Genomic DNA, 71,170 nt, shown 5'->3' with positions numbered 1-71,170 from the left:
ATACTACTCCCTTTTCGATCTTGATATTTTTTCTTAATATCCTCAGTGGGATATCATCATCAGGTGTGTGAGCAGGTGAAGCAAAATCTGTTGTAACCCGTGGAGCAACCAATTCAGTAGCAGTACCTAAGACACTATCACTGCCTAAATCAATAGTTTTAGATTGCAAATCAGCAGCTTCAGTGGAAAATTTATTAAATAAATCCTGCGATGATAACAAAACATATTAGTAAGAGTAAATTATTATTTTTTTAAGTTAATACTTCAAATGATAATTACCTAAGAAAGTGGTACAAAAGACTCATTATGTTGGACATCTTTAACAGTACACAGTCTTTTCTTCTGAGAATGAAGTTCCTTCACAAAATGATAACTAAATTAAATTAAGTAAGAATAGTATAAATAATGAATTTAAGGGTAAAATGTAAGTAATAATACACTAAAATTAGGAAACATACCACATTTTCAACACGACCTTCACAAAACCTTTGTATAGTACTATCATCAATACAAACTTTTTTGACACGGAATGATTGGTCAAACCTAAGATATTGATATTTAACACAACCAACTTTAAACAACACAACTTTGTCAATCAAAAGATCAAAGTCTTTTGGTAGTACACCAGAATCAACGTTCTAAATATTAAAAAAAAAATCAATTAATATAATAACCTTTTCTTATATGCATAAATAAACATATGCATGGTTCGATAATTTACCTTATCATGACTTTCAAATAATTCGGCGCAAGATTTATTGATCAGTGTAGTGGCATCCCTGTCAAATAGAACGAAAGTCGTGGAATTCGTTTCATCAATCACTCGCAGCTTCAGCTTATACCTGAAATATAAAATACATAAAGGTTTACAAATTCTATCTATAATTTAACGAATATAATTAATAGTTAATTATTAACAAATTAATAATTAAAATTAATAAAAAATAATTAATATAATAATATAATAAGTAATAAGTATTAAGAAATATGTAATATGTAATTAAAAATAAATTCAGGAAAGTACAAACACTACCTCTGTTGGACTTTGATAACATGTTTGTTACATTTCTCACAAAAAAACATTTTAGAATCAGGGTAAACAGCTTTACCGCATAAGCAAGTTGTGTACCACCAATCGTCATCAGCTACAATATGTTTTATTGTAGCTAAGATAACAAAAGTGCTTTCCTGTAAAAAGAAAAAAAAATAATCTTAAAATATTAATAATCCATTTCAAAAATCTGTTAAAAAACATTAGTAATACCTTTTTGCAATCTTTCAGGCCTTGAATAGTATTTCTATGAATGAAGCTGATGAATTCATCCTCAACATTCTGTTTTCCAGAATCACACAATTGACTGAGTCCCTGTGTAGGAGAATCTGTACTTTCAATCATCCTACACATGTAAAAGTTGTGGTTAGAAAGGTTCATACATTTTAATTATCGAAAAATAATATATTAAACTAACATTTTCTTGAGTTCGGTTGCATCTTTGGACTTATCATTATATATTATTTTCGTACAGTCCAAGCAATTTTGTAGAAAAACCTTGTTTGCATTAAAATATAATGCATTGTTTTATAACAAATATCATGTAAATAAAATAGCAATAAAAAAATTTAAATAAATTAGAAATTCATCACTTCACATACCCTGGAAAATTTTTACTTTAGCAAAGTGCACTCTGATGACAATATTTTCCACATCTCCAGATGATATAAATGTATTGAGCTCATCAACATAGTTACCAAATAAAGTACACTCAATGCGGTAGCTGTTGTAAGTTAAAATTACAATTGTAAGAAAAAATATTTTGGATTCGTTATGGTACAAAATATTAGCTTACCCATCAGCTTCAATAGAAATCGCATTTAACTTAGTTGTTGAACTTGATCTATTCAGCTCTCTTTCAGTTCCCACACCAGTTAATATTCCAATAACATCTGTAAAAACATATTCATTTAAAAAAATGTCGAAAGAAATTTGTTCAAGTAAAAGAATATTACTAACCGACTAAGTAGTCCGTATCAAAACCAGACGCCTTTAACACAAAAATTGGTGTGTAATGAGGTTTTGGACATGAGACCAGATCATTACCAACACAGGTTACTTTGGTTCCAAACTGAAAATTTATTTTGTATTGGTGACAGGTAGTGCCATAAGATCCTGTATTAGTAGACACACTAAAGAAATTGAAGGAATAAACTTTATCCTCAAAAATATCATTTTGAAATTTATAAATTAGAGTTCTTCTAACGGAAACATGAATTCTATCACCCTGAAAGATAGCAACAAACATTAAGCATGATTAATATAAATTACATTAAACTGTAGTACAAAAAAATATGAAAGAAAATGATAAAGTATTTTACATCTTTGTCTTGTATTGTGACAAAAACGTTCCAAACTGTAATGACAAAAAACTTAAGTTTAAAAATGTTCAATGAATGACAAAAACGAAGTTAAGCATGTCAGGTTTCGTACAGAAGAGATTAAGCCTATAAAAAATCGAAACTGTAAAACGTGCAAACAATTCTACTTCCAGCATTGCGATTAATAAACTTGTGGTTTGACTTTTAAAAGTCAGGTTGCATAATAAAGAAAACATTTGAAAAGAAAGTACACCATTTTTGAAATTCCTAGCATGATCGGATAACCGTACTATGCAAATAAATGGAATTTTAGGTAGGTTTGCTTAGGACATTTGCAAAAGAGGATTCTTGATTAGCACAAAAAAGAACCCTTGCTTTGAAATTTCTGAAATAATACACAGATTGCCAGAATACGCAGATGCAGAACATAGACAGAAAGGTGGAAACCCTAACAGAGAAATCTTACCAATTTCATATGACCATAGACTCTTGCTTTTGCATGCGGACGAAAGAAGGAAAAAATCTTTCCTTGGTGCTTGATATACTGGGGAATCAGTTTGAAAACATGAAAATCAAGAAACAAAGCTATAAAAGTAGCGGTGCCATTCACAAATTACTGAAACTATAAAGAAATCAAAGAGGAGAAAAAGTGAGATAATGACTTAACATAATCAGGTAATAAAAACAAAAGAACCAAATGTAAGAAAGTTGGTAGAAGTATAAAATCAGATCTCTACAAAATGATATTTAAAAAAATGAAAACTTTTTAATACTTCCTTCGCAAAACAGGAAAATGAAGATACAAACCTCTGAAAGTAGTTGTGGGGTTGACAGATTCATGAAAAAGGAAAAGAAATCAAAGAAGAGAAAAAGTTGGATACAAAGAGCACAAAACAACATTAATGACTTAAGCCAGGAAGGTAATAGAAACAAAAAAACCAATGCAACGCACGCGGGTAAAGGTTTAAAATCAAATCTAAGTTTACTGAAAGTAGAAAATGGGAATGTCAGATCTTATAATTTTAGAAAAGTGTTTTGAACCAAATGGGATATGTGTGTAAAAATGACTGAAAACTTCATTTATTTAATGGTATTTGATATTTATAAATTTTCAATTAACTTTTATAAACTAAAATAACTTTTATTTGTGTAAAACATTAAATCATTTAATTTTTGTATTTATTTAAGCATTTGAATGAAATGCTAAATTTTAAAATTTTAAATTCTGAAAAATTAAATATTTGAACATTTGTAATAATAATAATCTTGGAATTGGAAATAGTGTGTAGCAGGAGAAGTCAGAAAAATAAGATATGAATCACAAAGGTAATTAATGTTATTAATGTTGTTGAAATTTTAAATTTGAAAATTTGAAAATCTGAAAAATTAAATATTTGAAGATTATTAGTAATAATAATAATTTTGGAATTATAAGTGTGCAGAAGAAGTTAGAAAAAGAAGATATGAATCAAAAAGGTAATTAATGATATTGGATTGTAAAATTTGAAAATATGAAAAATTAAATATTGGAATAATAATAATAATAATAATAATAATCTGGGAAATAAGTGTGCAACAATAGAAGAAGTCAGAAAAAGAAGATATGAATCAGAAAGGTAATTAATGATCTTGGAATTAAAAAATTTGAAAATATGAAAAATTAAATATTTGAAGATTAATAATAATAATAATAATAATAATAATAATAATAATCTTGGAATTCGAAATAAGTGTGCAGCAGAAGAAGATATGAATCAGAAAAAGAAGATATGAAGCAGAAAGGTAATTAATGATCTTGGAATTCTAAATTTTGAATATTAATATTAATATTAATTAATGTTAATATGCATTTTGAAGAATTTGAATTTGAATTTTGAAATTGAATTTTAATTTTGAAGAATAATATAATGCGAATAATCTTAACGTTAAAGTTTGTCTAAAGAATACATTAATGCGAATAATAAAATTAAATACATTAATGAGAATAAAAAAAATAACACACATTCATGTCTCTTTTCAAAGTAAACTATACAAAATAACATTTCATAAGAATATTTAATATTAGATTACAAAATTTGACCATGTATTTAAACAAAATTTGATAACTAAAATAAAGTAAACAATTAATTTTCTATATTGGACATTACAACAATTTGCAAATTACATCTATCTATAATAGTAATTGAATCTCTATAATCAGAACATTGTCCTTGGAAAATTAAATTCAGAATACAATCTTGAATTTTCACAGCACTAACAACACCATCATATGAATTGGGGTTACTCCACTATGAAAGATCAATTTGTGGTCTTCACAGAGTGCATGGATCTGACAAAATTCTCTCCATCCACAACCAAATTTAATAGAAGCTTTGGTGGCCTTATCAGAATTTTGCAATTTACTTCACTATTATGTCGATGAAAGACAACATACTTTAACCTGTTTTCCCGAATATAATTTGCAAAAGCAAAAGGAAGATCCTAAAAGAAAATAAACACATGTATGAGAGTTATCAAATAAACTAACTAAACTTAAAAGAGTTATCAAATAAGGGACATAATAAGTAGCCATTCCACTACCGGTTTCTGTACATCTTTGAGAGGAAGTCCAAACACTAAGTAGCACAAAAAAAACTCCATTAACGATTTTATCAGCAAAAAAAATGAACAATGAAAACAACAATGAAAACAAAGGAAGGAAAAGATTTCACCTTGATGCTGAAACAAAAGATGGATATGAACGAAAATCCCATTCCACTTGCACTACAGGTTGCTGCAGAAACTGAAATGTAGATGGAGAAAAGGTGTTCAAAATTTGCCAAAGAAAGTTTAACAACAAAAAAGAGATCTCTTTGAGTGGAAGTCCAAACCTTAAGTAGCCCAAAAAAACTCCATTAACGATTAATCACCAAAAAATGAACAATGAAAACAACCATGAGGACAGACGAACAGAAGAAGGAAAAGATCTCACCTTGGTGCTTGAACATACGATGGATATGAACGAAAATCCATTCCACTTCCACTACCGGTTGCTACAGAAACTGAAATGTAGATGTAAAAACTCCAGAAAAGATTAAATCAGCAAAAAAATGAAAAATGAAAAAAACCATGAGGACAGACGAACAGAAGAAGGAAAAGATCTCACCTTGGTGCTTGAACATAAGATGGATATGAACGAAAATCCATTCTACTTCCACTACCGGTTGCTGCAGAAACTGAAATGTAGATGGAAAAACTGCAGAAAAGATTAAATCAGCAAAAAAGTGAAAAATGAAAAAAAACCATGAGGATAGACGAACAGAAGAAGGAAAAGATCTTACCGTGGTGTTTGAACATACGATGGATATGAACGAAAATTCATTCCACTTCCACCGGTTGCTGCAAAAACTGAAATGTAGATGGATATCATTTTTATGCTGTCAAAAGTAACAAAAAAACACAGAATCAACCATGTGAACAACAAAGAAGTAAAGAAACGGTAGAAACATGAAAAGAACGAAACTTTGATAAGAAAAACCAAAAAAGTTTTCATTTTTATGTTGTGGAACAAAGAAATCGTAAATGAGATGAACAGAATCCACATAACAGAAGCAATAATCACCTCGAGAAGGAGAAGGCAGAAATGAAATGAAGAAGCCAGAAATGAAGAACCATACAGGAAACCTAGAGAAGAAGAAACCAAAAGGCAACGAAAAAGAAAGAGAAACCGGGGAAGTTGAGTAATAGGAGAGAGAAACGCTGAAAGTGTATATAAAGAAATGGAGTATTTAAAGAAATGGGGTTTTGCACACGTGTAAGTCATACAGAGTGCCACTTGTCACTCCCAGAATGAGTTTCAGCTTGCTATTTTTAGTTAAAATTTCAAATTTTTTCTTTTTGAATTTTTTTTAGAACTCACTACAAAAAAACGTGTATGTAGTGGCGGTTTTAATATGCCAGTTACTAAAAACTGCCACAATTTTCTGTATAATACGACAGTTTAATAACTGCCAGAACTCTCCGTCAAAATGTGTCATTTAGAACCGTCACAATTGTCCTTCGAAATATTCACTCTCCAGTATTTTCTTCCCTCCATACCATTCCTTTTTTTTCAATTTTTTTTTTCTTTTGATCCCTTTGAAAACCTCACTTTTACCTCTTTGGAAAGCTGACCCATTCACACCTCACAAAGAGCAGTCTTTCGAACCCTTTCACTAAACCCTAAATCTTCTCACTCTCATTACCGCAAACCCTCCCACCCCTCCTCACATAGAGCATTCTTTCCAACTCTTTCTCCACACTCCTCCCCTAAAGTCACTCGGTGACTATCATTTCCCAAACCCTTCCATTTGTGAATCGAAAGAGAAATAAGGAAAGGGGGAAATGATTTCGATTTCAGAAGAGGAATATTAATGTTAGAAAAGATGGCTTTAAACTAGAGGGGGGTGAATTGTTTAAAGAGAGTTTTCGCAAACTTTTCAAAACTAGAATGAATTTATCTCAGAAAACAATTGATTCAGAAATTCAGTTAGCCAAAACAGCAAGCAAAAGCTGTAGTACCAAAAAAACAATCGGTTGTTTCGTAGAAACAATCGGTTGTTTCGTAGAAACAATCGGTTGTTTATACCAGTAAACAACAAAATAAACTGAATTTAAAGAGTTAGAGATAGAGAGATTGTACACAACTGTTTATACTGGTTCACTCCAAACCTAGAGCTACATCCAGTCTTCTCAGAAACCTTGAGGAAATCCACTAAGCAATCACACCTTGATCACTTACACAACAACCAAGAGAAATGACCTTGAACACCTCAAGAAACACACTCTCCTTGGTCAACACACCAACACTAAGATTGTTGACCTTGATCCCCTCAAGAACACAGAGCCAATCTCAGCAAACATAGAAACGAATACTTGTTCAACAGAGTACAAGGATTACACTTGTTACAGAAGATAATCTGAAATCAATACAAGCAGAATCCTATTCCATACACTTTGATCAATCACAAACTCTTAGCAATCTCAGCTCTTTGAAAAACTCAAAACTCTTAACAAAAACTTGTCAAAGATTCTTAAATCTCAAATCTGTTTTTCTGAATATATTCAAAGATGTAGTTTGTTATCAAATCTTAACAAACTCTTAAATTGCATTAAAAGATTGGTCAAAGCATTTAATGACTGGAGCGTAAGCAGTTAAATCATTTAAAGCTCAGTCAAAGATAAAACAGATTTTCTGTTATGGTCCCAAAACAAACAATCGGTTGTTTCCTCTAATCAATCGGTTGTTTTGGTACTTAACAGTTTAAGCATTTAAAAACAGTTTTCAATCTTTTTCTCAAAACAGCTAAGTATAAACAATCGGTTGTTTCGACAAACCAATCGGTTGTTTTAACTTAGTTTGAAAACATTTTACTTTCACAAAGATTGAGATTGCTAATGCTTTAGATTTAATCAAATGGTGGATTACAACATATAAACTACCCCAGAACTAAGCTAAACCAGCACAGCAACACCAAGCACAGCAAAGGCTTCAACATCCTTCAAAGGATTTGGATTCTTCAAAACTTGAACATCACTTGGTTCAACAATCTCCCCCTATTTGATGAAGACAAATCCCTGATGCTTGTGTTGTACCTGATTAAATCTGAAGCAGTTCCTGCAATAGAACTTTGAGCAAAACATTGAACTTCTGATATTTTGTTAGCGCACAGATAAACAATTAAAGTTCAAAGCATAATATCAGAAACATATTACATAACCCAAACTGTTTTATCAACTGAAAACAGAAACTTAAAACACAACATATATCTCCCCCTATTTGTCTTCACAAATAGACAAAGATAAGATATAAAACAAGATATTGTTTGGATTACATCAGAAATAAAGCAGCAACAGCAGAAAGAAAGAAATTTAAAAACCAGATGTAATAGCAAGAAAACAATCGATTGTTCCGATAGCCAATCGGTTGATTTTCCTTCATTCTTCTTCATCAACAAACTGAAGATCAAAGATTTGATTCTGAACAGCTTCAATCTGTTCATCCAGAGTCATGAATCTTGCATCCATGTTGTTGAATCTGTTATCAATGTTCTGGAAGTTGCTAACACATAGATCTTGAAGATTTCTTTGATTCTCCCCAAAAGTATCAAGCCTATTGATCATGTATCTTTCAAAAGAAGACATGGTTGGCATTCCATCTTCCTGATCTCTAGCACCAGCACTAGGTTCAACATCTTGATAATCTTCAAGTTGATCATCATTTTGAACATCCATATCAGCAGGTTCATCTTGTTCAAGATTAGCAGCACCACTAGATGAGGCACCATGATCACCATCCTTGCTTATCCATTTTCCACCTACTTTTGTAAAACCCATCTTGCTGAGTGATCCATTGCTCAACTCTTGAGTTGACTTGACCAGCTCAGAAGTTTCATCTTCAAGATTAACTTCAAAATAGAGTAGAAATTTAGATATCAAAACAGCCTATGGATAATGATAATCACCTAACCTCATGGCTTTTTGCATGTGTTCTTTGATGATATGGATCCAATTGATTTTGATTTTCTTGGTGATGCAGAAGATATAAACCAGATCTTCTTCAATTAGCACAGAATGATTACTCCCCCTTGGAGTTAGAATCCAAGTTACAATGAGAGCAAGCAATCTCTCATCAAGCTTCAAACCTCCAACCGAGCATGTACTAACTTGAGCATGTTTATTCTTTAAGCAACTTTTGTATAATTGGATTTTGTTAAAATCCTCCACCACACTAAGGTTTCCCTTGTTGATTCTCAGACCAAAGAACTTAAGACCAGCAACAGCAGTCCATACTTCATGAGTTATCTCCATTTCTACACCTTTCACATGAGAAACAAAATTGTTTCCCTCAAACTTCAAGTTTGTGTAGAACACCCTCACCAAATCTGGATAAGTGTTTCCCTTCATCTCCAGGAACTTTCTGAGAGATTGATCCTTAAGCAGCCTTCTCACATTATCAAGCTTTTGACTTTTCAGCCAATCAAAGCATACAACCTTGGGGTTGTTTATCTTCTTGATACTTGTTTCATACCTATACTTCTCAATGAGATCATTGTCTCCAGAAAACCAGCCTTTTAGCCTTCCTCCAGACCTTACAACCCTGGTTTTGACTCTTTTTTAGGTGGGAGGAGTTGATTCCATGATGGCAGAGACGAAAACAGAGGAGAACACACTTCACAGATTTTTGCAAGAGATGTTGCAAGAGATATTGCAAGAGATGTTGCAATTGGTTGTTCTTGTGGAAGAAATCTGCACCAGATTTTATAGCAGTAAGAGAATCAATTTGAATTTAATTTCATTCAATGGGTACCTGGTTTTCAGAGAGAGAGGACTTGACTCTGCTCTGCACAGAAAATGTCAGAAAAAGCTGAAAATCACATGGTCTTCACATGTGATCTTTGACTAGTCATTAAGGCTCTTGAAATTCCAAGATTTTGGAATATATTCCTTTATGACTGTTGTAACTTCTTTCTGAACATAATCAGCTTTCAACACAGATTCTTTGACCAAGATTCTCTCTTTTAAATTGATCTGCAACGGATAGAAATTCAAAATAGCAATTAAAACCATTTCTTCATAGTGTTGTCAGACCCAAAGCAATCGGTTGTTTCGAAGAAACAATCGATTGTTTTTCTGCAGCAGTAAAAAACTTGTTTTTGAATTTTAACCATGAGCAGAAGCAGTTCAAAGCAGATGACATTGATTATAAAAAGATTGTTTGGCCATAAGAAATAGCTTTGAAACAAAAATTAAGAACAAATAAAGGAAAGTCTTATCCTTATGTTGATTCTTCAATGAGCCATGTGTTTTATGATCAAGAAGCCTCTTTTCACTGTTGAGGTCTTTTGCATAGCATTGATTCAGCTTCAATGACTCCCTTTTTCTTCAACAGCTTGATCAGATGACTCAGTTCTTCCCTTTTTCTTTATTTTTCCTGCATAAACGATTTCAAGTAGCAAGATTTGGTCCCCTTACAAATTTGGGTCCGTTTGTCTTTTCTTTGCAATTAGAAACATCACATCCCTTAGGAATCCATTTCATAAAACCTCTTGGAACAGAATATTTCCTTATTTTACAGAACCTAACAGAGTGGCCTTTCTTCATGCAGTAAAAGCATGTAACAACCGGTTGTTTCGTCTTAACAATCGGTTGTTTTTCTGATTTTCTTAAAAAAAAAATTGAAAACTTATCTTGCTTGTTTTGTGCATTAAAGCATAAACCAGCCTTTCCAAAAACACAGCTTTGAGATGCCAAGACATTCTCAAAGTTTGATTTTCCCTTTGAAAGCTTGTCCACAGTTTCAACAAGATAATGAACCTTTTTCTCAAGATTTTCACAATTTTTGCGAATGAGAGTATCACACTTGCAAGAGGCATTTTTGAAATGATTTTCCAATTTTTCAAAATCACTTTTTGCTTTTTCCAAATCCTCTTCAAGTGATTTAACTCTCTTTTCAAGCCAACTGTTAAGATCTTTCAATCGGTTGTTTGAAAAGACCAATCTATTAGCTTCATCATGTGTTTCTTGAAAAGCTTCAAGCAATTCACTATAATTTTGTTCATTTAAGGAAGCACATGAACTTACCTCACTTGAGCTGCAAGATTCATCATCATTTTCAGCTACCAAACATATGTTTGCTTTTTCATCTTCACTTGATGAAGAACTTGATGATGACACCTCATTTTCATCCCAAGCTATGTAGGCTCTTTTTGTCTTGCCTTTCTTCTCCTTGTAACTAGTCTTTTTCTCTTTGCTCTTGTTTGGACAATCTGCCTTTATATGACCTTGCTCACCACAACCAAAACAAGTATAGTTATTTGAATTGAATTCATTAGGTTTCTTGTTTCCATACCTATCCTTGTTGTTGTCTTTGTTGCGGTTTCTCTTTAGGAATTTGCTGAATTTTCTTGACAGCAAGCTAAGGTTTTTTTCATCACTATCATCACTAGAATCTTTCTTTCCCTTGTGTTTGGATGCTTTCAAGACTATGCTCCTTGTGTGCTTATCTTCACTCTCTTAAACATTGAGTCTATTCATCTCTAACTCATGTTCCCTAAGCTTTCCAAACAAAGAAGCAACACTTAATGATGTTAGATCTTTACATTCGAAAATAGCAGTTACCTTTGGTTGCCATGCTCTATCAAGACATTTTAAGATCTTGATGTTCAGCTCTTCTTTATCAAAGGTCTTGTCTAGGCTCATAAGGTGATTGATGATGTGCGTAAATCTTTTATGCACCTCAGCAATTGTTTCTCCTTTAAGCATTCTAAACATCTCATACTCTTGGATAAGAGCATGCTTTCTAGCTCTTTTCACCTCATTTGTTCCTTCATGAGTGACTTCCAAAGTGTCCCACATTTCTTTTGATGATTTGCATTGCGAGACCTTGAAAAACTCATCAGAATTTAAAGCATATGTTATAATATTTTTGGCAATGCAATCGAATTTGACCTTTTTGCTTTATGCATCACTCCATTGAGACCATGGTTTCTCAATGACAGATCCATCCTTTTCAAACATTGGGATAAAGGACCATTTTCAATTGCATCCCAAATTCCTTTTGATCCTGCCGGTTGACTAAGCGCAAGAACGATGCCTCGTCACGATCTTTCCTCACCAGCTTTAACACCATGTGCGCTTCAAGTCCACGCTACAAATTGTCTCTCTGAGAACCTGAAAAACACAGTATGGCGCCTCTGCGGCCGGTGGCTCTCCGACGCTCAAGTCAGTAACAGGAACACCCAAAAACTGAGAGAAAACTAAGTGTTGTAGAACTGTACTCAAGTGTTCTCAACAAAATAATGAGTCGTCATCCACGTACCTCTGCAAATTCTGTTAAGTTTACCTTTTATACCTAAGTATTTTCTCTCTCCAGACGGTTACACTTTGGACGCGTGGCTCGCATCCAACTGTACACGTGTCATCATCTGGGCTGGGGTAATTTGAGCGTCATTTCTATGCAGCATCCAACCCTACACGTGTCATCATCTGGGCTAGAGTGACTTAAGCGTCATTTTTGTGTAGCATCCTGTTATGCGGCCAAATCTCTTATTCAAGGTGTAACCTAGCACGTAACGCGCTCTGGAACGCCACCCGACAAAGCGAGTATCGGATGCAACAAAGTACATCATCTCTGTGATATCGCTTGTCGCAGGTGCCACCTTCCTCCCCACCACGCCATGCATGTTCTAGCTGAGGGAACCTTGCCATCGACGAATGTCCACTCTGGGAATCCCATCATCGATGAGCAAGTTGTGTCCTCCAACTCACTTAACCTCCATGCTTCATGCTGACGTAATGATCATCTTTACTGAACCTACACGCCTGAACCTCCAACAGCTTCAACCAAGTTTATTGGGAAATCCGGCGATATGCCTCTTGTGGTGATTCCTGACCACCTGATCTTCCATCATCTAACACGGCGATGATACGAAAACCTGGCGACAACCGACTATGTACATTGTAGAACGCCACTTCCATAAACGACGACTATGCTAACTTCTTGACCATTCATCTTTCTCTTGTCCACGTGTCCCGCTAAGCACGCCCCACGTAGTCGCTTACTATCCACGTCATCACACCCGATGACCTGATCGGTACACAAGCCCCTCAGTCTTAAGCTGTGACTTGTCTAGCGAAAAGACTAAGGAGTTGAATTTTCGGCGATCTACGTGGCCTTGTGCGCTGACGCTCATACTGTTTACTGATTTGACATTTCACCAACCCCCTTCGATCAGATGGCACGTGGACTTATCAACGACTATTATTCATTGCCGTTTGCGCTTCCTGCAACGTTCGAAATTCTTAAAACCTTTGCGCCACTTCATTGTTTCATTATCTTCTTCTTCACTCCAAACTCCCGAAACACTTTTAGCGAACGCTTCGTCTCCCTCGATCATCATCTTGCTCAATACACCTTTGATCATCAAAAGGTAACTTTTTATCTCTCCCACTGACATTTGCTGCATTTTAATCGGTTTGCATCATCCATTAACTGTCTGGAGCATACGTTGTGGGTTGTTTTTGTTCTTTGCTTCGCTTTTTCCTGCGTTTAGGTTTTCTAGCTTTCTCTCTGCGAGCCCCCCTTGTTCGTTCTGTCTTCTTTTCAGTTGAGTCACTCTGTTTATGAACTCTCATCTCTTCCCTTTTTCATCTTCTTTGCAGTTCTTCTGATGGCTCGCACCAAAATCACTCCAAACCCTCCACCGAAAACTCGTAGGGTCATCCCTTCTTCTTCTCGCAATCCACCAAGGGATCCCAGTATCCCTTCGAGCCAGGCCGAGAGACCCGCATCCTCTCGACCCGTCCAATCGCAACCAACCCCACCTCAAACCAACGCAGCTGTGAGACCTCCTCCTGACTACAAACAGTTGTACCCCTGGGCTACTTCAGCTTTGCTGGGTAAGACCTCTTCCATCAACACCGACATCGACATCCTTCGCCTCAAGAAAGGTGATAAAGCTCACCTTTCCTTTTCAAGGAGCATGATGACAAGGTGACCGTTCGTACTTGTCCCCCTGGGGAGCCCATCTGCACCGACGACCAGGGGAACAATGGTGAACCCTTATGCTTCGTCTATGCCACCATGTTCAAGAAGGTCAAGCTCCGCTTCCCCTTTACTCGCTTCGAGAGGGAGCTCTTGACTGAGCTCGACATAGCCCCCGCCCAGCTACATCCCAACAGCTGGGCATTTGTCAGGGCGTACCAGATCATTTGCGCGCACTTGGGACACCCAGCCTCCATGGACGTGTTCCTCTTCTTGTTCGAGGCCAAGAACCCAGGTGATCGTCTATGGGTCAGCCTCAACGGGGTTGCTGGGAGGTCCATCCTCTCCATCTTCCAGCAATCCTACAAGGACTGGAAAGGCAAATTTGTCCGTGTTTGCCGCAACGACCAAGACCCCACCCTCCTCGACGGATTTCCCCTGTACTGGGTGAACAAGGGAAAGAAGGAGTCCAAGGATAACTTCAGGAGGGCTAGAAGTCCGGAAAAGATGGGGGAGCTTGACAAGGATCTATGCAGCTTCTGGAAAGGAGTTGCCTCCTCCAACATAACCCTGGTCACCTCCTCCATTATCACCTACGAATTCCACGAAAGTCAACTGGACTTTCACATAGGTTTGTCTTCCCCTCATCTCCAAGATCCCTTTTCCCGAATTCGCATTACTCTATCTTTTATTAATATTGCTTGTGTTATTCTGATCTACGTGTAATCTTGACTGGTTAACTCACGCATTAGTTCACACTGCTTATTTTCCTGCGCATCATCAACTGCTTGAACTGGGCTGATTTGTGATCATTGATTTCTTTATGCAGATAGGATGTTGGGGAAAGAAAAAATGGCTAGGCTGCACTCCATTGCCAAACTTCATAATCTGGCGGCGGGCTCCCAAACCATTCCCAACTCTGTCACAGAGGTCGCTGCTGCCCAAGGCAAATCTCCACAGATTGGCCCATCCACTGTCGTCGCTCTTCCTGCCCCTGAGCGAAAGAAGCTGCCACCAAAAAGGGCTAAGAGGAAGACCCCTAGGATGGTGTCAGACAAAGAGGAAGACGAAAGCACCGAAGACGGGCTAGTCTGCAAGAGAAAGAGGACGATTGTAGCTGAGCCACTAGCAGCTGAAGGCACCAGCCCCAACTACGCCGAGAACCCCCCCAGCGCTTCCACACCCTTCGAGTCTGCTGGGGATGTTCTCCCTTCAAACGCCTCAGCTGCTGGAGCTACACAAGAACAACTTGCAGATACGCAAGCTTCCCCTCAACCTGCAGCGGAGCTACCTGCCTCACCACCACGCCACGAGATTCCCCTTGCCATCCAATCTTGTGAGGGTGGTGGCGAGAATCAACCTTCAACACCTCCTCCAACTCCAACTCTTCCAGCCCCTCTCTAGGAAGCTCTGAAGTCCTTCACCGCGCACCTAAATGCCATGGTTGTTGAGAACCTTCCTCAAGTTGTTGGTGAAGCTCTGAAGGATTCTCTGAGCAAGTTCGAAACTGACAACCGCATTCATCAGGAAGAGGCGAGCACCGCGAGAGCCGAAGCTGGTAAACTTAGATGCGACATGCTGATGCAAGGGCTAGAGTTCTCGCGAGTGGAAAGTGCTCTCAACGATGAGCTTCGAAGTTTACGCAAGGATAAGGCTGAATTGCGCCAGAAACTGCACGCCAAACTTCAAGAAGTTGTTGAGTTAAAGAGTAAGCTCGTTCCTATGAGGGCCAAAATAGCTGAGCTAGAGGAAGCCCAAAAACCTGGCGAGGCCAAGATGGCTAAACTGGAGAAGAGATCAACCGAGAGAGAAACCCTTCTGGGACAAGTCGAAGCAGATCGGGAAAAGAAATCCAAAGAACTGAGCGAAACTACCGCAGAGCTTGCCCAAGTGCGTGAGGAGAACAGTGGGTTAAAGAATAAGATCGACGAGCTTGAACTTGAGGTTGCCCAGGTTCTTACCTCAGAGCTTGCCCAAGCGCGTGAGGAGAACAGTGGGTTAAAGAAGAAGATCGACAGGCTTGAACTTGAGGCTGCTCAGGTTCTTACCTCAGGCTTTGGGGCTGCTTTGGAGCAGTTTGCTTGTGAATTCCCTGATCTCGACCTCTCTAAGTTCTCCGTGTATAATGAAGTGGTGGATGGCAAGATCATGCCTTCAACTTAACTGCTCCCATTTGCCACTTCAATTTTATCATCTTGAAAACTCTTGTATTTAACTTTGATTTATCTGTAATAGCTTTCATTCCGCCCAAACCGCTTTGATATATATATATATATATAGCTCTAACTTTATCTGTTGTGCGATCATCTGATGTAACTGGCTAGTTTTTACTCAACCCAATTAACTTAGCACAAACTGATGCTTAATTCTCTGGAAATCAACTTAACCTGAACAAACTGTTAGTCTATAGCAATAACATTTGACACGAAATCACTTACTGGGCAGTAGGCGTAGGTCAATCTTAGTATCTGAAATATCGCTTGCCTGATCTGCCAAGTGACATGTGTATTTCTATGTCATCGCCTAAAACTTCACTGATCTAGTTCTTGCCGTGTAATCTTCTTACTATCTCAATCTCAAAGCCATAGTCTTTTGGCGATGTCATTTTCCTTTTAACTGGAAAGCGTTCTCCGCAGAGCTACCTTATAACTTTTTATGACTTCATCTTTGCTGAATTGGGAGCAGAGCTGCCTTTCGGATCTCCCTCTACCTCCCAGAGCTTTCAACCTTTACTTTCCTCCACTAATCTGGGAGGGAGAGGTACCCTTTACAGATCTCCCTCTACCTTCCCTGAGTCTTTGACCTGAGATAACTTGATCATTGTCCCCTCATCTGGGGGTAGAGCCGCCTTTCGGATCCTTCCCTACCTCCCTGAGATTTAGAACAATGACCTAGATTGTGAGGTGTCTTCTGCGAACCTTCCCCAGCCATCCTTTAACTTCTTCCACCCTTCACACCATACCTGAACTCGTTCAAGACGAGAAGGATTTTATCTATCTTCACAACGCCCGCAAGCGTGGAAGTTTTAATTGGTCTTACTAGGTCAATATTGATGTTTCACTTAAGGGAAAAGGCGTTTTCCATCAACCTTCCTTCCCCATACTTAAGATCATTAACACCCCTGACCTTTCAGTTTTATCTTGCCTGAACTCACTCGAGGGTGAGAAGGATTTTTCCTGGTGCCTCAACTTGCCCAGGGGTTACATCTCCTCCTCCCCTGGATGCACTGAGGACTTTCAACTTGCCTCAATTTGCTTACGCCAAGAGGTCTTGCAATCTATTTTGGCCTGCGCCCGCTCGAGGCGAGGAGGTCCTTTTAATCTCTTCTCGCCTACACTCGCTTACGGCGAGGAGGTCTTTTTACCTTGTTCTGATGCCTCCGATCACACGAGGGCGACGAGGACTTAAAACTTTACATTGGTGCCTCCGATCACCAGATGGCGATGTAGACTTAAAAACTTTATACTTGTGCCTCCTATCGCCAGATGGCAATGAGGACTTAAAACTTTATACTTTAAAACTTTGTACTGAATGCACGAGATTTGAGTTTACCGTTGCCTTAAATCACGCAAGGGCGACAAGGTTTCTTTTCCGAAAACTTAAAACTATAAGCATGCAAACTTAATGAACTTGGAAACTTTGATAAACTTCGAAACCTTCTTTGTTGGGTGGCCTCGTTAAAAACCCTCCTTAGGGAAAAAAAGTGCCCCCTTGAAAAACTGTTTTAACTGAAACTGCTTTAAACTGTTCAAGTTAACTGCTACTTACAATGCTTTAACTGTAATAAAACTTGAGATGGGTGGCGTTCCAAGTACGAGGAATCGCCCCTCCTTCCAGTGTCTCCAAGCGGTAGGCGCCGTTTCCGAGTGCTTCGGTTATTCTAAACGGTCCTGTCCACTTGGGTGACAATTTGTTCTCCATCTCATCCTGATGGGCATTCCTCATCACCAGATCGCCATCTCTGAATTGCCTTGGTTTTATCCTAAAGTTGTACTTGCGTTCAACTCTTCTCTTCACTGCTTCAGCCTTCACCCGTGCTTCCTCCCTGACTTCATCCAGCAAATCCAAATTCATTCTCCTTTCTTCATTCGAGTCTTCCGCCACAAAGTTCTGGAATCTCGGCGAGCTTTCCTGGATTTCAACTAGAATCATTGCATCACACCCACACACCAAACTAAACGGGGTTTCATGGGTTCCTGATTGCTCAGTGGTATGATATGCCCACACTATACGGGGAACTTCTTCAGCCCAAGATCCCTTGGCCTTCTCTAACCTCCTCTTCAAGCCTCTTAACAAAACCCGATTGGCTGATTCCACTTGCCCATTCGTTTGTGGGTGCTCCACAGAAGTGAACACCTGCTGTATTCCAACATCCCCACACAACTTCTTCAACAGGTGACTTGCAAATTGAGTCCCATTATCTGATACCAAACGCTTAGGCACACCAAACCGACACACAATATTCTTCCACACGAAACTCTGAATCTTGTGCGCGGTGATCTAGGCTACTGGTTCTTCTTCAATCCACTTCGTGAAGTACTCGATCGCCATAACAAAGTACTTAATTTGCCTGATCGCCAATGGAAAGGGTCCCAGAATATCAATTCCCCACGTATGGAACGACCAGGGGTTGTAAATTGACTTTAGCTCTTCTAGAGGCGCCTTGTGCCAATCAGCGTGCTGCTGGCATTGCTTGCAACATTGGGCATATTTCTTGCAATCTTCCTTCATTGTGGGCCAATAATAACCTACACGGAGAGTTCTTGTTGCCAAAGCTCGACCTCCGATGTGGCACCCACAAATCCCCTCATGGAGCTCAGCCATAATTCTCATGCACTTCTCTCCATGTACACATACTAAAAGAGGATGTGTAAACCCAAACCTGTACAACTCGCCATCGACGAGGGTGAACCTGCTGGAGTTCTTCTTTATCTTTCTAGCTTCTGTCGGGTCCATTGGGAGCACGCCATCCGCCATGTAGCGCTGGTATGGCGTTATCCATGTATCTGGCTCATGGATAGCACAAACTTGCATCATCTTTACCTCTCCCACTAGATGTGCTCTAACTCTCGGCGTCCTCAAAGTCTCCTGAGTCAAGGATCTATGACTCCTCGCCATCCCTTCCATCGACTTGCAAATTTGAAGGACCTGGTGATCTGCCACAAATGCTCGAGGTGTCTTCAAAGTTTCTTGTATGACGGTTCTCTGCCTGCCCCCCTTGCCGAACTGGCGAGCTTGGCTAGCAAGTCAGCTCGGACATTCTGCTCCCTTGGCACGTGTACCACTTCAAACAAAACAAAAGACCTCTTTAACTCTTGCACATACTCCAGGTAAGCCGCCATTTGCAGATCTTTGGCCTGAAACTCGCCAGTTACCTGCCCAGTGACCAACAACTAATCACTCTTGGCCACCAGCACCTTTGCTCCCATTTCCTTCGCCAACAAAATTCTGGCGATCAAAGCCTCATACTCCGCTAGATTATTGTTGGCTTTGAAGGCAAACCTCAGAGATTGTTCTATCAACACACCGTTGGGCCCCTCCAAAATAACTCCAGCTCCGCTACCCTGCTGGTTAGACGACCCATCCACTGAGAGCACCCAACGAAAATCATCCCCCGCACTCTGCGTTGTTTCAGAAGAGAGCTCGACCACAAAGTCAGCGAAAATTTGCCCCTTGACCGGTCCTCGGGGCTCATACTTAATATCGAATTCTAACAACTCCACCGTCCATTTTACCATCCTTCCAGCTACATTCGGTTTCTTCAAAACCTTCTGGATGGGTAAATCAGTCATTACTAACACTGTAAAACTCTGGAAGTAATGACGCAGCCTCCTCGCTGAAAACACAACCGCCAGTGCTGCTTTCTCTAAGGCCTGATATCTCACTTCTGGGCCCTGCAACACCTTACTGACGAAATAAATAGGTTTCTGGACTTGATCTTGATCCTGGACGAGTACCGCACTTATCGCCTTCTTAGTTATGGCAAAATACAACCTGAGGGGCGTTCCCATTTGAGGTTTGCACAAAACCGGCGGGCTCGCCAAATACTCTTTGAGCTTGACAAAAGCTTCTTCACATTCCCCTGTCTAGACAAACCTATTATTCCTCTTTAGACATTGGAAATACGGGTGGCCTTTCTCTCCACTGGCAGATACGAACCGAGACAAGGCGGCCATCCGGCCTGTAAGCTGTTGCACCTCCTTTACGGTGGCAGGACTCCTCATCGCCAAAATGGCGGCACACTTGTCGGGATTTGCCTCAATTCCCCTCTCAGTCAAAAGGAAAACCAGAAACTTCACTGCCTCCACGCCGAAAATGCACTTCTCGGGATTCAATTTCAGCTTGTACTTGGCTATTGTAACGAACAACTCTTCCAGATCAGCAACGTGCCTGCTCTTCTCCAGAGACGTCACGACCATATCGTCGACATATGCTTGTACATTCCTCCCAAGCATAGGCGCAAGCACCTTATCCATTAGCCTCTGGTACGTGGCTCCCACATTCTTCAGCCCAAAGGGCATCACCTTGTAGCAATAGCACGACCTCTCCGTCATGAAAGCAGTCTTTTCCTCATCCACCAGATGCATCTTAATCTGGTTATATCCCGAGAAGGCGTCCAAGAAACTGAGCAATTTACACCCTGACGCACTATCCACCAGGGCATCTATACTTGGCAAAGGATAAGAATCCTTTGGACAGGCTTTATTTAAGTCTGTGAAATCAACGCACATTCGCCATTTCCCATTGCTCTTCTTGACCAGAACGACATTGGCGAGCCATTCCGGATATTGAATCTCCCTGATATGACCTGCCGCAAGGAGTTTATGCGTCTCGTCCCTGATCGTCTGCCTCTTTTCTTCGTTAAACTTTCTTCTTCTTTGTCGGATTGGCTTGACTTGAGGATCCATCGTTAGGCGGTGACACAAGAAATCAGGGTCAATTCCCGGCATGTCTGAAGCAGACCATGCAAACGCGTCCAGATGTCTATCTATCACCTTGGCGATCTGGTCTTGTGTTTCATCGTCTAAAGTCTTCCCCAGCTTAAACGTTTTGCCGCCAATCTTCTTCTCAAGCTAATCCTCGACCGGCTGAGGCCTCTTCTCACTGGTGATCACCGCTCTCGCGATTCCTGACTCCCTAGCGACTTCCGGGCAGTCCTTCTCTTCCTCAACCCGAGCGGCGTTCTCGCACCTCGCCTCAATATCCGCCATCACCACATCCCTTTCAGTGGCCACCTCAAATGCTGTGTCCACAACTCGCCGATTTTCCTGTTTAGGCTCCACACCAGGGGGCGGTGTTGCGGTTACATGGCACATCGATCTCTTGTTCTTGAGGCTGTTTTCATAGCACTTCTTTGCCTCCTTTTGATCAGAGCGGATGGTGATAACCACCCCCTCCATTGAAGGTAACTTGACCTTCATGTGCCTCGTTGAAGGCACAACTCCTATCTTGTTGAGTGTTGGCCTTCCCAACAGGATATTATATGTCGAAGGAGCGTTCACAACAAGGTACCTAATCTTATCTGTGCGCGAGGCTACCCCATCCGTGAACGTCGTTCTTAACTCGATGTACCCCCTGACCTCCACTTGATCACCAACAAAACCGTATAAGTAGCCCACATATGACCTCAGCTGGTCAGGGGATAACTGTAACTTTCCAAAGGTCGGCCAAAACATAACATCCGTCGAGCTTCCTTGATCGACCAACACCCGATGAACCATCCTCCCCGCCGTAACGAGCGAGATTACAATGGGATCGTTGTCATGGGGCACAACATCCCCAAGATCTTCTTTGGTGAACTTGATGTCCACATCGGGCAAGTGATCCTCAAAGGCCTCTACTGACATCACGGACCTTGCATATTTCTTCCGTTGTGATGCAGTACACCCACCACCCGAGAATCCACCAGCTATAGTGTGGATCTCGCCGTGAATGGGTACTTCATGCTGCTGTCCCTCACTGCTCGCTGATTGTGAACATGACGATTGCCCCGTTTGCTTCTCCAGCAAATAGTCTTTCAAGAACCCACACTTGACCAACTCAGCAAGTTGGTATCCCAAAGCCAAGCACGAATTGATGGAATGGCCAAAACTCTTGTGGAACTCACACCACGCGTCCGGTTTTGGCCCCAACACCTTATCCGTCGTCTTCTCTGGTACTTTGAGCCTGGCAGCAATATTCGGAATGGCAATCAGGTCAGCCAATCCCATCACAAACTCGTACCTCGGTGGGCGATTAAACTCTCTAGGCCGCCCTGGCCCCTTCCCCTTGCTCTTCTTTGGATCATAAGGATGATGCACCCTTTGATCCTTCTTCTCTGTCGCCGCCTCCATCACCCTATGCGGCTGAATCCTCGTCTGGGCGCGTGGCTTAGCTGGAGCCACATTCCCTCTCTTCTCGGAAACTTCGCTTTCAGCGGTGATGTGAGCCACGACACATCGCCGGATTTCAACGAACGTGGCGGGGTGGCTCCTGATCAGCGATTCACTAAACGGTCCAGGCAACACGCCCTTTTTGAAAGCGTGCACAAACATATCTTCATCCTTACCTGGCAAGCGAACAATCTGAGCCCCGAATCTGTTCAAAAAATCCTTCAGAGACTCCCTTTGATACTGCCTCACATCGAACAGATCGTAAGACACCAACGGCGGTGCCTTGTTTACTATGTACTGCTCGACGAACATCTTGGAGAACTGCTGGAAGGTGGTAATGTGGCCGGTAGGCAGACTAACGAACCACTTCAGCGCTGTTCCACTGAGAGTACTCATGAACACCTTGCAGTAGACTGCATCCGAACCGCCTGAGAACATCATCTGCGTGTGAAACGCCGTGAGATGAGCCTCAGGATCCTCCACCCCGGTGAAAGATGCTTTCACCGCTACCGCATTTGCAGGGACCACCGTGTCCATGATCTCCTGAGAAAACGGCATTGGAAAATTACGCGGTGGGGACGGGGGTGCAGATTTGTCCCCAGTCGCACGCTCCTTCTGTCCCTGAAGGGCTTTACGTAACTCTTCATTGACTCTGTTAAGCTCTTCATTTCTAGCCTGTGAGGCCACTAGTGCCTCGTGCATTCTCTCTTATTCAGAACATGATGCAGCCACGTTCTCCTGCAAAGTCCTCATCATTTCCATCACCTGCGCCGTAGATACAGCGTCCTCTTCGATTGACGGCGCGACTGAACTGGATCGCGTTGCCCTCATCCTTTCTCAACAAACTTCAGGAAATCACACCAAAATCGTAATCACAAACACTCTGAATCAGAACAAGATTGCAAACTCTTCAAACAAACTACAGAGAGACGATTGATCCAGCAATCAATCGATAGAAACCTCAACAACTCAGAGAAACTCCACTTTACTGATTAGAACCTCAAGCAAACGGTGAAACTTCGGAAAACCGACTGCGACAGTAAGCAGTCGAACAGAAATCACCAAAACTTCAATAAACTCGAACTGTGGTTGGGAATCACCTTTTACACGGCCCCACGGTGGGCGCCAGATGATCCTGCCGGTTGACTAAGCGCAAGAAGGATGCCTCGTCAAGATCTTTCCTCACCAGCTTTAACACCACGTGCGCTTCAAGTCCACGCTCCGACGCTCAAGTCAGTAACATGAACACCCAAAAACTGAGAGAAAACTAAGTGTTGTAGAACCGTACTCAAGTGTTCTCAACAAAATAATGAGTCGTCATCCACGTACCTCTGCAAATTCTGTTAAGTTTACCTTTTATACCTAGGTATTTTCTCTCTCCAGACGGTTACACTTTGGACACGTGGCTCGCATTCAACTCTACACGTGTCATCATTTGGGATGGGGTAATTTGAGCGTCATTTCTATGCAACATCCAACCCTACACGTGTCGTCATCTGGGCTGGGGTAATTTGAGCGTCATTTCTATGCAGCATCCAACCCTACACGTGTCATCATCTGGGCTAGAGTGACTTAAGCGTCACTTTTGTGTAGCATCCTGTTATGCGGCCAAATCTCTTATTCAAGGTGTAACCTAGCACGTAACGCGCTCTGGAACGCCACCCGACAAAGCGAGTATCGGATGCAACAAAGTACATCATCTCTGTGATATCGCTTGTCGCAGGTGCCACCTTCCTCCCCACCACGCCATGCATGTTCTAGCTGAGGGAACCTTGCCATCGACGAATGTCCACTCTGGGAATCCCGTCATCAATGAGCAAGCTGTGTCCTCCAACTCACTTAACCTCCATGCTTCATGCTGACATAATGATCATCTTTACTGAACCTACACGCCTGAACCTCCAATAGCTTCAACCAAGTTTACTGGGAAATCCGACGATGTGCCTCTTGTGGCGATTCCTGACCACCTGATCTTCCATCATCTAACACGGCGATGATACGAAAACCTGGTGACAACCGACTATGTACATTGTAGAACGCCACTTCCACAAACGGCGACTATGCTAACTTTTTGACCATTCATCTTTCTCTTGTCCACGTGTCCCGCTAAGCACGCCCCACGTAGTCGTTTACTATCCACGTCATCACACCCGATGACCTGATCAGTACACCTTTATCAAGAGATTCCATAAATGTTTTCATTACTTTCCAAAACTGGTAGTTCAAACCACAAAACAAAGGTGGTCTGTTAATTGAAGCACCTTCCCCAAAAGGTAGTCTATCAGCCATTAAAAAGATTTTTAGGATCAACTTGAATAACTTTAAAGAACCAAGCTCTTGATGCCAATTGTTAGAAAAGATGGCTTTAAACTAGAGGGGGGTGAATTGTTTAAAGAGAGTTTTCACAAACTTTTCAAAACTAGAATGAATTTATCTCAGGAAACAATTGATTCAAAAATTCAGTTAGCCAAAACAGCAAGCAAAAGCTGTAGTACCTGAAAAACAATCGGTTGCTTCGTAGAAACAATTCGTTGTTTATACCAGTAAACAACACAATAAATTGAATTTAAAGAGTTAGAGATAGAGAGATTGTACACAGCTGTTTATACTGGTTCACTCCAAACCCATAGCTACATCCAGTCTTCTCAGAAACCCTGAGGAAATCCACTAAGCAATCACACCTTGATCACTTACACAACAACCAAGAGAATGACCTTTAACACCTCAAGAAACACACTCTCCTTGGTCAACACACCAACACTAAGATTGCTGATCTTGATCCCCTCAAGAACACACAGCCAATCTCAGCAAACACAGAAACAAATACTTGTTCAACAGAGTACAAGGATTACACTTGTTACAGAAGATAATCTGAAATCAATACAAGCATAATCCTATTCCATACACTTTGATCAATCACAAACTCTTAGCAATCTCAACTCTTTGAAAAACTCAAAACTCTTAACAAAAACTTGTCAAAGATTCTTAAATCTCAAATCTGTTTTTCTGAATATATTCAAAGATGTAGTTTGTTATCAAATCTTAACAAACTCTTAAATTGCATTAAAAGATTGGTCAAAGCATTTAATGACTGGAGCGTAAGCAGTTAAATCATTTAAAGCTCAGTCAAAGATAAAACAGATTTTCTGTTATGGTCCCAAAACAAACAATCGGTTGTTTCCTCGAATCAATCAGTTGTTTTGGTACTTAACAGTTTAACCATTTAAAAACAGTTTTCAATCTTTTTCTCAAAACACCTAAGTATAAACAATCGGTTGTTTCGACAAACCAATCGGTTGTTTTAACTTAGTTTGAAAACATTTTACTTTCACAAAGATTGAGATTGCTAATGCTTTAGATTTAATCAAATGGTGGATTACAACATATAAACTACCCCAGAACTAAGCTAAACCAGCACAGCAAAACCAAGCACAGCAAAGGCTTCAACATCCTTCAAAGGATTTGGATTCTTCAAAACTTGAACATCACTTGGTTCAACAATTAATACTAAGGAGCTTGTGAAAGAGAGGGTTCACTCTTCCACAATGAAGACGACGAAGGGTGGTAAGGTCATGAACCCCACCGCTGCTTATTGAAAGGAACTTTGCGAGAAAATAATTGAAGAGGGTATTCTTTACTTCCTCAACCCACGCTCCATTTTCTCTTAGCTTTTGATGTGTTTTTGTCGTTCCTCTTTTTTTTCTTATCCCTACCCTAATTCGTGTTTTACCCTTTTATATACTCTGTTTTTAATTGATTGAAAGTGCAAGTAGTTTTTCTTCGAATTTGATAATGCGAAAAAGGTGCAAATAGGGTTTTAAAATAAATAAGTTGTTTTAGTTTCAATCAAATGAACTTATAGCTTAATTTGTTGTGATTTGTGTTCCTTAAACTGTGTGTTCTTGTTATGTATTGCTTGTGTTTTTGATAAATTCAACTCATGGTCGAATTTGTTGTTTTTACAGCTTACGGTGCTATGGCTTATGCAACTCAAGTGTGTCTTGGTGATTTTATTGCTATTGGAACTAGGTGTTGGTTCTAGGTAAATAATTAATTTTTAAAATATTTTTATTTTGTTAAATATTCACCTTGATGTGCCTACTGTCCTTTGTATTTGTCTTCAAATTTTCTAGGTCAACAAGAAAAAGTGGATAATTCTTGTTTGTGGTACTATATATTTTACCACTGCTAAATATTTTCAAGCCTAAGTGTTTGGAACTTGTAATAACCATTTTATTCACATTTGATTAGGACTATATATATTGCCTAAGTTAATTTAAATTGTTGGAAACTAGTTCTGAACAATATATGTCTAATATTATTCAAAACATTAAATGTGTCACCCACTGGGCTATTGAGAACCTAAGAAATATTTCTCCCAACTGGTATTAGTGAAAAAGGAAGAAAAAAATGGCAGTATGTGGAGTCCCAAACCTACTGGTATTACTGCAACATCTTTTTTTTTTTTTTTTGGGTTTCGCTGGTTTTTTTGGTGAAAGGGTGTGGGTATAGTAAGTTATCTCTTTTCATTTGGTTGCTGCATTTTACATTTAGATAGTTTGGTTGTAGTGTTGTAGTGTTTTTGGATTAGTATAGCTTTTATTTTGCTTTAGAAGTTGTTGGTGTAGTTGGTTCTTTGAAGCTACCGCAAGTCCTACTGCATCATTTTTAGGGTGTAGTTTTTTGTTTTGATTGTTAGCTACATAGGGATGTTAGGTTTGCTACCTTGTGCCTAGTTAATTTGGTGTAAAGTAATAATGCATTTTGGGTACAATTTCCTCATCATGGAAAGTACTGCATTCTACATGGATGATATTAGCTTACATGGAAAGTACTGCATTCTATATAACCTTTCTAGATTTGAATCAAACAGGTTCTACTCTTTTATTTTCTTTCTCCATTTTCCTCATTGGTTCTATTATATATTTTAGTTATGTATCCCCATTCTCCACAGTTTATATTTTCTATGTTTTGTAGTTTCTTTTGTTTTCAGTAAGGTCTTCATATATGTTTATTGCCAATTTCAAAGCCTAGTGTATCTCAATTCTGTTCAAAGTTTTTTTGGCCAAGGTTTAGGTATCTCTGTATTTTTCTTTTGCAAGTGATATCTTTCTCAGCATCTTTTCCCTCTGCAGGTTTTCTTTCATTGGCTAGAATTTTTTTTTCTGTTGGTTTTATTTTTGGTTTTTAGTTTCAATCCCTTGGATTATAAATTATCGATGTCTGTAGAGCTAGGTAAAGCATGAAATAAACAACCCTTCAACTCTCATAATTGCTTAGTTGCTCCTTTTCTCTTTACTTTTCTTTACATTGTTGATCTTATAAACTGCTCCATCCCTTATGCAATGTTCCTTTTGCAGCTAACTGGTGAAACAGTGGGAGAAGTAGAGGCTGTAGCTGATATTGCCCAGTAATTGCCCAGGTACGCTATCTTTCAAGTTTTAAGGTTTTTTCTGTAAATTATATATAACATGACAATAATAAATATGTGTTTGGTCCATTTATATATAGGTTGGGGTGAATAAAGAAGTGGAGATATTGATGGAAAGCAAGGTTTTGTGTAATGTGGTGGTGAAACCTGGATGGATCAAACCTTTGTTTTTGGAGTCATCGCAGTTCTTGAGTACATTTATGGAGAATCGACCTACTGCAAAGTCTAAAATTGTTCTAAGTACATGATGTTTGAAGAATTATTATTGTATAAAACCAATAATGGTTTTATTTTCTTACCATAAATATGCATATATATGAAACCAGAAAACTCCTTATGGAAAGGAAATTGGATTATTACTTTAAGCTAGTGCTTATAACTTGTTTCCTTAATTCGCCTACTTGTTTGACAATGATGGATGTAAAAATTAATTATTTAATTATTATTTTTTGAGCTTATTGTTTTTTTGTGAAATTGGATTGGTGATGGATGAATTGGAAAAGTTTGGAACTGAATTAATTGAATAAATTAGACACAGAATTAGGTAATTTGGCTAAAGAAAAATCTCAAGAAAAGAACTCTGAGTTAATGCATATGTATTATATTCACGAAATGAATTTAATTATAATATCAAATTAAATAATATTATGAAATCAAATTAAAGTTTAATTATGATATGAAATTAAATAATATTATAAAATTAAATTATAAAATAGAATTAAATAAATTATTATAAATATTAAAAATAAAATTAAATATTTAATATTCGAATTATGACAGTTATAAAGGGTATTATAAATGTCATACTATATTGTATTAAGTGGCGGTTAGAACTACCACTATTTACTCTAGAATTAGTTTAACCAGTTTTAACATTATGACATTTATAACTGACGTAAATTACACGCTTAAAACCGCCACATTATACAATGCATAATATGGCGTCTACTACAACGGTTCTCAATTGACCGTCATATTAAATTTGTGGCAGCAAGAATTCTGGCGGTACGCGGTTTATGAAAATGTCAGTATTTACGAAAATAACCGCCATCACATACACGTTTTTTTGTAGTGACTTACATGGAAGTGTCTTCTATTTGTATTGTAGATAGATATGTTTATTTTGGAATAGAACACGCAAAAACGTTGTGTTATGAGGTGCATGGCTGAACTTCATATATCATCTTAATTTCTTCCCCTATTTAAGCTTTGTGGTATTTTTAAATAAACCTACTTGCTTTTGAACTGGAATGTCAGTCTCCATGCCATTATTTTTATATATTTACAAAAAAATTAAACTGTGAATTATAATTGCTAATTAATGAGAAATTATGTTTTATTGCAAGGAAATAAGTATATGGCTGAGACTCATTTTCGTAATGGAAAGACATGATATTGTGTTGGTTGAGTAAAAAAATTAACCAAAAACACTTTCTAACACTTAAATTTCCCGTTGCCATTATTAAAATTGAGTCATGATTTATGTTATGATAATAATAAATGTGAGGATGAGATTTAGTCAAATTTGTAATATAATAATATAAAATGAAAATTATACTAATTTTAATAAAAAAATATTTGATTTTTCACTTATTTTTACTTAATCCAAACTTAGTTTTCTTTCACCTCCTCATTTTTCACGAGACTAAATGTTTTTATCATATTACCGAGAAGTTTTAATGAATCCATCAGTTACACCGTGAATCAACCAAAATTTTAGATCAAAAGCTTGTGCCTTATTACTCTAGAATGCTTCTTCCCTGTAACTCCATCACTTCTTCATTCATAAATTTTGAAATTTCTAAAATTATAAAAACAATATTTTACACTACAAATTACATAATTTGAAAATAAAAAATTATCACTTCCAAGTTATTTAATTCAGTATGTTTATTTTCTTAAATAAGTTATGAATTACATAATCTGATATTACTAGTTGTTAAATAGATTATGGACTATGTAATTTGAAAGTGATAATTTTTTACTTATGAATTATGTAATCCAGTAGATTTATTTTTTTAAATAAATTTTGGATTATGTAATTCGATATTCCTATTTTTAAATAGGTTTTGGATTAAGTATTGTGAAAGTAGTAATTTTTTATTTATGGATTACGTAATTCAAAAATAGTAATTTTTTTAGTTTAAAATTGTGTAAGTTAGTAGGTTTATTTTTTTAAATAAGTTTTGAATTATGTAATTCAATATTGTAAGTTGTTAAATAATTTATTACATAATTCAGAAATAGAAATTTTTGACTTCTAACCGTGTAAAACATTGCTTCTATTTTTATTTTTTATTAAAGAATAATTTTAATAATTTATGGAAGTGGTTGAAGAAATGATGGAGGTGGAGGAAGAAGCAGTCATTAAACAATGGAACTGGGCTATGATCCACAACTTAAGCCCAAAGACGACAAATCCAAAGGCTCAAAAAATCAGCAGCACACTCAACCCGCTACGCCGGCGCGTGTGAATCCCTTCCGGCAATGGGCAAGACCAGTGCCGGTCCGAATTGACGAGTACTCATCACGCGCCACGCCCCTGCTCACGCAAACTTTTCAATTTTCCTGAAACAAAACCTCGCGCCACAAACTCCCGTCTCTCTCTCACTGCCGCGTGACATCCACGCCCCTCTCTCTCTTGCCTGTGATTGGTACGTGAATCCCACTGGCCAAAACTCTTAGCGAGTCCGCGTCCCCAAAAGTTGGTACTACAATAGTTCCTTGTGACGCACCACAGACGCGTCACTATCTACTCACCCGGTCCACGGTTCCACACACGCATCTACCGCTGCCGTACACCTGTGACGCGATAAGAGGGCATGATTTCCCGTTCACTAGCACTGAAAGAGAATCACACCGAGAGTTCTAGAGATAGAAACTCCATCTCCAGAGAGAGAAACTGCGAGATCTGATCGGAGCACTAAGGTAACGCAGCTCCAAACCCTACTCTCTGTGCCCTCGCGACCCCTCGATTTCTTCTTCTCCGTCGTTTGGTTTCTATTTCGGGAATTTCACTGGAGAATTTGTAGGCTGTCTTATCAGGTTATTCTCCTCCCTGTGCGATTCGTAAAGCCCTAAGTTCAGATTCTAGGGTCAAAGTTTCGGGGTGAGGGAAAACAGAAATTAGGGTTTTGCATGTATGGCTTCGGGGAAAACTGATGGAGATGATGGGGGAAAAAGGGAGCAGAGATACACCGAGAGAAAGGTCTACACTAGGAAAGCGTTTAAAGGTCTTAAGAACAAAGGCAACGCCGTGAACGTCGCTCCTCATACTACCGCTGCAACTATTACCAACGACGGCGACGACAGTTCGGGTACCGTTACCGCCGTCTATTACAACAGTAAGGATAACATTACTGTCGATAACGGTAACCCTAGGTCTAAGGATAATTGCAATAACGCCTTGGTTCAGCAGGGGCTGGAGGATGGGAATTCAGCTCGGCCGTACGTAAACCGTGCTTCGGATGAGCCTTCTAGTGTTCCGGCCATGCTAGAGTGGTTGCCGGGACCGGAAAGTTTTGTTAGGCTAAGTTTGAATTGGCGGTCGAAGCCGGAGTTAAGGAGGAGGCTTGAGAGTGAGCTCAATACGGTCAGGAATTTGGTGAGTAGGATTGAAGAGAAGTTGGGGGTACTTGGTCGGTATGGTAATTCAGATGTGATGGTGGATAGTGGGATTGGTAAAGGGGTTGGAACTAAGCGTGCTCACTCGGAGGTGGCATCGGCTGTTGTTCCACCGCGAGAGCATTCTCAACCTTTGCATCAGTTGAGTTTGTCAGTGTTGGAGAATAGTCAAGGGGTTGGAGAAATCGTTGAGAAGGAGAAGAGGACGCCCAAGGCAAACCAGTTCTATCGCAATTCGGAGTTCTTGCTTGGGAAAGAAAGGTTTCCACCTTCAGGGAGTAACAAGAAGTCTAAATTGAATGGGAAGAAGCATGATGCAGGTGAGATGGGACATGGAATGGGATTGAAGCTTTTGAAGAGTTGTGGTTCGTTGCTTGAGAAATTGATGAAGCACAAGCATGGTTGGGTGTTTAATACTCCAGTTGACGTTGAGGGTCTTGGTTTACACGATTATTTTGATATCATCCCGCATCCAATGGACCTGGGTGCTGTGAAGTCACGGCTGAACAAGAATTTGTACAAATCACCCAAGGAGTTTGCTGAGGATGTGAGACTTACATTTCGCAATGCCATGACTTATAATCCCAAAGGACAAGACGTTCATGTAATGGCTGAGCAGCTGTCAGATGTATTTGAGGAGAGATGGGCTGTAATAGAGTCAAATTACAACCACGACATGAGATTTGACCTAGATTATGGTGCGGCTGGTCGTTCACCTTCACTTCTGTCTAGAAAGGCTCCTGCATTTAGACCCCCGCCTATTGATATGAGACGGATTTTGGATAGGTCAGAATCAATGACGCAACCTCCAAAAATCATGAGTATCACTCCTTCGTCTCGAACCCCTGCTCCCAAAAAGCCCAAGGCCAAAGACCCTCATAAAAGAGACATGACATATGAGGAAAAGCAAAAACTCAGCACAAATCTTCAGGATCTACCTTCTGAGAAGCTAGATGCCATTGTACAGATCATTAAGAAGAGAAACTCAGCACTTTCCCAGCATGATGAAGAAATTGAAGTGGACATTGATAGTGTGGATACGGAGACTCTCTGGGAGCTTGATAGATTTGTGACCAACTATAAGAAAAGCTTGAGCAAAAATAAGAGGAAGCTTGAACTTGCTATTCAAGCTAGAGCACAAGCTGAGAAGAATGCCCTGCAGAAGGTACAGTTTTCAATTTTAACTTTCATCAGCCAATGAATTCATTGACAAACAGTCATTGCTAAATGTATTTTATTTCATGCTTCTGTAGATTCAGGCACCAGTTATGGTTGAGATTTCAAAAGAAGCACAAACAGGTAGTTTTTAATTGTAGCATTATTGTGGATCTCATTGTTGGATTAATAATGTATCTTGTTTACCTTTTTATCAGCAGATGAAAGAAATATTCCCCAATCCTTGCCCGTGCAAGAAGAAGTTCAAGCGGATGGGAGTAAGACAAGTGGTTCAAGCAGCTCCAGCAGTGATTCAGGCTCTTCATCAAGTGTTACTTTGATTAATTATTTAGTCAAGAGATATCTTAACCATTATTATTCTTGCTACTGCATGTTCACTTCTGCTTATCGTTTTAGTCGTGTTCTGTCTGATTTTTATTTATTTTATTTTTGCAGATTCTGATACTGGTAGTTCTTCAGCCTCTGGGTCTGATGCTGAGTAATAGAGAACCTAAATTCATCTGTCAGGCAGAATCACAACCTCCAAAATTTTATTTCGCTATATGCTCTGCTTTGTACTCCCATCTTTTCATTATGTAGAGTGAGATAGGTATATCTTTCAAGATAATTTTTCTCGTAACTATCATGATTGTTTAACTCGTGACTCTCTTACTAGTTTACCATAAATGTTTGTTCGATTGCATTAATCCTGGTGCTCCATGTTTGTTATTGGTTTCTACTGATTACTTCTCTATTCAAGCTTAATATTTCTTTAATTTGAAAATTTAAGACGATCTTGTTACAGGTATAATAAGTGGGTTTCAATTTAAAATTGACAGCAATGTCTAGTGGTTATTTCTGGAATGTGTGGCCTTGTGAATATTTGATGCCATTTTCCGTAAACTTTTACATTTTTTCACGTGCTCTTTATCTTTTCTTAGTTCGTAGTGTTAAAATGTTTACTCTTTAGTCTACTTGTTTGCATATTGTCCATGTCCTATTCTATTTACTTTGTTGAGGGCATTTTTTATTGGCATAACCTAGGTCTTGTAATTCCAGATGTCCTGAAGTTTAGTTTCTCTTTATGGGTAGTTGTCTTAGGAATGGTTATTTCTGCCAAAAAGCTTTCTACTTTCTCTCTAGTCTCTTGTGGTTGAACTTTTTAAACTGTTTACATGAATTTAAAAATATTCATTGTGGCATACTGACTGGGTTGCAACACTGTTGTCTGATGCGAATGTATTATAGTGTGTAGATTATAAATATTAATGGAAGATGGACACCTCTAGAGTTTAAACATAATATTTGACTGAAAATATTTAAAGCATGGTCTATTGAAAGTAAATATTAGTGGTGTGAGAAGTCGCATTTACTTTCTTTCCTCATACTTCTCTAAGTTATTTGGTTTCTGGAACTGTCTTGATTACGGTATCGAAGGTCTCCTGAGTAGTACTGCAGTGTTTTCATAAATTGATTTTATTTTCTTTTATTTTTGGTTATGTAGAAATAACAGTACCTTTATTAGCATTATAGCCTTCACATCCTGTTATATATTTAGATGTGATACTGTATGATTAGGGTTTGAAATACTGGTTATTGTATACTCATTTTCATCTGTCTACTTAATGATGAATTGATGATTTGCTTTGCTTTCTATATTACATCTCTAATCAGCATTCTTGATGTGATCTTTTATAAACAAGAGGAACTGAAATGCATTGTTGTGGAATGACATCTTTATCTTGTATTTATTCCCCAAAAGAAATAACAGTTCTTATGAACTTGGGAAACATTGCTCCTCAATCCATTGCAGGACGAATCTATAACGCTACAATTTACGTATTATCTATTCATGCGATAGTTTGTCTTCTATTTTCACAATAACGTAATTTTTAATGTAACATGTGAATTGAATTAATCAATATCAGTTGTTGCAATTGTTCACACTGTCTGAGTCTATTTATTGATCAAAAAAATTGTGAACTTCTAACTTTTTATCCTTTATTGTTTGATGTGGATGTGGATGTGGATGTGGCAGATCTCAGATATTTAAGATTTGCCAGTGATGTGATTCTTGGCTAGTTCGTTTTTCCGGTTTCCAAATTATTCATCTTAATTTAGCTGTTCTCATCTGTTGGAACTGTTGCACCATTGCTATAAGGCCGAATTTCACGAACCCATGTAAAATATTTGGTAGAATGTGAAGATAATTAGATGGTTCACCGTAGCGCTACTTTCATTAAGCTCCGTTGATAAACAAAGATAATATGTAACTCAAGTTCTTGAAGTCATTATTGATTCAAATGATACATGTCAATATGTGTATCGAAATGGTATTCAGTTGTAATTACTCCTTCAAACAAAGCGTCAGATATTTTAACATATTTTCTGATTGTTAAACTTCTCATAACTCATCTAAAATGACAATTTGAGGCATTCCCCAGTTTTTTTGAAAATTAATTAATTTTTTCAGGGTAAAAGGGGAAATTGCATTTTTATCCTGTAGTCGATAAAAATGTTCGTGTACTAATACCTGATTTTGTCATGTATAAAATTTACACAGGGACATTTCGTATACTAATGCCTCAACGTGATTTTGAACATTGATTTAAATGAACGGATTAAAATCAATTTTAATTGGAAGTACAAGTATGAAAAAGCGCCTTTTTTAATTAAATTAAAAATGTAGTAATACAGTTTAAAAAAAATTAAAAAGCGTTTATTTATTTATTTCTGACTCTTCACTACAAGTGGTTAAACAAAACCGAGTGAGTTGGAGGGAGAGTATGAACATAATCACAAAAATCAGCAAGCTTTGTAGAGTTGGTACAGAATAAGGAGTGAGGAAGCGGAAGTGATGCAGCTTCTGAAACTGGAAGCAACGATGGTTTCACTTCCGGCCTCGCAATTAAAGCCCAGATTCTTCTCCTCCTCTTCTTCTTCTTCTTCTTCTTCATGTGGTGTCAAGGTTTGGCCATGGCGTGGTCTGGATGAATGGAGGGAGAGTCATCTGAACGAGAATCGCAAGTGGGGGGAGAATGGTCCAGAGCCACAACCCCTATTCCGTGATTCCACTCAATTGGGGCAAGCTTCTTCCTTGGCTGAGCTTGGTTCTATCGTTCTTTCCACCAGCGACCCACTTGCCAAGTCCCAGCTTTCTCACATGGCTTACTCCATGTGGCGCCGCCACAACCTCCCCCTTGGCATTTCCATACCCCCCTCTCTCCCCGCCCGACCTGCAAATCCCCAACTGGTTTCCTTCTCCATCACTTTTTTTTATCTGTTTACCTTTCTTTTCTGATATATTGCAATTTATATCATTAAAAGCTAATATCCCCAATGCTCTGATTTCACTCTATTTTTCTCTTTTGAATCCTTAAAACTACGGTTTAAGAGTAGGCAATTATTCTAGGAAAGACTTGTTTTGAGGTGGACTAGTATTTTCTGTCACATTCTCATCCCACACGAGTTTGGAAAATTATGTATTTTTGTGATGTGTTCATGGAGAAAAAGGTATATTCTGATATGATATGGGTAAGGAAGGTTATGTAGTTGATGTTTATTATGATCGCTAGTAGTTTTAGTTTGTTTGGTAAATTGTGTTCACCATTTATTGATAAGCTTATATATTACCGAGAAAGGATAATGTATCCTCATAAATATTATGCAATTATGTAAAAATGTTCTTTTATATTCATGTTAGTGTATTTACACTGTATTGTATCTTGATTTTTTTAAGAATTTCCCCATATCCTGCATGTTGTATTGCTCTAGGCTTCACAGTTTTTTTTAGTAATTATTACATTTTGATTCTTGAAGTTGAAGGTTTAATTTTCTTCATGGATTTTGCTTTGTCTTGTGCATAATGAAGTTGTTTTCATTGACTTTAGGTTTCTCCTAAGGAAATTCCTTCTCCCAAGGACTCGGGTTTGCCCCTGAATGCTTATATGCTTCATAATCTGGCACATGTGGAGCTCAATGCAATTGATTTGGCGTGGGATACCGTTGTCCGGTTTTCTCCCTATAGTGAAATTTTAGGGGAGAGGTTCTTTGCTGACTTTGCTCATGTTGCTGACGATGAGAGTCGCCACTTCTCTTGGTGTGCACAGAGGCTTGCTGAACTGGGTTTTAAGTAAGGTTATTTGTCTTCTCATTTTGTTTCCAGTTCTACTTAATTTAATTATACTGATATTCTGAGTCTTCTTACAACCAGATATGGTGATATGCCAGCTCACAATATTCTATGGAGGGAATGTGAGAAATCATCAGGCAATGTTGCTGCACGTTTGGCTGTGATCCCGCTCGTCCAGGTTAACCCCCACCTTCAATCTTTCTTTGAAATGTTTGTTACTTACCATTTGGTGAAAAACTGATCAATAAATATGATAATGTTGCTATTTTGATGAGATTGTAATTCTTCTTCAAGTGGGATATGTGAAATAACAATCATTTTATGCTTTGAAAGCTGTTGGTCAAGTTGGATTTCATTGTCTATGTGAATAACCTTTTTCGTTTTTATTTCTGCGTTGAATGAGTAATAGTAATACTAAGTTATGGGTCTCTGACAAATTTATCTGGATTCTGGTGTACTTCATTAAGATTTCTGGAGGATTCCTTTCTATACTACTGCCTAATTAGGGCTCATAGAATAACTTTTTTGTTGAAGTTGATGATAGGCATCGGTCCACAACCACATATTACATCAATATTGTTGCCCACTGGCTTATATTTTTCACTAGCTATAACCTCTTGCGAAAGGGGGACATGTTCTTTTTGGAAAATTCCTGGAGTGCTTCCCCTCACGAATCACATGCTACAGAGATACATAAGCTTTGAATCACGAGAGTTGTTCTAAATGTATTATTTACTTCACTTGTAGGAGGCTAGAGGACTTGATGCTGGGCCACGCCTGGTGAAAAAATTAGTTGGCTTTGGAGATAATAGGACATCTAAGATTGTGGCAAGAATCGCTGATGAAGAAATTGCACATGTAGCAGTTGGTGTCTACTGGTTTGCTTCTGTATGTCAGAAAATGAATTGTGCTCCAGACTCTACTTTTAAAGGTTGTGAAGCCTGGTTAATATTTACTAATCTGCTTAGATACGACCACACTGAAGGCATGCAATCTTCAACATTGATACTTTTTTTTTGCAACGATACAGACTTACTAAAGGAATACAACGTGGAACTAAAGGGCCCCTTCAATTATTCAGCTCGAGATGAAGCTGGCATTCCTCGTGATTGGTAAGAAATTATCCTAATTCTTTTCTTGGTTGTACCTGCGATATTTCAGGCTATATGATTGCAAGATAGCTGAAAATTTCTATTCTACCACTTTACCTCCATATGAACCTTAACATTTTGGTTACCTCATATTCTGCTATCTAGGTATGATGATGCATCATCTATGAGCAATCAGGACAAGAAAGATAAAGATGGCAACAAAAAACAGCTCTCTGCAGTTAGTGACCCTAACAATCATTCTGCTCATTCTTGTAATTTTATTTTTAAGATATTAAAAATATGTACGTCAGTTTGTCATTAGATATCTACATAAAAGTTCTTTAAATTTTCACTGCATAGTCTATTTACACTTTTTATATTTAGCTGTTCTTCTGGCTTGATATTGATGTGTTGTTACAGGTTTACGAGAGGCTGTCATCCATCATTGCTATGGAAAAAGAGAATTCAAGTTTGACCAAACCGCCTGAGTGATACTGACACCATATCATGAACAATTGCTATTTTCAGCAGGGAAAGATATAAACTGATATTGCAAACTTTTGAACTTAGCTCCTCAGCCGCCAACAAGCTCGAATACAGTATTATTATTATATACAATTTGAAGTGATAAGGTTTTTTCATACACAGGTTTGGGGAAGCAATTTTTTCCATGGCAAAACGTTGTTTGACAGCAATACAAAGTAGCAATGGAAATTCTGAAGTTCAGTCCACGCGTCCACCGTTGATGTGAAGCGTAAGCAAATACAGAAGACAGAAAATGTTCTTTATTTGGAGTACATAGACTCTGATGTAAGTTGCATAACTTTTTTAATGTGTATGATCATCATAGAAGTAAGCGTGATGTCGAAGTTGAATGAAGTCAATGGTCATTGCTTAACTTCTGGGATAGTGTGCCGTGTATGTATGTGTATGATATCAAGGAGCCCTTAAATCCTTCTCATATTTTTATTCTACAATTACAAAAATTAAAAAAGACACAATCATGAACTTAGTTTCAAAAACTCTGTATCACATTATAAGTATCTTTAAAATTTTAATTAAGTTTCATGTTCAACAGTACTTTTAAAAACTAAAAGTTTAACACCTAAGTTCATATATTAATTTTACTTAGATTTCCCAACAAGATTTATATCATGTTTGTTTGTGCTTTTCACTACATGGGCACCTATTCTAAAAGGGACAGAAACACTAAAATGAATATATTTTTAAAAAAATTACTGAAATAGATATTTTAATATATTTTTTAATTTTAAAACTTCTCATTTTTTAAGGCTAAAACGATTATTTATCCAAATTAAATCTACTGGGATTCAAAAGTTAACTCCAATCTAATGTAGTAGATGATCTTTTTGTAGTTTACTGATTATTATTGCATTTCAGACGAAATAAATCCTGTAAAACTCATAAGTTCAGAAAAGTAACTATACTTTTTTTAGTTATAAGAAAAAAATTGAACATGTATAAGGAATTTATAATTAATAACAATTTACTGATATTGATATTTAACCAACAGAATTATATCCATTAAAAAATTAATAGTTATACTTAATCCCCAAACTAATTTAATATTTAACAAATCCATTATAAATAAGAGATTCCAGAAAAATATTTGTTTCCTACTCAGGAAAAGTTGCTGTTTCTGGTATTAGTGAACAACAAACCAAACATCTTAGTTTGCCTTAACTTGAAGCCCCCAAACGCGTGTGCGCGTGTCTTTCCTCCCTTGTTAAAAACACCACCATAAGCCTTTCACCTACTTCTTCTTTCTCAGAGAGCAGAGGAAAAAGAAAACACACAAACAAAAAATTAGTATGTGCAACTCAAATGGTGATTGCAGACCCCTGGGTTTTCTCCTGGGTCTCCCCTTCGCTTTTCTTGCCCTCATCGTCTCAATCGTCGGCATCGTCATCTGGATCGTTGGGTAAGAACCACACTTTCTTCGCAATCATCACTTTTCTTCCCCAAAATATCAAATTACATCTTAATTACTCACTTAATCTTATTTTTGCACAGTTTCTACGTTTTTGTCTTTACACTCTCGTTTTAATTTCTACACAAAAAAAGATACATGTATGAAGATTAAAATGAATAGTTCAAAAGATTGAAAAAAAATTGAGATTAAATCACCTAAAACTAGTTATTATGTAATTTGAAATCGATTTAGTGAGTTCGAGTTGGCTCGATTTCTGATTCTGTAACATGGGTTTTGGTCTGATTGAGTGAAAAATTCATAAAGGTTTAAACTTTAGCTCTCAATATTCGCAGGTTGATGTTGACATGCATATGCCCCTGCTGCTTGTGCATAACAGTAATAGTAGAGTTGGCATTGGAATTGGTAAAGGCTCCACTGCATGTCATGGAGTGGTGCACCTCTCAGATCCCTTGTTAGCTTCTGTTTTCACCAATTCTATCATCAACTTCTGGTCCTGCCTCTGCTTTTTATTATTTTTCATTTTATTTGTCTTTTGGTGAGATTGGGGTTATCATCAACATGTAATTTTCTTATTTTGGTTTTCTGGTTTTTTGCAAAATTAATAGTTCGTACTTCATAGTAATATTGTTGTTTCTTGTGCAGATATCTTTAGTTCTATACTAAACAATATTTTATTTTGGTTTTCACTTTTCTTTTACATTTAAATTGCATATCTCTCTCTCTCTCTCTCTCTCTCTACGTATATGTGTGTGTATATATATACTTAAAAAGTATAAATACAGGTAGGGTAATGAACTTACAGAAATTATTGTTTTGCCTCATTTTGATCAGTGAGGATTAATCAATGATGTGAAATATTCTTTATTGTCTTCTTTTCTGTTTTATCCATCATCAAAGTTGTCACTAAACGCCAAAACAAGAGAACTCTGTTTTGGGCCCTTTTTGAATGAAGATTTCTTGGATGATGAGTGTCACATGTTCACACTCAACCTAAACTGTTCTTGGATAAATAATCAAATTCATCGCAGATTATTTTAAAGTGTCTGCTTCATTTGAAACTTTATTTTTTGCTTTTCCAAAATATGCTATAAACTAAACAGACAAACTCGAACATTAGTCCTTCACAGTCTGTGGTTATGCTTTTGATAATTTAAAATCAAACACATGATGTTTCCCTCCCAGTGAGGTTGCCTCTTCATGTTATACAACTTATGAAAAACGTTTTCTTAAGGACGATAAATTCAGCATTCAGCATCCACTCTTACTGAAGATAAGGTTGGTAGATATAATGTTTTCCTTTTGCCCTTGTGTATCCACACACAAAAATTGCTTTTTTTTTACCTTGTCACAGTTTTCTTGCAGTTTATTAAACTAAAAGTTACCAAGTTTTGACAGAAGTTGAAAATGAAATTTTCACTACACTACTTGTATATAGTGTTGAAAAATTACAAATCACTAAAGCTAAAGTGTAACATGATGGCAAAAACGCACGCGGAAGCAACACACACAATCACGAATCAACTGCAGAAAAATAAACAACACAAGATTTAACGTGGTTCGGTTGCCAACTGCAACCTACATCCACACGGGCAACTATTAGGTTTACATTATATCCTGTTGCACACCAATTACAAGTACAATGATCTCTTTAAATAGAGATAAATAGAGATAATAAAGGGACATAATAATTAAGCACACTCACTAAACATGTGTCTAGTCAGCCCAACCCAATTGGTCTTGGCTTCATACTCAACAATCTCCCACTTGAAGCCACGGAACAATGTTCACCTACGCTTCAACTTGAAGCCACGTTACAATGTTCACCTGCGCTTCAACTGTGTACATGTACTTCTGTAATTTGTCGATGGAACTCACTGTTCTACCTCTAGTTGCCACCAGTCTTCTTAATCATTTTGAAGACTTCGTTAAAACTCCCATGTTCTCTGTTCCTACCGACTCCCACTTACAGGAATTGTCGGATCCTGGAACAACCTGAGAACAAACACTCTCCATATTCAACAAGAATTTTTCTGGAGAAGTTTCAACCACTGGAATACTGGTTCTCCTAACCCACTGTCATCTAGGAACCTTAGTTGAAGCACGACCCGTCCTCCCACTGCCACAAGTACCTCTGACTGGTCTACCTGAACCTTTCCATGCTCGTTCATCCTGAATCTGACCTGTGGCTATGGGTTTCTCTCTTGTAAAGACAACCCTCTTCTGCCCACGAGATTCTGTGAACCAGACTTTGTTTATCTTCTGAACTGGGATGGTCACTCCCTCAGACACAGTAATCTGACTATATACAACGAACCTCTCTTTCTTTCGCAGGCCATGACAAGATTTCCCTTGACGACCTTCCACTGCTGATTTCCGAACTTCACTTCATGTCCCTGTTCGTCCAACTGCCTAACAGAAATCAAACTTTTCCTCAAGCTTGGAACAACTCTGACATCCTTCAAAGTCCAAAAACCAACTGGTGTCTTCAACACTATGTCACCCATGCCCGCATAACATCAAGAGTTATATTGTCCGCTAGTCTTACCTTTCCAAAGTCTCCAATAACTAGATTCTGCAATGCTTCAGAATCCATGACCCAGGAATCCACACTGCTCTCCGCGCAACAGACTAAGAGGTCCTCGTCCGCGGAATCTTCTGCAATGCTGACTTGTTTATCATTTGGGCATTGATTCCTGAAATGCTCCACCTCCTTGCAGTTCCAACATGTTACACTTGAGCAATCCCAAGTCTTTGACTGACTCCTTCCTTTGTTCTTGCTCCCACTATCTCTGATATTTCTCCTACCTCTCATGACATATAGCGATTCACTAGATAATTTCCCAGAACTCCTTCTTCGGACATCCTCGCCAAGAATGAGATCACGAATCTTCTCAAAAGTGAATCCATCAGATCCCGCTGAACTGGTAACTACTGTAACCGTTCCGGACCAACTGTCAGGCAAAGACGATAACAGTAGTAAAGCTTGAACTTCATCATCGAACTTAATGCCCACTGACATAAGTCTGGCTAAGATCGAATTCGTTTTATTGATGTGCTCAGTAACTGAACTGTCTTCCTTCATCCTTGTGTTTACCAATTCTCTAATCAGAAACACCTTGTTTGCAGCAGATGGCTTCTCGTACATGTTAGACAATGCTTCCATGATACCTTTCGCTGTCTTCTCCTTCAAAATGTTGAACGCAACATTCTTACTCAAAGAGAGTCGGATAACGGACAAAGCTTTCCGATCCAAACCTGCCCACTCTGCATTAGACATCTTTTCTGGCTTGTCATCCAAAGCCTCGTCCAAATCTTTTTGAACTGGCAATCCTCAATTTGCATTTTCCACCAACTGAAATCTATACCATCGAATTTTTCAATTCGGAACCTCCCTTCTTCTGTCATCTCAAATGACTAGACGAGATACTCGATACAACTGATTTCAGATCTTGGCAATCTTTTTTTTTTTAAATCAAGAACACAAAAATTGCACCACCCAAAATCACTCACCAACAGACCTGGTCGCAGTCCCCACTGCCCTGGCGCTCCGCACCACCACCGTTGCTGGTCACCGCTGTTGTGAAGCAGATCTGGGAAACCCTAAGCCTTAGGACGCTGCTGCAACCCCTGCAAAACCCTAGCTTTGGGATGTTGTTGCCGCCTCTGCGAAACCCTAACTCTGGGACGCTACTGCAACCGCAATTTTCACATCTCGTCGATTAATTTCTACTGATCGGATCTCTAGTGTGTAAACGAACCAAGGCTCTTGATACCGCTTGATGGGAAAAACGCACGCGGAAGCAACACACACAATCACGAATCAACTGCAGAAAAATAAACAACACAAGATTTAACGTGGTTCGGTTGCCAACTGCAACCTACATCCACACGGGCAACTATTAGGTTTACATTATATCCTGTTGCACACCAATTACAAGTACAATGATCTCTTTAAATAGAGATAAATAGAGATAATAAAGGGACATAATAATTAAGTCCACTCACTAAACATGTGTCTAGTCAGCCCAACCCAATTGGTCATGGCTTCATACCCAACCTAACAACCACCAAAGCCTAACATATTAGTAAAAAGGTGAGTTCATAAAGGATTTGAGTTAGGATTTACTTGAATTCTATTTACTTAGTAGAGTTTAACCAGTAATATATTAACAAATTAACTATTAAAAAACAGTTTTCCTACTGGTAACAATCTATTCAATTTAAATAAAATGCTTTCAATGAACTAACTATGCTTAAGATTCTGGGAAGAGAGTGTACTAATTTCCATTGAAAACAATTATTGGTGAAAATCATTGATGGGCTTACACTGAAAAACCACCCCCTTCAGCTGCAACCGAATTCTATTCTATCATTGTGGCCAGAGATGCCACAATGATAAGAATTGAACCTATAATGCTTCAACATTTGACATCACTTGGAATAAAAGATATACCTTATAATACTACATTTGTACATGTGGGTGTGCTCAAAAGATTGTGTATATCTGCTTTAATCAATAGTTAATGAAATGTTCAGACTTGGTTCCGTATAAACATAATCAAATCAACAGCAATATCAGAAGGAGATTACATAGTTGAATGCATGAGAGATTCTGAATCCCCTTGTTGGATTACTCTTATCTGTAATGTGATAATGAAACTTCACTAAACCCCTCACATTCTCCTGTGTTTCCCACAGTTATCATGTCTCTGTCAATGTCAGTGCATTGCACAGCTCCTTGAAATTCATGTGTTCCTTCTCTCGCAATTGTCAAAACACCATTCTAGGTTCTTCATCCTCTTGCTTTCATATACCTCTATAATACTATAAACAGTTTTTTCTTTGCACAAAATATGAATAGGAAATTATCCAAATAATGATTAGGAGTATAAAGTTGTCTTACGTTAAAATGAGAATGTGCACAAGAAAATTGTACAATTTTACACTTGGAAAAGGAGAAGAATATATTGAGAACTAAGTGTGAATAAAAAATCTCACATTACATTTAACAAAAAAAGTTGAAAGTGGTAAAAATTCTTCTACGAGATTAGAATACTCCACAGTAACAAATGTATCAGTGTTATATAGGCGTCAGACACTGATATATCTGGATACGTATTCTAGAAGTATTTGATTTTTTATATATACTTTTAAAAATACAAAATACGACTGATATACGACTATGATAATGTTTTCTAAGAATTCAATTCTTATCTTTAAAATATTTTGTATGAACTAAATCAAATTCATGAAAATTTATGCACCATTTTCTCCTCTTTGTTGTTATTATTCCTCAAGAGCTTACCTAAACCTACACGTACTCTTAATTTGTCAAGAATATTGATTTTATTCAATATTTGTTATTTTTAATATACGGTTAGCTAGATTGAAATGTAGGAATATTATTAAATCAAATCAGAATATGAATTACTAAAAAGGAGAAATAGACTGAAAAGAGAACAAAAAGTTGCAAAAGAGTCAAGAAATTAAAAATTAGTTTCCTTAGAAATAAAAAGTAATATAGGCAACAACTAAAAAACGATTAAAGACGTAGGTTCAGAGGAATCAAGTTAAAGAAAGAAAAAATGACCCTAAATGACCTTCAAAACATAGCTTTACATAGGATGTTGAATACTATGTTGTTAGCAATTTTTCTTTAAAAATGGTTTGGTGAAATTGAAGATTACAACATTGTCAATCTTGCAACGCGCTAACTAGGTTAATAAAAGCCAAGCTTATAATTTAGACAAACTCAAAAAAAATTCAGATTCCTTGCTTTCATATATATGAATGTCAAGAACAATTTTCATTCTTATAATTCACTATTTTCCTCAACTCTAAAGAGCAAGATACCAGTTGTTTAGATGTATAGTATGTATGATTAGAGGAGAGTTAAAATAAAATATTGTTGAGTTAGAACTTAAATGTAAGATCAATGGGCTAACTACCAAATTAACTTTGTGTGGTATAAAAATCTATTTTTCTATTTACTAACAAAGGAGATAAAATCTCAAAATTAAATCTATATTTAAATATTTTGGAATTCAACAAATAATATGAATAATTTTAATGTATTAAGAAATTAAGAAATTTAAGAATTTAAGAAATGACCTTTAAACCTACCTCATCAACCTTATAAAACCAACTTATAAGGTGAGGTTTGCATTCACTTATATACTATGATTTATTTATTTATTTATAATTGATGTGGAATCTCCAACACACCATCCTCATGCCGATACCCTCTAACTCGTACGTAGAACTATATATTTATAGGTGATCCGATAACGGTCTAGTAGCAAATGACCTAATAAGTCCAACAAACTTTCGTTAGAATATACTCTAAATAACTCTAATAACAAGTGACCTAACTTAACATTATAAAATCGACTTATAATTAATATACTATGATATATTTTTGTTAGAGTTTTTTTTCTTACCTTTTGTGGTGTCGTAAAGAATTATAATAATTCTCTAATTATTGTGACAATCATCCTTAAATTTATCAAATCTTATTTATGATGTTTTCTTTTTCCATATTTCTTTCTTTTGTTTTCACATACCAACCTCTAACTCTTAAATTTCAAATTTAGTTTCAATTATATTTGGAATAATATCATTGATATTCAGAATTAGATTCGAGTTGTACGTTAATTGTATATACTATTTATTGTGGTATTGTTTATCTTGTTATTACTTGCCATATTGCTATTCACAACTTATTTTTCATTGTGTTATTGCTCATTATGTATTGTTCATCACACCTATTTTTCATTTTAACATAATTTTTATTTATTTTTATTGTTATGCATTCACATTCTTTTGTGTTTAAGTTTATAATCTTCTAACCATGAAAAATTCTTACAAGTAAAAATATTCGGTGATTATGCAATTTTAAAAAGTTGAATATTAATTTATATATATAAAGTTGTTTTTTAAATAGTAAACAATACCCCATAAACCATCTACCTATTAGCACATTGCAAAAATATTTTAAAGAATTTATTAATCTCTATTATTCAACCTTCTTCTAGAGTTTATTTTTTAATTTGTTGTTGTGAACTATATGAATTTTTTTTAGTAACTTGCTTGTGAAGTTTGGTATAGTTCTTGATGAGTTCTGTAATGTAAGGGAGACGAATCTTAGAGGAAAAACAACGTAAGCTACATGCAATCTCTAAAAGGCAAAGAAAAAAAAAGGAAATTGAATAAGGATATAAAGAAAATAAACAAAATTTAACAAGGAGATGAAAAAAAGAAAGGAAAAGATTACGAATAGATATTTACCATTTTAGAAAAAAACGTTTTAATTGGAAGCTCACACATTAGTCTTGAGATAAGCAATGGAACCCTTGATTCTATACTCAACATATGAGCTCTCCAAGAAATAAGAGGAATTAGTCTCTTCATAAAATTCCCTTAAATTTTTATATTATCAAAGTTGTGATCGAGTGCATATAAGCTCTTTTTATATAGAGAGGTTTGAGTGGGAGAAGAAATGGTCAAACACTGTTTTTTCCCCACTCTTATATCCAAATAAAACCAAATACTAAACTACTAAAATAATAGCCAAGTAAAGTATATGTTATCCTTGTATCCAAACAAAGTTTATTATATCAACTATTTCTTTATTTCTAAACTCTTGAGAACATCCTCCTCTTTATTTTTCTATCTATCATCATATTACATCTTTTATAAATTTTGTGTGTTAATAAAGTATAAAAAAAATCAACCTAAATGGGATATGATTTCTCCTTAAGACGAATGTGACTTAAGTTGATAAAAAGAGTTTTATATAAGCATAGTCATAATCAACATAATATATGATTCTTTAAACAAGTGAAGTAAAAGTGAAAATACAACATCAATTAAGATAACAACTAATATATGTGTTTTCTTTCTATATGTGTCTGATAAATGTAACAAAAAATTATATTAATTATCCAATTGCTCGACTTTCTTCTTAATTTTGAAATTTTTAATTTATATTCTTTAAATGTGAAATTAAGTAATTTATAAGAGTTTATATATTTTTTTTATTAAATTCAATTCATCATCGCAACATAAAATTATATTAATTATCATATTGCTTGACTTTACTTTTGTCTTAACTTTGAATTTTTTAATTTATATGTGAAATTAAGTAATTTATATTTTTTTTATTAAATTCAATTTATCATCATTAACATGTATTATAAAATAGAACAAATATGAATAAAATAGTAAAAGAGAAAAAAAATACGAGAATGAATATCTCTTTTATTATTCCAGTTTATCTTTATTTTAATAAAAAATATTTTTAGTATATTAAAAATGATTAAGTATAAATAAGATATAAATACATTAATAAGTGAAAAATAAAAGTTTAACTTCTCAAAATTAAGTTTTAATTAATTTTTCATTTGGATTGTTGGACAAAGATTAATGGGTATTTTAATTAGTAAAATAAATTAAATTGGGTCAAACCTAATAACATAAAAAAAAATTCAACCAACATAGAAGAAGACAAACTATTCTTGTACCTCATGCTTCCTCCTACACCTTCATATTCTTTTTAGTTCTAAAAGTATCTTTCTAAGTATGGTGAAAATTTTTAAGTATGACTTTCTAAGTATGGTGAAAAATGTGTTGAAGGAAAGTTTGGTGACTTTGGTGAAAGTTGAAGAAAAGTTTTATAATATTTTTATTAATAACGAATGTATTTTCATTTTTTTTACTTTTTTAAAGTTACATAACCCAGAAAAAAATAATTCAATATAGACATAAAAATGAATTAAAAAAAAAATAAAAATTTATTTTCACATTAGAGAATGTAAAATATAACAAATTTTTTTGTTAATCTTCTGATAACACTCACATGATGGAATTCCTCTATCAAATACTAGAACTGCAGAAAAATAGAAATATTACTGCTAGAAATGAAGTATGCTAGAGGAAAAAAGAGATATATGTGAATGCAACTGAAGTTATTTTTAAAAAAAAGTGTGAAGTTATAATTAAAGATTTTTTAACTTTTTACAAATTAATATGGAGTTGCATGGATATAGAAGAAGAATTTGCCATAAGAGTAACAACAAATTTATTCCTCGTGTTTCACGAACATCCCCAAAAAGCTATTAGTCTGTCATTTTCGACAAACTGATGATTGAGGCTCATTAATGTTTGTAAATTAGATTCCGCTCGTTTGTTTCATTTGTCGGAAAAATGTTATAATGTAAACTACAAGAATTTGTGTCACTTATGGTTATGGCCAACATTAATGCTACGTTCGTAGGACCTCACCAACAATATCAAAGAGATTTGGTGGGTATATCAGCACATTCGAACGTGCACTGAATGTGCCTATTGTTTATTTTGTCAGAATACACTGTGTACTAATTGAAGAGCTTATCATGTTTGAACAAGCAGTAATATAACGAAATTAATCTGAATAGCAAGTGTTAAATAATCATACTTCTGCTAATTAATCAGCATTCTCTCATTTTATTAATATTTGCCTTGATATTCCAAAAGATTACTATACTATAAATAACTAACCAAGAGTTCTAGCCACACACTCCTTCCTATAACAATAATTATCATCATATCTATTTCGTTAACCATTGACCTTAGGATAATAGTTAAATGCTATGGCATGAATGATTACAAAAGATTGAATTTTGAGATCACATGATAACATTTTCCATTTCAAATTAATCTTAACTCTACATTATAGCTTTTATTATAGTATACATGAGCTGATAAAAAATAAAAAAAATAGTATACATGAGAATTTCACCCTCCTTAATTTAATATTTTCTATAATTAAGAGAATTTCACGTAAGTGTTTTAAGAGGTTTTAGCATACATTATAAGCCTTCCTTATCTAAGAGCTAACATGCAACCCTCTTAAGAAATTCCATCACTTATTGCTGCAATGGATTATGATATTATCTATTTATCATTGCTAGACTCAACCCAATAGCTTATCAATTCATAAGCAATGGAAAGCACAGAGATAAAGATAGCCAGGTTTTCAAGTTGTCGTGGGGTAGCATTTGAAATCAATCCTAATAGAAGCAACCCCTTTGCAATTGTATCACCAACAAAGCAGGAACAAATTGGAACTTGGCTTTGGCTTCCATGGACTCGAACCAATTCATTCAAAGTTCTTCCTCAACCTCATACAATTAGTCCAACTCGGAGCAGGGCCAGCAGCCACTTCTGTGACATCGACATTGATGATAGTGATTTTGAGGTAGAGTTCATAGCTGAACTTCAAGATATAGAAAAATCTGATAAAGCTAATGGTGTTAAGGTGCAAAAGCTAGTTTCCAGAACTGATCCACCAAAGAGGTCAAGGCTGTCCATAATTCTGCTAGATCAAGAGTTCACATTCTACAAAGGGCTATTTATGGTTTGCGTGGCCTTGAATGTGGTGGCGTTGGCTCTTTCAGCAGTAGGGTATTTCCCTTACGCCAAGACAAGAGCTACACTGTTCTCTATTGGGAACATTCTAGCTCTAACACTGTGTAGAAGTGAGGCATTTTTGAGAGTTGTTTTCTGGTTGGTTGTGAAGACCATTGGGAGGCCTTGTGTTTCTCTTAGAATCAAAACTGCCACCACTTCATTCCTTCAAAGTGTTGGAGGAATCCATAGTGGTTGTGGGGTTTCTTCTATAGCCTGGATTGTTTATTCCCTAGTTCTTACTTTGAAAAACAAAGACAAAACTTCCCCAGAGATTATAGGGGTTGCTTTCATCATCCTCTCACTCATTCTATTCTCTTCCCTAGCAGCTTTTCCTCTTGTCCGCCACCTTCATCACAATGTTTTTGAGAGAATCCACCGTTTTGCTGGATGGATGGCTCTCGTCTTTCTCTGGCTATTCATTCTTCTCTCCATAAGCTATGAATCTAGCTCACAAACTTATGACTTGACCATGTCTAAGGTGGTCAAGAAGCAAGAGTTCTGGTTCACTTTAGCTATCACAATTCTCATTCTCATTCCTTGGCTGAGTGTTAGAAGGAAACAAGTTTGTGTGTCAGCTCCATCGAGCCACGCCTCAATCATCAGGTTCGAAGGGGGTGTTAAAGCAGGTTTACTAGGGAGAGTAAGTCCGTCGCCCTTGTCAGAATGGCATGCCTTTGGGATCATATCTGATGGAAAGAAAGAGCACATGATGCTTGCTGGTGCAGTTGGTGACTTTACCAAGTCCTTGATTAGTGCCCCACCAAAGCATCTTTGGGTCCGCACCATGCATTTTGCAGGCTTGCCTTACCTAGTGAATTTGTATCAAAGGGTGTTGTTGGTTGCCACAGGGTCAGGGATTTGTGTGTTCTTGTCATTTCTTTTGCAGCCTAGTAAAGCTAATGTGTGCTTAATTTGGGTGGCCAAGGATATTGAATTGAACTTTGGAAAGGAGATAAGAGAATTGGTCAACAAATACCCGAAAGAGAAAGTTATGGTGCATGACACAGCAATTTCTGGTCGTCCCAATGTAGCTGAGATAAGCGTGAATGCAGCCATTAGGTGGAATGTTGAAGTTGTTATCGTCACAAGCAACCCTGAAGGCAGTAGAGACGTCCTTAGGGCATGCAAGAGGGCTAACATCCCTGCCTTTGGCCCCATTTGGGACTCTTGAAAGGCTCAAAAATATGGTGAAAGGCAAGTATTCATTAGTTCTCTGTTTCACTTGAACAGGGTATCAACTAATAATTATTCATGTTCATAAACACGAACTTGTACATTACTCTGAATTCCTTCCATCTGCTTGCTTTAAAATAAGATAAATTTCCATTGATGGTAACCATGAAAACTCTTTTATAAAGTATTAGTTGCATGTCAAATTAATGCTACACCATCACCATATAAAGTTCTTTAGAGATGATGGATTCGTATGTTGATTGACAGATATTCACCTCAATTAATTTGTATCCAATCATGTTTTAACATTAAAAATTGTTTTAACCGCCATCACTCGTGCAAGTTCCCAACCACAGCAAAGAAGTTTAATTGATATCCGATGGTAGCTTGTAAAATATGTTTAAACCAAGGATGAATGATATTTGGAGAACACAATTAGTAATTTTGTAGCACCTTATTTTGCATGCTTAGGAAGCCACACGCATTGTTTACGACCAGACACATATTTTAACAGTTCTTGGTAATCTAAAAAAAGGAGATTCTTATTTAGTCACAAAAACCCAAAACATGAAAATTACAGAAACTAAGTATGGCATAAAACTAAACCTTAAAACACAAGGGCTCACGTAGACTCAACTCAACTCTCTTTCACCCTCTCCACCAACACTCCACCGGCTCCTCCTGACACCTCGCTTCCTCCCTAGGTGATGTTATCAGTGATGTTGGCATCACCCAACTTCTCACTAACGCTTTTCAATGTTTGACCACTCATACCCTTTCCTTGTTCATGCCCTCCACTTCTCTCATTCCCGCTTTCTTCTTCGGTCCCTTCTCCTGATCCCATAAGATTCACAAATGGTTTCTTCACTTTCGCCCCAACATTGCTCACGGTTTCGCCTATTGCTGTCAACGGAGCGCTTCCACTTCCCTCCTGCTGAGAGCTTTCCCCACCTGTCTTCGGTTTTTCGGCATGCTGGCTCACAGTTTCGCCAATTCCTTCCGATTGCGTCTCTTCAGCTATCTAAATCAAAGTGCCAATTCTCAGTTTATAGTCTTCCAAAAGGCTAATTGAAACACATTTTTCTTACACTCCTACTTCAACAAGTACACAAAACAAACACAACCCCTCAATTCCAGAAGTTGAATACTAATAACTTGTACTTGATCATGTATCTTGGTTCTACATTCCGATTCATGAGGTGTGCAAAGTTCATCTGTCTATCTGGTAGGAATACCAGATTAGAAACAGTATTACAAACATCTAAAACTCTTTGTCAAATTTTGTCCATAACCAAAATTGTACCAATTCTGATTAGAAAATAGTACTACTAAAGTAAAATAGCTAACACGGATGATTGAAGTAAGAAACTAATTTTGATTTAATGAGAATATGACAAATAAGAGTGATTATATTAAATGAACCTGAGATTGAGATGCTCTTTTGGCCTCCAATTCCCTCTGCGCTTCTTCTTTCTTTCTTGCAGTGTATCCCTTAGCAGACTCACCAGCTGAAGCAGCCAAACCTTTGACAGCACCTACCGACATTGAAGCAAGTTCAGCGGCCTTTTGTCCCGCATACCCCGCCGCCCCCTCAACCAAATGGGCCGCGATCTTCGTCCCTTCCACCGTCTTCTCCGTCGAAAAATTGGCCGCCGTCCACCCCACCACCGTCGCCCTGTCCTTCAAATCTGCAGCCACCTTCGAAGCGTATCCGGCCGCACTCTTCCCACCTTCCACGGCAACGTCCTTCGCTTGGCCCGCTTTCTCTCCGACGTAACTCGCTGTCGTGCCACCCGCACTCTTGGCCTTCTCCGCCACTTGAAGTGTGTACCCTTTGGTCTTCTCTGCCACCGGCGCAGTTTTTTCCGAAGCGGTTTTTGCGGCGCTTGAAATGGTGTCTTTGGTTACAGCATAGCCTTGTTGACCCCTCTCAACCGCTGCGTCCTTCGCTTGTGTTGCGATTTGTGCTGTGCTGTTCAGCGTCTCACTCGCTGCTTGCTTCGTTCTCTCGTACCTCTTCTTCAGGTCGTTACAAGCGTTATCTGTGTTGGTTAAAACCTGTTCCAAAGTAGATTTTTCACTTTCACTCTCTTCTCTTGGTTTCTGAGTATTACTGTCACCTTTTTCCAACGTACAAGATATCGTCGCGGTTGCACTAGCACCTTCATTTTCAGCACCAAGTTTTCCTCCTCTTCCTTTCTCTGCCACTACTTGTCCTTCACTTTCTCTTCCTCTTTGTGTTCTTCCTTTAACCTTTCTGGTTCGTGGTTCCAGTTCTTCTCTATCCTTGTTCCCTCTTTCTCCCCCTTCAGTTTTCATTTCGAACTTCCCAACAGCACGAACACCGCCATCACCTTCTCTCCCTTCGTTTCCAACTACATTTGGCTCATGGTCCCTTACCTTCTCTTTGTGACCCTCATCATTCACTTTGTCAGATAGGGACTCTTGAGTCTCTCTGTCTCTCCCACGTCCACCAACGTCACCAGCGGCTTTCCCTGCATGCCTTTTGACCTGATCTCCACCTTGTAACGCTTGCGGAGGCTCTTTCCCACGAGTGATATCTGATTCATTAGCTTTCCCTGCAAGGTTCTCAAACTGGGTAGCCATTTTGGGAACCGTGTCCTTCTGAAGGTGAACCCGTTTCTCGGTGGTGGCGTTTTCTCTGCGAGTCAACTGTTGAGACGCCATGTTGTTGTTTGGTAAGTAGTTTTGTTGAAGTGGTGTAATGTAGCAGTAGAATGTAGATTGTGGGGCTGCGGAAGGGAATTTATGTAGTTAAAAAGAAGAAGAGGTGGAGGTGATGGGTTTGCATGGAAGAGGACATGTGCTAAAAGGTGCAGTAGGAAGTGCAACGTGTGTGATTACAAGGGAATGATTGGATAAAGATGGGGTTGGAGAGTTCCATGTTCCTGACACGTGGCAACTTAAAGAACTCGGTTAATGTATGACACGTGGCAACTTAAAGGACTCGGTTAATGTATGACACGTGGTAACTTTAATGGAGTCGGTTAGTGTAAGACACGTGGCTTTCGACTCGGGAACATTACTTGTTTATTTAGTTAGTTACTTGGGTTTCATTTGTGGAATAGAACGGGCTCAAAGCCCATCAGGTAGAATTCCAGGTCCTTTAGATGTAAATATGAAATCACTATTAAATCAAATCTATTCTTACTAAAATAAAAATATATAATATAGTAAAATAAGTATTTTGTAAAAGTAAAATCAAAATGGTTAAAAGAAAGAAAAATTTCTACCTTATATTACTCAATTATATATATATATATATATATATATATTTAAATACATTTTATAATTTTTATATAAATCTTAATTAATATTATCTAATTCTTAAAGTTTGTATTTTTTTAACTGATTCTAAGTAGCATAGTATATATTTCATTACGTTGTTTCAAGAATTTTGACACGAAAGATCGTGTCTCCTCATCTTTAACATTTATTTTTTGACATGTTCTTAGTTATTATACAATTATTATTTTGATCGACATGTTAAAAAAAAAAATATTTTGGAAGATATTACAAGTAATAATTTAAAAAATGATTTTTTTTATTAATGTTGTGGGTTTGAAACTCAAAGTGATCTTTAAAGTAAGATAGGGTGAAAAATATCTCATATAAATACCTAAAAAATATTTCTAAGTTAAAAAAGTTATGTAATATGGACTTTGTAATAATAGGGATTTATAATATATCATATATTAATGGATAAAAACTGTTAAAACAGTTATGACAGTTCACCTTATAGTTCGACATCACGTTACTCAAAGTTCGACCTCAACTATCAAGTAACTGTCAAGTCATCTTAATGATAGGGCACACGTAGGGAAGAACGTGGCCTAAACGGTTACAACAAAGTAGCCACTTAATTGGTCTCTACTTAAGCCCTTGAGTCTATAAATACCTCAATCCTCTCAAGAAGTAGCTCTTATCTTATTTCATTACTCAACTACAAAATTATTTGTATTCTTACTAACTTGATCGTTGGAGAATTTTCTGCAGGTGTATCACCACTCGGTGGAACAACTCGGAGATTCCTATAATATTCACATACACCTCGGAAGAAGGACAACTTATCCACAATAAGAACAAACTTTAAAGGTTGTAAATTGATGGGAAAAATTATTTTACTTAAGAAATTATCAAATCGTTTAAGTACTTAAGAAAAATAGTATAAAACCAAAAAAGAAAAAAGAAAAAAAAATGAGGGAACTAGACAAAACCCATGAGAAGAAAAACAAAAAACAAAGAAACTCTCAATAGTAACCTAAGGAAGTACATTGTGAGTTTATGATACAAACCGACAAATAACTAAGGACACAACAAGCATTTCCCAAAAGGGTCAATCATCTCAAAAGATATAAAGTCAGGCCCCACCAAGCCTCAAGAAAGAATCAGCAAAAGAAGAATAAGCTATAAACTCGAATATCAGAAGTTATTCCTTTTGGTCTTCTTAAAATATAGAATATGTTTGTAAATAATTTGGGCTCACTTAGGGGTCCAAATAGCAAAGATAGGCTAAAATAAGGTGGCTTTAGCATAATAGGGAGTGGAATTATCATTTTAGCTTGTTCTTAGCCCTTTAGGAAGACAATTTGACCTAGTTTTTAGAAGGACAAGCCTAGGGTGTGGGTTTGACTTAGTCAAACCCTAAGGCTGCCAATTTTTTCCCTTTTCCTATCCTACCCCTCTTGCTTGTTTTCCAAGACTCCTTCACCAATAAATAGGAGGCCTACCCATTGTATTTTCAAAGTTGAATTTTGAGAAGTAAAGAAACTATACACAATTTGTGAGAGCTTATAGTGAGGCTTGTTTCCTCTTTACATGGTCTTATCTTGAGGAGTGTGAGACTCTCAAGTGGCGGCTCTTCCACTCATCTTGGTGGCCTCCACACCCCAAGTGGTGTGATCATTCTCACCACCCCTTCCTTAAGTTCCTTCTTCCATTTTCCCTTCCAGTTTTCCATTCCATTTATTCTCTTGAATTTTATATTTGTCCTTGAATTGTGTTCTTGGGTTTTGGCTCATTTATTGAGTATGCATCATCATTTGGTTTGGCGATGACCACCATTGATGCTTACCATATTCCCATTTCATTTCTCATTTCTACAATTGCATTCCATATTCACCATATCTTGTTTTTCCATCTTTGTCTTTGTGAAGTGAACCTTCACACTTACTTAACCATTTGGTTAAGTTCGTGTCCACTGGGAATCTTCCTTAGGTCCTCACCATTAATTGCTAAAATTCTAATTTAAAGTAAAAGTGTCACCATAAATGAAAACATCTAAAATCAATTCACATCAGTTTAAAACAAAATCCTATGATATTGATGCACATCACTACCATTACTTTTTCTTTGGTTGAAGGTCATCTTATTGGCTTTCACTCTAGTTTTAAGATGACATTTCAGTCTCTTGAAAATTTGAATTGGTTCATCGTCTTCACTTTATGATTCTTCCTTATTCATCTTTTCAACCTAGAACTTAAAGACCAAGTTGGTTCCTTTTAAGAAAATATCACCTAAGATAGATTCAACAATATTCACTGCCAAGATAACCAAAGAGGACTCTTGAACCTTTTATTCATTACTTGGAAGAGATTAAAAACAATTTTACAAGACTAAGTATTAAGAAACAAATTTAGAAGTAACTCATTTGACAACAACAAATTTAGAATTTGTTGCATTAGTTGTAGAGTTGAGATACGATACCATTTAAGTACACATATTAGAAAAATTTACTCTTTATAAAGGTTTTAATTCTAGATTTTAGTCATTCATAACTAGAATTTTGATTTTTAGTGAAAAATAATTAAGACATAGGATTTTTTTTTTAATTTTAGATATAGTAAATAATTGAAATATATATTGATATCAAAATATTTACTCATAATATTGCTTTTATATCTAACAAAGGTCGTAAATGGATGATAAAAATAATAAAGTTAGCAGTTATAAATTGATCATTTATGTTAACTGAACTTAGTATGTAAATATTTGAAAATGTACATCAAGGAATGATCTATATGAACGAGTTATTGTGATAATGAAAATTCATGTTTTGTTTTAAGGTTTTTATGAATTACAATAATATGATTTCTTGTAATTTATCTAATATACTTATGAATTACTTATGTGTTATGAAAATTTTAAGTAGTAGTTTAATAATGTATTTGTATAGACAAAGTGGGCCTAGATAGTACTTGAAATTGGATGCACAATTGTTGATGTGTCGGTTGCCTCCTCGCTCCTTACTTCAAGTCTTCTTCTTTAATTTTTGGTACTCGGTCAGGTTTGACCTGAAAAAGGTACTCCGACGATAAGTAAGTACTATGTGTTAAGAGTGTATAGTGATAAACTGATTAAAGCGTACCTTACACCTCTGCAAGAAATTTCTTAGCAACTCCCCCGGTCATTCAAAATTTGAACGCTCAGGGGTCCATAATAATATATCTCAGAGTATCTGAGGAGGCGATCAATGCAAACTTAGTGCAAGAAGTTGAAAAAGAAGAACAACTGGTCTACTTCGTTAGCCGAGTGCTACACGAAGCCGAGATTCGTTACCAAATGATTGAAAAGGTAGTCCTGGCACTAGTGGTCATCGGACGAAGAATGCAAATGTATTTTCAAAATCATCGCATAATAGTCCAGATTGACTACCCGATTATGAAAATTCTGGCCAAGCTTGATTTGGCCGAACAAATGATTGGATGGGCAATAGAATGGTCTGAGTTTCATATTCAATATCAGTCAAGAGGGCTATTAAGTATCAAGCTTTAGCTAATTTTACAGTTGAACTTAGCCCTCGTTTGACCGAGGCTGATGATCCCCAATGGACTTTACATGTGGATGGATCATCCAATAGCAAATCATGCAGAGCAGGACTAGTGCTCGAGGGCCCGGGTGATATTCTTCTTGAGCAAGCATTGAAGTTTGATTTTAAAACATGAAATAATCAAGTTGAATACAAGGTCATTCTAGCCGACCTCAATTTAGCACATGACATGGAAGTTCAACAACTTATTTATAGAAGCGACTCTCAACTTGTGGGCAGACAACTTAAAGGAGAATTTGAAGTCAAAGAATATTTGTTAAAAAAATATTATCACCTCATTCAAAATTTGATGTCTAAATTAAAAAACGTTCAAATCGAACATATCCGCCGAGAACATAATACCAAAGCCGACATGCTTTCGTGACTAGCCACAATTAAAAAGAAAGGGCTCCATCGGGTCGGTAATCTACGTTAACCTCAAGAATCCAGTGTTAGTATGGACGAATGCATGACAATTGAGGAAAAGTGGTGAATGTGGCGCAAAACAGGAAAAGTGAGGCAACAAACCGCTCAGTTTGTCCTCATTGGATCCGACCTTTACCGATGAGCATACACTCGACCATTGCTAAAATGTATATCACAAGATCAAGCCGACTATGTCATGCGCGAAATACATGAGGGGGTTTGTGGAACTCACTTATGTTTAAGAACAATGGTTGCTAAGGTGCTAAGGGCAGGATACTACTGACCGACTATGCAAGGTGATTGCACACAATTTATTCGAAATGCTTAAAGTGCCAAGAATACAACACCCTATCTCACCAGAAGCCCAAGAACTTGGTGAAAAATGGCAGTTATTTTAGCATTAAAACAGCGGCTCTTAGACCGTTGTGTTTCAACACGTAGTCTATTCTCTTTAAGCAAAGACAACGACTATTTGACTTTCGTGTTAATGTTACACTAAAACGGTGGTTATGACCGTAACCGTCGTTTTACACCTACCCAAAACTTGTATATACAATACATGCATGAGTAGAAAATGACGATTATGGTAAAAGTCGTCATTTTATACCATCCTTCACCTCACCACAGATGGTGCACTAAAGCGGCGGTTATTACCATAATCGTCATTTTATACCCTCCCAAGAGGTATAAAATGGGGGTTTTGGTCATAACCGCCATTTTTATGGGATTTTTTTTAGTTCATTCTGCTTAATGTTATTTCCCATCTAAATTGACTTGTTCAATTAAAACCCAACCAGCCAAATACATAAATTCAGAGAATCGAATTATATATATTGATAAAAATGTATTACAAACATTAATAGCATATTCATATCTATCTATCTAATTCCTATACTATTAATTAGCTATCCTAGATTTATACAAATTAAGGAAATATATGGCCCAAGCATGTCTTACATATTCTATGGCAGGCAAAGGTAGTGGGCTCTCATCCATAAAGAACTACATTATAAAATAAGGTTCACATTAATTAGTGTTAAGATACATATATGTTAAAGAATTATAAAGAATAATTTAAATATTATTACTTGCTCCCAATCACTTTGAATACCTACTCTTACAATGATAATCATCAATTCCATAACGTAATAGCCACACTCGTAGCCTCTCAATTGTCTATTACTCTATAATTCAATAGAAATTAAAAGTTAATATTGATAAACAATGAAAAGAGAAATACAAAAAATACAAACTTCTAGTATTAACCATGTCATATTTTGATAATTTGAATTGGATCGACCTTTGAGTATGTTATATCCACGCCATGAATTGATTAATACAAAAAACCACATTAGTAGATTTTTAAGTAACATACGCAGTTAAGTTTATAATGTCATTACTGTTGAACCAAGTGTGTTCAAGCTTTGAAGAATCCAAACCCTTTGAAGGTTGATGAAAGGCTGGTTATGCTTGTTGTTGCTTAGCTGTCTTTAGATAGGATCTGGGGTAGATTAATTGTATATATCCACTCTTGATTGAATCCAAAGCATAAGCATTCTCAAACCTTTTAATTGAAAAGTGTTTTTCAAACTAAAGTGAAAAACAACCTGTTGTTTTGTCGAAACAACCGATTGTTTTATACTTAGGTGTTTTTAGAAAGGTTGAAAATTGTTTTTGATGGTTGACTTACTGTCAAACCAAAACAACCGACTGAATCATGGAAACAACCGACTGTTTGTTTTGGGACCATAACATAAAACTGTTTTGTGCTTTGACTGAGCATTAAATGTTTTTACAACTGTTTACGCTCCAGTTTTTAATGCTTTGACCAATCTTTAAATGCAATTAATAGTTTGTTAAGATTATGCAACAAACAACTTTGTTTTAATACAGAAAAACAGATTTGAGTTTTTCAACAGATTGAGCTTTTGAAAAAAAAAATTGAGAATTGCTTAGAGATTGCATTGATCAAAGAGTGTGAGATAGGATTTTCATCTTGTATTGATTTCAGATTTGTTCTGCAAGAAGTGTAATCCTTTGTATTTTGAAAGAAACTCTGTGTGTATAGCTGAGAAGTGTTGTGTGTTCTTGAGGGGATCAAGATCAACATTCTTAGTGGTGTTGTGTTGGACCAAAGGAAGTGTGTGTCTTGAGGGGATCAAAGTCACTTCTTTGGTTGTATTGTAAGTGATCTAGGGTTGATTGCTTAGTGGATTCCCCAGTGGTTTCTGGGAAGACTGGATGTAACTCTGGGTTAAGAGTGAACCAGTATAAACCTCTGTGTGCATTTTCTCTATCCTTAATCTCTTTAAATTCAGTTTTTATATTTGTGAACTGGTATAAACAACCGATTGTTTCTGCGATGGTGTTGAGCTTATTTGCTTTGGCAAACTGAATTCTGATTCAAGTATTTCTCGAAGTGATTTCATTCTAGACTTAAAAGTTTGTGAAAACCCTCTTTAAAACATTCACCCCCCTCTGTTTAAAGTCATACTTTCTAACAATTACACATCAATTATATGCTTTAGATGTGTGGATGGCTTCATGTGCAGGGAACAAAACCACACAACAGTCTTATCAACCATGGATAAGACAAGTAACTACCAATGACCCATATATCATCCATGAAAAGAGTTAGTAAATATTTAAAACATGAAATAATACTAGTTCTTCTATTTAGCCACCTAGCGATTCAATTGTTTCAATATATTTACAGACTCGGTCAATCCGAGACATGATTTCTGCAAAATACAAATGAATTAATTATCTAGTCAACATATCACATAAGTATTACATACATATTGAAATGTCACATACCGGTTACATCGGCCCACTCTAGGACGAATCATACGAAACCAAAAACTTCCGAGTAGGGAGCCTATTCAAAAGTTGATCGAGTATACAAAATATTTCTTTGTCCAGGGGAGTCACGGAGAACCTTGGCCAAGAGACGTAACGTGTCGACGTTTGGGTCAAATGGAAGTGAAATTTAGGTTTCCCTTCCGAATAAAAAAAAAGTATGGTTTTAGCGTCCGTCTCGACAAAATTTTTGAAATACCTCTCGTTGAAATGTTTGTAGGACGAGGTGAAGGGTGCGAAACGAATGCTACCCAGACGACTTGTTAGAGACAACCAACTCACAAGGGTGGTCAGTCGAGAATTATAATAAAAAAAGAAAAGATTGGGGGACGACATCAATCTCAAGGCATCACAAATTGCCCTAAAGGCTTGAAAAGCCGCCCATGAATTTGGGTGCAACTGGGTAGGAGCTATGTTGAGGATTCGAAGGACCCCCATGGTAAACTCATTGAAAGGAATGGTAACATGTAATTCGTTGAAAAGACAAACATATACAAAGAAAAAAATCTTGTGGAGCATTTTCCTAACCGTGACAAACCTGGTCGGTGTGGTTACAACTATTGGCTGCAACCACGTCTGAGGGGGAGTCAAGCTTCAAAATTGAAACTTTAGACAAAATATTGTCTAAAGCATAAGGACCCCTAAAATAAGTAGGGATGTCCAAAACGCGTGGATCAACCCACTCATAGTTAGAACCATCAAACGGTCGGCTAGCAAGGTCGACTGCTTGATCCAAACCACTTACGTCTCTCACACCGCCGAATGTAGAGTGAGTACACTCAGAAGGCGAAGAACTTAAAAGAATTCTAAAAGACCCATCAAGAGAAGTCATTACTAACCTTTTTGAATGAAAACGCGAAAGGAAGAAATTTGAATAAGACTCTGCACTCGGACAACCCTTGATAAACTCAGTAGTAGAGAAAGTGACAGTAAAAGTTGCAAGTTCATTATGCGTTTTTATTTATAAAGAAAAAATGGAGAGAGAGTGAAACACTTTCCTCTTAGCACTATTAGATCACTTTTCATCCAAGGGCATACAACACTTGACATTCGAAACGACATGGCTTCACCACCGTAAGATCTCTTTAATCAAACAATGCACGCTCTAACTACGCGTTGAAAAGATGCACGCCACGTCTCTAACAGTGCATTAAATGAGTCTCAGTCACGTCTCACCTCGGGGTACCCAAAAGTCACTTCTCGACAAAAACAAACATTCCTTGAGCCTGCGGGGCAAGTGTATTGTTCGGTACACTCGGTCTTGGCAACCGATCGACCACATTGAAATACATTTAATGCGCTTAATAAAGTAGCAATGACAATTGTGGAAACTCCCTACGAATGATGATCATGTCCCACCAAATCCGGGTAACACTCCTAAGAAATCAGCTAACACTGATTTAGTGAAGATATTGATTTATTAAAGATATTCTCCAAATATACCTCCCTATAAATTAGGGAATATCCCTAGAAATCAATCAACGGTTATATTTGATAGATTCGGTCCATCACAACAAAGATTCACAACTAAACACTATAAATAAACTCTCTACAGAGGTGTAAGGTACGCTTTAATCAGTTTTCACTATACACTTATAATAAAGAGTACTTAATTGATCGTCGGAATACCTTTTTCAGGTCAACCCCGATCGAGCACTAACTACTAAAGAAGAAGGGATTTGAAGGAAGGAGGAGGGAGCAACCAACCGACCAATACGTCAGTAATTGTACAACCATTTTCAGGTACTATCTAGACTCACTTTATCTATACAAGTAAAATTTCATAATTGTGTAATAAAAAAACATCAATTTAAAATTATGATATAATGTAATTTTATAATTGTCTCATCTCTTTATCCCATATCTATATTTGAGTAAAATATTGTTTTTTTTAGTTGTAGTTTAAGATTCTTAACGCATATATTGGAAACTCAAGTTTCCTCAAAGATAATTCAGCTTATTTCATCTTAATTTGGAAGCCTAATTTGGTTCTTCTGTTAATTTAATCTGGATAGTGATGCTAAACATTAGTTTGTAGAGGGATCAGATTCTCTTTAAGCTTCAGCAAAAGAGTAATTTCATCAAGTACCAGATTCACAACCATGCATCAGCAAGTTATTCCAAAGGAAACTTGAGTGCAAATGCTTTTCAATATTCGAAAGGGGGGTGTTTGGTACATTAAAGGCACGTTTATGCCAAAACAATATGAAAATTTACAATTTGGAGAATGAAACCCTTTTATTATCCAATTCCAAAGAAGCAGAATGCTAAATTAATATTTCCTACATTAGAAAACAATTGGTTTTCCTCTAACAAACAAAGTTTGCAAGTCGCTAGCTAGGTGCTTCTTCCTTCAGCCAAAGAGAGCAGCATGCAGAAGCACATTCCAAGTATCAGGCAGTCCTGGAAGACACCAATGGCTGCAATCAGTTGCCATAATCCCACTGTACCCTTCAGGATGCGCATCTTTCCTGTACTGTGAGAGTGTAGTCACATCCAGAAAATACACTGGCTTCTTTATCCTACTCAAAACCTTGTTCACTATCACCCAAGCCATTGGTGTCCCTGCAGGGTACTTCAAACCAAAGAATGGTTCTCTCTCACTCATGCAAGATCTTGCTGGTTGGTTCCAATCTTTCCCTCTGCTCACCACATCAAACACCCACCATGCACAATTAATAAAAACCAACACTTTAAGTTCCCATTAACACAATAAAAAACACTAGATGTCAGAAACATCCAAGTCAACAAATATAGGACCATTTTTAAGGTGGTCTTCTCTTTGATCTGTAAAATAAAAACTTGACCTTTACTGAAGCTAATCAGATTGGAGTAGAGAAAACATACTCATAATGCACAGGAGAAATTCCCAGAAAGAAGACTTTGGTCTGGGCTGGATTCACGTTGATGTTAACCCATCTAGCCCAAGTTGTCAAACCTTTGTAGAATAAAATGAAACGGTTCATGTCTTTGTACAGCTTGTTACTCTCTTGAACATAGTCCCACCTGTAATGCAGTAATACAATAAGCAATTATTTCTCAACCCTCATTAAGGGAACTGATCATGATCATGACATAATGATGTGAAAGATGATCCTACGGCTGTGAACTCCCGGTGTGGGTCCACCAATGCCACGTGTTGAAAACCAGCACGTCCATTCCTCTCCAAGCGTCACCGCTCTTGATTGAGTCAATCTTCAGAACCCTTCCAACGCTCTCACGGTCAAGGTCCACCAAGTATGCTGTGCGATACAGAAACAACTCAAGGCCATAGTCCTGACAAAAACCAATAACTACAATTAATTATAAGAACTATACAGTGAATAATTTGTCTATTTTGGTGTCTAATACTAAAGTTTGTTTACTTCCTACGAAACTTCCCTACCAAATTATCAAATCGTGTCTTTTCTTGCCTCTTGTTTCAAAATGTTAAAAGACTAAAAGGACCATGGAATAACAAAAGTTGAAGAAAAACAAAATTCTCTCCTTCTCACAAAGACACTTTTTGTAGCTAGAATTTTTTAAGGAAAAAGTCGTGCAAGCATAGGACTGCGTATGAATCAAGCCACAAGTGTCAAGTGGTCCAATTTGGAAGTGATTAAGAACGAAACTAGATATTATATAATTATATCATCTCAACTTGCAAACATTTCATAATGCATAAATTTCACGTCTTAATAATCTTGCTGTCATATTTTATTAACTGTATAATCTTTACATGCATAGAAAACATACGTATTATTATGACCCACTTCAATTTTTTTTCCCTTTTCTTCAATGAACCCATATGTATGATTATACTCGTAATGGGGTGTAAATAGCTTGATTGAAGCTCATATGTTGGCAAAAATCAAAATGTCAATCATTGCAGATGAGAAAACAGATTGTGGAAAGAAAAATGAGTTTTAGCTGAGTAAAGCTCTGTTCACAATTTAGTTATTACTAATGATGGGTGTTGGGTGCTTCAGAATTCGGAGCCGCGATTGATGACTTGATGTCACTGGAGACAGCAAAGATTTGGAGGGAAAACTAGATGTCCTACATTCATCATTGCTAATTAAGACGTTTGTTTACCAAATTTCTATATAAAGTAAGAAAGTGCTGACAATTTGGAGCACAAACTCAAACAAAGTTTTGATGGTATCTATACAAAGCAACCATACACACACAAAACACACCCACCAAAAACCAATGAATTGGTAACATTAAATGTTACACCTTTTCATATACACTTTTTACTTTAAATTACCATTCTCCTTTCAGAAAGAACAGTAAGAATAAAAGTTACTGTGATTTTAGTTTGTTCTTTAAAATAAAATAAAATAAATCTAATTTAATCATTGAATGTGTAAAACTCTTGCAATTCCATCTTATAGACCCTTTTAATAGTAAAATATAATTTTGAAAACTAATTTAGCACTAAATCAGATATCACTATATTATTAATAAGATTTTGTCAAACAGCTCAGACATTGGTATGAAAATTATGTGCACGTTCAGAAAAAAATGGGTTGAATTGAAAGGGTAACAGGTCGAGTAAAGAATAATTAAGGGAAACATTTATTATCCTTCATGTTAACAATCAAAGGTGTCCCCTGCAAAAGAAGAAAGACGCCACCAATCACGTCTCAAACTTTATTTCGGTGCTTCACAGCAACACTCAAAACAAAACCAAAGTTTTTTATTTCTCGCCGGCTCTCACACCAAATCAACCCCACTCACTCAAATCCAGTTCAAAACTTTGGGAAAATAAATCACATTTTTCAACTTTCTCAGAGAGAAAACGACGCCACTTGCATGGACACAACTCAACACCAAACACAATTCAAAAATTAGCTTAAACTATTATCTTCATTGCTTAAATAATTGTAAGTTTTAGTATGCTATTAATTCTAATGTCACTAATACACTAAAAAATCTTCTACTCAAACTTAAAATGAAGACAATAATAGCATCAATTGAATAGTTGAACTAAACTAAGAATAAGAACTAGAAAACCAACCTCAAATGTGATTTTGGAGAGAGCTTCTTGCTTTGTGAAAGTGGTTCTGGTGTTAGGTACAAAAGAGTGAATCATACAAGCCAGAGAGTTGAACTGGTTTAAGCTCAAGGAGTCACCGACAAACATAATCTTCTTGCCTCTATACTTACTCAGAAAGTCAAATGCGTTGAACCTGTTGGCAGGAACGTTAGTTTTGGCACAAGACAAGACATGAAAATGGAAAAAGGATGAAGCAGAAGATGAACTGAGAAAGTGAAGGTTCGAAGTAGGACCTTGGTAAAGGACAAGAGAAGGGTTGCCATCTATATTTCTGATACTGTGTGTCAGGGCGACCGTACTTTTGGCAGTTGAATTGTGGATCTATGAAGGGACATGTAGAAGGGTCGTAGAGAGGGTATGAAGAGTCATACACCCATTTTCCACGGAACAAGTTGCATCTTCCTGCAAGTTTTCTGCCACTGCTCAAACTGGAAACATTGGCATTGAAGTAGGGGTCAAATTCCTCAGCTTTTGTTTGGAAGAAAATTAACACAACAAAGAGACACAACCACAACAAGAGGGTTGGGAACAAGAAACCCATATTAGTTAGGGGTTTCGTTCCTTACTACTACTTTCCTTTCCCTGTTTTTTGTTGAAGGAAGGAAAAGGACGAGGAGTGCAGAAAAAGTTGTCTCAAACAAAGGCTTATATAATGTTTATTTTTGTGTTGGTTTGGGACTGAGAGAGGGAGATAGATGGGGGTTGAAGAATGTGAAAACATAGCACCTTTTTTTCTCTCCTTTCTTTTTTAGTTTGTATTATTGTATACGTGTTGTTTCATTATTTGTTTATTTAATTCAGCTGGCGGAAACACTGCAATTTTGGATTGATTCTTTAACAGTGTCATGTGGTAGGGTTGGATCTAATCCTCATCCTTGCATTCAGAATTTTTAATTATTATTTACTCAGAAAAATAATGGTCAAATTTTATCAGTAGTTTTCTGTTTCCTAGACTTTTGGAATTTAAATTTCGAATCTTTTATTATAGTTATGACTTATAACTACCACAAAGTAGTTTAAGGGGCATTACATTTCAAATGGCAAGTGCCATTAGTTAATAATATAAGTATTAATTAGGAAAATTATAACTTGATAACCGCACTAAGAAAAATACCAAATTTTTTTTAATTAAAGAATTGTATTTTTCAAATGGTTTTGAATACCACACTATATATATCAGCATTCTATCAGTATTTCTTCATGTGCAATACCAACCTCAGTTATGCTCCCTCAAGCAATCTCTGTTACTACCCATGCTATGGTGCTATTTAATTATCTCAGTGCATCACGTTATCAACTTGGATTTGGGGTTCGGATCATACAGACAGAGTATAACATGGTTGACCAGAAAAAAAAACAGTCTTGTCTTTCATGTGCAGCATGTTCTCTCTTGAAACAAGGTTTTTAATCAAGCCACAGTATAACTCTTTCATACAACTTTATATTACAAAAATAATCTCTTATATCTATAATACAAGTGAGGACAACATAGCATGCATCTCATGCAAAAGATAGGTCTCCTACCAAAGGTGTTAGATGTTGACCATAGACTTAGCAGAGTTTCGAAACTAAGTACATTTTGAATAACAAATGTGGCTATATGAGCTAACACTGTACATGCTAAGTGTCTGTATTCTTGATCTCCTCTGTTTTATAGTTGCCTGTATAGTATTTTCTTGTAAATATAAGCACATCGATAAACATAAGAATTCAGTCACATACAAAATTCACAAGAGAAAACACAAACACAAAATGTTTGGTGGTTGCAACATATGGATTATGATTGGCAATTATTGTTTAGATTGTGATTATATTGCTTTTTGGTGGGATTGGCTTGTGTCTGTAAAAAAATTTAAAATTATAGCTTACGTACAAGCTACTCAAATATTATGGTATGGCTGTGTGGTTGGTTACTTCTCTGAAGTGGTGACAGTAAATGATGTTAAAGTGTTGCAGTAAGAGTTAATTGGTAACAGTAGCTACCTACCATTAACGATGGTTTAAAATAAGTTATTTATATTAACTTCAATAAGCATTTTTCATCAAAATATGAACTATGATTGCCAACTTATTCATGTGTTATTTTGATTGTTATAATAAATTATCCATTGTTTTGACGAGTGAGTGTATATATATGTATTATATGTTATGCTTACAAGTATATAAATAGTGGTTGCAGTACTTATTAATACTGACATGAGTGAAGAACTGCAAAATGATCCAATGATGGGGTGTTTCGTGAAAACTCCACTCTCTGATTATCTTATTGATTAAGAAATGACTGTGAGTCCAATAAAACACAGCAAAAAGAAAGAAAATCATAGCCACATGGTGGAGGTTGCTTTGGCTAATCTCTAAATTGTATTTTAAATGTTTAGTTAAATTCATCATTGGAATAATTTTAAATTAATGGAGTTGGTTGAGTCATTTTTTACCCAATTGATACCTCAAGAATCTGCAAAACAAACCTTAAGGCATGCCAAGGGTCACCTCCATGATATAAAAACTTTCCTTTGCTTTCAATTATTAAAAATTCTAAACCAAGACTACTCATTTGAAACTATAAACCATATCAAATGGTTAGTCAAGCAATATTCTTCTCTTTCAATTTTTTATGCTCATATAATATTCAATATTCAGAGTATCTAATCATATAAGATTATATAAGAAAATATAAACTTTACTTTACAAATAGTTCTAAATTAAATTTAAAATTTATTTTTTAATTGTCACAATATAATTTAATAAATATAGGTTTTTTTACAAAGGGGTAGGGTGAAACCTGTATATAGATTTTATAAAAACAAAACAGAAAACTGATATATGCAAGATACTGGTAAAATAGTATCTCAACACATGTATATGTAAATTTGAAAAATAAATAAAATTAACAGATTTAATGGAAATCAAAACATATAGCATGATATTTATTTTTCTTACTTTATTTTAATAAAGTAAAACTTAAATAAAAACTGTACAAATTAAAAATAAAGTTTTAAAATATAAAAGCTAAATATCTTTTTATTAACAAAAGATATAAGAAATTATGTTTTGAAAATAAAATAAGAGATGTGTGTGTGATGGTAAGTGTGATTATTAAACACAAAAGAGGTGTAAATGGAAGTTAAATTTTATTATGTGAAGACAAGAAATATGAGAGGTTTGTGAGTGTGTGGAGGAAGAAAATGAATGTGATGCAGAATGAGAAAATAGTGAAAAATGGAAATATGTTATCTGAAGGAATATGAGTTTTAGATGTATGAAATGGTATTAATGAAGGAAGTGTTTGGTCTGCGAAAACATGAGTTGAGTGTAACGAGTTTCTTCTGATTTGTTGTTTCAACTTTGATGAATAATCGCTGTCACGGAAGGCTTTAATCAACACGAGAATTCAGTGAGAACAGTGAAACATGCAGAGCTGGTTGGAGCCTTTTAGCCACCATACGTGTCACAACTTTCCTTCATTCTTCCATCTTCAATCTTCATTCTTCTCAATTCATATCCACATAATCCATTCCAATTTAGATTCAAATTTCAAAACAAAAAAAATACTTTTTCCACTTACAAATTTCTTTCCATAACCAAACTCGCCATTATTCAGTGGAGTATTAATCTAATAAAATCATCTAAACATAAATTGTAGAGTTTATGTTAAGGAGGTTTATTTGATCCATTATGTTAGCCATTAAATGGTTAATAAATATTTAATTTTATATTTCAAATTTCATAAAAAATTTCACATTACTCATAAATATGATTAAAATAAAATATAGAAGTGAAATGTAAAATCTCATTTCATTTTGTTTATAATTAAATTATTTGAACATATAGAGTCTTTATCACCTAAATCAACTTTTTTTTATTTAAATAAGGATATATGTTGAATAAATCAATAAAAGTTAAAAATTAGTGAAAATTTATCCTTCTTTATCCCTAATTGCAAGAGTTTACTTTAGTGTAATGATATTTAGACTCTGAATTGATTAATAAAAATCACTCTAAATTTAAAACATGGCGTTTTTTTTAAGTTTATCCTATTGGTAATGAAATTTGTAAAAGAATGGTGATAGATTGATTTTAATTATATTTAATTTACTTTTTAATTTAAAATATTATTATAATAGATTGTGAAGTAGATCATATTTAATTTTTTAGTATCAAAATATTCTTTTCCTTTGTAAAATGTGATTGTTTTATCCACTTGCAACTTAGACTTTTGAAGGCATTGTTATGATGACCACCCTTGTCACATTTTGTAGCTTTAGGCCGCCACTACAACATGCATGCACCATTTCTTCTTTTGTAGGTCCTTTTTCTTTAAGGATGTTGTTTTCTTTGGAGCAAAGTAGCATATATACCCTTCAAACCAAATTCCAAAACTTGTTAACGTGCTTATAATAATCCAACCAAATAACTAATTAATTGATGTTTGTTCAATTAATTAAAAACCCAATAGCTTGAAGTTGACAAGGGTATGTGGAATCTCTCTTGCACAAGAAAATGAAGTTTAGTTGGGGTATGTGGGTCATGTGAAGCAAAAGTTTTGGCCCATGTACATGAAATTCCAATACAAGTTGCTTGTGAAATGTGTAATTTAGAGATACTTGCCTTTTTCTCCACATGTTTTTTTGCTTCTCTTTGTTCTCTCCTTTCTTTTTCATGGGTCAATAATGTCAGCCATTATCCTGTGGGAAATAAAATGTGCTTTGAAGAACCTAACTTTGTACTTAAGAAAAGTTATCTGCTTTATGGCATCAA

The 71,170-nt window shown here is 36.5% G+C and overlaps 6 protein-coding genes and 1 long non-coding RNA gene across 13 annotated transcripts; 5 read left to right on the top strand and 2 right to left on the bottom strand.

The window, feature by feature from the left end:
* The first annotated feature begins 27,606 nt into the window (after positions 1–27,606).
* Positions 27,607–28,048, top strand: LOC137835411 (uncharacterized). Its single transcript, XR_011085085.2, has 2 exons — positions 27,607–27,670; positions 27,760–28,048. It is a non-coding gene; the product is annotated as an uncharacterized LOC137835411 (long non-coding RNA).
* Positions 28,049–30,045: 1,997 nt separating this feature from the next.
* Positions 30,046–33,165, top strand: GTE4 (global transcription factor group E4). Of its 2 annotated transcripts, none has more exons than XM_068643907.1 (4): positions 30,046–32,468; positions 32,557–32,602; positions 32,680–32,787; positions 32,915–33,165. In XM_068643907.1, exons 1-4 carry the CDS (start codon positions 30,822–30,824, stop codon positions 32,959–32,961), a joined length of 1,848 nt encoding a protein of 615 aa, XP_068500008.1. In that variant the 5' UTR covers positions 30,046–30,821; the 3' UTR covers positions 32,962–33,165. The 2 variants fall into 2 exon arrangements, with proteins under 2 accessions (XP_068500008.1, XP_068500007.1); XM_068643906.1 differs by having other exon boundaries at positions 32,677–32,787.
* Positions 32,930–38,644, top strand: LOC137835409 (diiron containing four-helix bundle family ferritin protein, putative (Protein of unknown function DUF455)). Of its 6 annotated transcripts, none has more exons than XM_090302355.1 (7): positions 32,930–33,068; positions 36,349–36,590; positions 36,672–36,768; positions 37,338–37,521; positions 37,621–37,702; positions 37,847–37,919; positions 38,102–38,644. In XM_090302355.1, the coding sequence occupies exons 2-7, from the start codon at positions 36,406–36,408 to the stop codon at positions 38,171–38,173; spliced, it is 693 nt and encodes a 230-aa protein (XP_090158481.1). In that variant the 5' UTR covers positions 32,930–33,068; positions 36,349–36,405; the 3' UTR covers positions 38,174–38,644. The 6 variants fall into 6 exon arrangements, with proteins under 6 accessions (XP_090158481.1, XP_090158480.1, XP_090158479.1 ...); XM_090302354.1 differs by having other exon boundaries at positions 37,847–37,953; XM_090302353.1 differs by having other exon boundaries at positions 37,847–37,983.
* A 742-nt stretch (positions 38,645–39,386) lies between these two features.
* On the top strand, positions 39,387–40,321 carry LOC137835410 (signaling peptide TAXIMIN 1). Its single transcript, XM_068643910.2, has 2 exons — positions 39,387–39,623; positions 39,968–40,321. The coding sequence occupies exons 1-2, from the start codon at positions 39,514–39,516 to the stop codon at positions 40,089–40,091; spliced, it is 234 nt and encodes a 77-aa protein (XP_068500011.1). The 5' UTR covers positions 39,387–39,513; the 3' UTR covers positions 40,092–40,321.
* A 9,296-nt stretch (positions 40,322–49,617) lies between these two features.
* Positions 49,618–51,365, top strand: LOC137835402 (adenylate-forming reductase 06235). Its single transcript, XM_068643886.2, has one exon. The coding sequence runs from the start codon at positions 49,618–49,620 to the stop codon at positions 51,253–51,255; it is 1,638 nt and encodes a 545-aa protein (XP_068499987.1). The 3' UTR covers positions 51,256–51,365.
* Positions 51,366–51,778: 413 nt separating this feature from the next.
* LOC137835403 (late embryogenesis abundant domain-containing protein / LEA domain-containing protein) lies at positions 51,779–54,114 on the bottom strand. Its single transcript, XM_068643887.2, has 2 exons — positions 52,680–54,114; positions 51,779–52,278 (listed from the first exon to the last, which is right to left on the bottom strand). Exons 1-2 carry the CDS (start codon positions 53,943–53,945, stop codon positions 51,958–51,960), a joined length of 1,587 nt encoding a protein of 528 aa, XP_068499988.1. The 5' UTR covers positions 53,946–54,114; the 3' UTR covers positions 51,779–51,957.
* Positions 54,115–63,464: 9,350 nt separating this feature from the next.
* Positions 63,465–66,980, bottom strand: LOC137835406 (protein trichome birefringence-like 39). The gene is made up of 5 exons (XM_068643903.2): positions 66,646–66,980; positions 66,374–66,545; positions 64,472–64,647; positions 64,219–64,377; positions 63,465–64,013 (listed from the first exon to the last, which is right to left on the bottom strand). The coding sequence occupies exons 1-5, from the start codon at positions 66,951–66,953 to the stop codon at positions 63,725–63,727; spliced, it is 1,104 nt and encodes a 367-aa protein (XP_068500004.1). The 5' UTR covers positions 66,954–66,980; the 3' UTR covers positions 63,465–63,724.
* Positions 66,981–71,170: the final 4,190 nt, after the last annotated feature.

The sequence above is a fragment of the Phaseolus vulgaris genome, chromosome 5, assembly GCF_051622355.1.
Source record: "Phaseolus vulgaris cultivar YP4 chromosome 5, ASM5162235v1, whole genome shotgun sequence".
In the NCBI taxonomy this organism is placed as follows: Eukaryota; Viridiplantae; Streptophyta; class Magnoliopsida; order Fabales; family Fabaceae; genus Phaseolus; species Phaseolus vulgaris.
This window is presented reverse-complemented; position numbering and strand designations above follow the sequence as displayed.

What these genes read in the sequence shown, in the direction of transcription:
- GTE4 (XM_068643906.1), top strand. Translation starts at nt 30,822, where the DNA reads ATGGCTTCGGGGAAAACTGATGGAGATGATGGGGGAAAAAGGGAGCAG. An exon ending in TTCAAAAGAAGCACAAACAG is followed by an intron (nt 32,603 to 32,676) that starts GTAGTTTTTAAT and finishes CCTTTTTATCAG; the next exon opens with CAGATGAAAGAAATATTCCC. An exon ending in TGATTCAGGCTCTTCATCAA is followed by an intron (nt 32,788 to 32,914) that starts GTGTTACTTTGA and finishes TTATTTTTGCAG; the next exon opens with ATTCTGATACTGGTAGTTCT.
- LOC137835409 (XM_090302352.1), top strand. Translation starts at nt 35,316, where the DNA reads ATGCAGCTTCTGAAACTGGAAGCAACGATGGTTTCACTTCCGGCCTCG. An exon ending in CTGTGATCCCGCTCGTCCAG is followed by an intron (nt 36,769 to 37,337) that starts GTTAACCCCCAC and finishes CTTCACTTGTAG; the next exon opens with GAGGCTAGAGGACTTGATGC. An exon ending in TTTTAAGATATTAAAAATAT is followed by an intron (nt 37,984 to 38,101) that starts GTACGTCAGTTT and finishes GTGTTGTTACAG; the next exon opens with GTTTACGAGAGGCTGTCATC.
- LOC137835410 (XM_068643910.2), top strand. Translation starts at nt 39,514, where the DNA reads ATGTGCAACTCAAATGGTGATTGCAGACCCCTGGGTTTTCTCCTGGGT. An exon ending in ATCGTCATCTGGATCGTTGG is followed by an intron (nt 39,624 to 39,967) that starts GTAAGAACCACA and finishes CAATATTCGCAG; the next exon opens with GTTGATGTTGACATGCATAT.
- LOC137835402 (XM_068643886.2), top strand. Translation starts at nt 49,618, where the DNA reads ATGGAAAGCACAGAGATAAAGATAGCCAGGTTTTCAAGTTGTCGTGGG.
- LOC137835403 (XM_068643887.2), bottom strand. Translation starts at nt 53,945, where the DNA reads ATGGCGTCTCAACAGTTGACTCGCAGAGAAAACGCCACCACCGAGAAA. An exon ending in AAAGAGCATCTCAATCTCAG is followed by an intron (nt 52,279 to 52,679) that starts GTTCATTTAATA and finishes ACTTTGATTTAG; the next exon opens with ATAGCTGAAGAGACGCAATC.
- LOC137835406 (XM_068643903.2), bottom strand. Translation starts at nt 66,953, where the DNA reads ATGGGTTTCTTGTTCCCAACCCTCTTGTTGTGGTTGTGTCTCTTTGTT. An exon ending in TTCTCTTGTCCTTTACCAAG is followed by an intron (nt 66,546 to 66,645) that starts GTCCTACTTCGA and finishes TCCTGCCAACAG; the next exon opens with GTTCAACGCATTTGACTTTC. An exon ending in TCTCCAAAATCACATTTGAG is followed by an intron (nt 64,648 to 66,373) that starts GTTGGTTTTCTA and finishes GGTTTTTGTCAG; the next exon opens with GACTATGGCCTTGAGTTGTT.